Below are 71,739 nucleotides of genomic sequence, written 5' to 3'. Positions count from 1 at the left end.
TTTCTAGAAACATATCCCTTTATGTATGTGTGTACTGCTCACTAGCCTTGAGTTGTCATACTTTGAAAAAAATTAAATGTGGAAGGGATTGTTTTATTTTTGCTTTGAGACCAATATTTTATGTTTTCGTGTTTTTTATTCATTACGGAATCTGAGTTGTGTGTCCTCCGATTGATACTCGATAAAGACTCAGAGGACCATTCAGCAGCTGTGGAACTTTCTATGTGAGTAGCTGCCTCCTTTCTGACGCCCTGCCACACAGATCAGAGCCTCGCTGGTCCTAGCTCACCCCTGTTCTCAATTCAGATTCTGCCAGAATGTTCATGGGCATCTCTGCCTGCAGTTGCAGCGTGAAAATCGCCTGAAGGCAGAGAGCGGCGGAGTCATCAGGTTGGTGTGTGTTCACCTTCACGCGAGAAGACCTAGCCCCGGAACCCCACACTGCCTGCGGTTCAGGGTCTGAGAATAGTTTCCTGTTTTGTTCAGCTTTCTAATTCCCAATGGTAGGTGAGCAAGTAGACACTGTTCCTCTTCGTTGCAGGAAGGGGAACCCTCTGCAGGGCCCTAGAGTGGGCTCACACGCGCTGACAAAGCAAGAGACTTGGCTGGAGGGGCGCCCGGGAGGACAGCAGCAGGGTGAGAAACCCAGGGCCCTCTCCACCACGTGACCTGCGGTCTCAGGTTTTATGGTGATGGGGTTGGTTTCCAGGTTGTCTCGGGCCAAGCATTCTGACTCAGGGTTCGTTTCATGCATTTTGTTCAGCTTTCTAATTACCAGTTACTACTGCTGAGGAAGTCCAGACACTCTTTGTATTTATTTGGAAGCAGAAAAAATCACCTAACCACCCGTGCTTGAAGGTGTCTTTTGTTTCATATTCTTTGTTTTGCTCCTGAACATGTTAAAATAAAATGAAATAGCACAAGACACACTTAGATGGCTTTCCTCAACCCCTAGAAGAACTTTATGCCAATAAATTGGGGGTAAGGTCTTGGGAGTCTCTGAATTTGAGTCCTTCAGGTACTATCAAGTCACGAAGGCAGTTTTGCTCCTGTTTTCATAAGATCTGTTGATGTAATAAGTCGCACTAAATTTTCCCACAGCTTATACTGTGGAGAATTTTTTTTCCTGAATCCCAGTGTCCATCTTCTTGCATATCAGTGTTCATCCCATGTGGATGGGAAAAAGCATGATAATACTACATCATCCACCCAGGGCCCTGCTGTGTGGGAAAGTATGTCCTGAGGGAGGACAGTTCCCCCGACATTGTCAAATAAATAAAAGCAACATGTAACAAAACACCATGCTTAATATACACTATTTGCATTTTTAATTAGGGCATGGAGAAATATACTTCCATGTTTGCTTACAAGGAACTCTAGAAGGATCCGTGAAATAAAATACTACCTGTGGAGGGCAGATGGCCCTGGACACACAGGCTTAATGACAGGAGGCACAAGTTAAGGCAAGTATATAATATATCTCTACTATAACCTCTTTGGAATTTTCAGTAAGTTGAATTTTTAAAACCTCCAAAGAATACAATGCATTTTACTGTTTTTATTTTACGATATTATTTTACTGTTTTTACCAACTGAATGAATTTCTGGTTTGTTTTACCACGGCTGTTGTTGGGCTTCTCTAAAATGTCTATTCACGAGATTTTTCTGGTGGTTTTGATGTTTTTATTTTAACTTTGATAAGAAACAAAATTTTCTCAACACCCTAGGTAGTTCAGCCTTTTCTTTTTCCTTCTATCAGATGCTTTGTATACTTTGTGGGTTTGGGCACTATTTTCATAACTTTTGTTTGCAAGAAAGAGGATAAAGCTTCGCTAGTTTGCTAGGGTTGCCAGAATAAAACACTGCAGCCTGAGGCTTAAATAACAGCGCTGCATCCAGGTTATCCAGCCTCATAGCATCCGGCTGTGCAGAGTTCTCCCGCAGTGCTCTGCTTTGTCGTATCAGCAGTTATGTTTCCCCTTTGTTACTGATTTTACTTGTCTTTTCTCTTAGTCAATATAGCTAAAGATTTGTTACTTATGTCAACCTGGTTGAAGTAACTTTTGTCTACAATTGATTTCTTTGGTTTTCCTCTTCTGTATGTTTATCTGAGAGCTAATCTTTACTATTTTCATTCCTCCTTCTAGCTTTGAGTTTGGTTTGATCTCCCTTTTCTACCTACGTGTAAAGATAGGTTGCTTATTTGAGCTTTCTTTCAAACGTATGCATTAGCAGCTTTACATTTCATTGTTGGTGATGTTTTTGCAGAATCTCATACTGCTGGGGTCCAGCCCCCGTAGGATCCAGGGGAACCTAAAGGAAAAATGGTGTCGGTGATTGATTTAGGAGAGATAAGGAAAGAATATTATAGATGAGAAAATAGAGGAGATAAAGAGGCTGATATTTTTTGGTTTACATAGAAAGCCAATAAAACTTCGAGACAAGAAGTTTGCCCCGTTCACGGAGGACACAGGTGCCTTCCTGGTCTCCCAAGGGAATGAAGACGCATGAAGGTCTTCCCGTTCAGGTCTTAGAAACCCGGGCAGATAAGAGAACGCAAGGAGCCTCTATGCTCCAGGGATCAGCCTGAAAAGAAAGTAAGAGAGAAAAACAGAGAAAAAAGAAAAACACGGGGTGACCAAGCTTCTTCAAGCGAGGCCCATTGTTTTCATTTTTAAAAGGGCCTTTATACCTTTACTTGTACATAGAGGAAATGAAAGATGCAAAGTCATACAGAGTCAGCCCAAACATTACATCTGTTTTGTCTTTATCAAAACCAGGATTTTTCTGCAAACCTTTCCCATAAACAATATTGTGTACATTATCTTCTGGCCTTGAAGGCCTGTGAACATTTTATGACCCTCTTTTGATAAAGGCTGTTCAACCAGAAAACTTACTTTCCCTTGAAATGTTTTTTCTTATATTTCTAATCTATGTCAGCCTCAAAAGTATTAAACAGAGTTACGTTATCACGAAGCAAAGATGCAGTGAGTTACAAGAAAGAACCAATTAGCTCAAAAGTCTGATGTGGTTAATTTCAGGCTACACCTGTTTTTCTTACTTTCCAACTCTGTTAACTAATGCACTCCCAGGTGCACAGTGGATTAGAGACATGGGAACTCAGCAGCACGCATTGGCCCAACAAAGACATCCTATGCCTAGTACTACTCGAATAACTGTTAACTCTTTGAAAGGCTCTATGTTTTAGGCTTTCCATGCCTCTCACAGTTTGGAAGATGTAAATAATCATATGCATAGCTGCAAGAGTCTGGATATATCTGCCAAGCAAGCTAAAATGCTAACAGAGGGGTTTGATTTGAAATATTTCTCTCATGTCCAGGAGACTGATTAGCTATAGCCCTGAGTTGATTTTCTCCAGTGAAAGGTGATCAGGGTTAGCCCCTGTTAATGTCAGAGGAGTTGGTGAAAGTCATGAAGTAGTAAAATAGACAGATTCTGTTTTGGGGTAGATGCTCGAGAAAGCCTAGGAGCCCGTTGAGTTCTGAAGCCTTGCTTAACACTTCTCTTCCACATGACCTTGTCGTGGGTGGGATCTCACGTGGTGGCTCCCTTTTCTACATTTTGGTATGTTTATATTTCGGTTTGTCCCCAGGTATTCTCTAAGCTCCTTTCTTATTGCTCTTGCTTTTAGCCTGCTGGTTACGCAAGAGTGTGTTTAATTCACATGTTGTGGGTCGTCCCACCTTTCCTTCTGCTATTAACTTTTCGCTTCATTGCATTGTGACAGGAAACAGTGCCTTTGCAGGATTTGAGTCTATTTATAGTGGACTTATTTTCTGGCCTAACATATGGTCAATTTTGGAGAATGTTCCCGTGCACTTGCGACAAGTATGGAGTCTGTCTCTGCCCGGGTCACACGATGCCCTAGCTGCATGGTTCTCAGGGGTCACCTCTCACTGTCGGGCGCGGCTGTTGGGTCGGGCGGCCATTTTCATGCATTACTCACAGGGGGAGGTCACTGGGACAAAAGGGACTCCTTTCTGTCAGCCGGTGACTCTGAGTACCCCATTCTATGGCAGATAGGCCGACAGTGTGCTCTGGTACGTCCCGGGAGCCTCTCTCAGACTCACCCCTTGGCTACATTCTCAGAAACTGGAAAATTTAGCCCTGCAAAAGGCCTGGCCCAAATACAAACTCAGTTCAGTTCAGTCGTTCAGTCATCTCCAACTCTCTGTGACCCCATGGACTGCAGCACGCCAGGCCTCCCTGTCCATCACCAACTCCGGAGCTCACTCAAACTCATGTCCATCCAGTTGGTGATGCCATCCAACCATCTCATCCTCTGTCATCCCCTTCTCCTCCTGCTCTCAATCTCTCCCAGCATCAGAGTCTTTTCCAATGAGTCAACTCTTCGCATCAGGTGCCCAAAATATTGGAATTTCAGTTTCAACATCAGTCCTTCCAATGAACACGCAGGACTGATCTCCTTTAGAATGAACTGGTTGGATCTCCTTGCAGTCCAAGGCACTCTCAGGAGTCTTCTCCAACACCACAGTTCAAAAGCATCAATTCTTCTGCGCTCAGCCTTCTTCACAGTCCAACTCTCACATCCATACATGACCACTGGAAAAACCATAGCCTTGACTACATGGACCTTAGTCGGCAAATTAATGTCTCTGCTTTTGAATATGCTATCTAGGTTGGTCATAACTTTTCTTCCAAGGAATAAGCGTCTTTTAATTTCATGGCTGCAGTCACCATCTGCAGTGATTTTGGAGCCCAAAAATAAAGTCTGACACTGTTTCCACTGTTTCCCATCTATTTCCCATGAAGTAATAGGACTGGATGCCATGATCTTAGTATTCTGAATGTTGAGCTTTAAGCCAACTTTTCACTCTCCACTTTCACTTTCATCAAAAGGCTTTTTAGTTCCTCTTCACTTTCTGCCATAAGGGTGGTGTCATCTGCATATCTGAGGTTATTGATATTTCTCCCGGTAATCTTGATTCCAGCTTGTGTTTCTTCCAGTCCAGTGTTTCTCATGATGTACTCTGCATAGAAGTTAAATAAGCAGGGTGACAATATACACCCTTGACATACTCCTTTCCTATTTGAAACCAGTCTGTTGTTCCATGTCCAGTTCTAACTATTGCTTCCTGACCTGCATACAGATTTCTCAAGAGGCAGGTTAGGTGGTCTGGTATTCCCATCTCTTTCAAAATTTTCCACAGTTTATTGTGATCCACACAGTCAAAGGCTTTGGCATAGTCAAGAAAGCAGAAATAGATGTTTTTCTGGAACTCTCTTGCTTTTTCCATGATCCAGTGGATGTTGGCAATTTGATCTCTGGCTCCTCTGCCTTTTCTAAAACCAGCTTGAACATGAGGAAGTTCACGGTTCACGCGTTGCTGAAGCCTGGCTTGGAGAATTCTGACCATTACTACCGTGTGAGATGAGTGGAATTGTGCGGTATTGAGCATTCTTTGGCATTGCCTTTCTTTGGGACTGGAGTGAAAACTGAACTTTTCCAGTCCTGTGGCCACTGCTGAGTTTTCCAAATTTGCTGGCATATTGAGTGCAGCACTTTCACAGCATCATCTTTCAGGATTTGAAATAGCTGAACTGGAATGCCATCACCTCCACTAGCTTTGTTCATAGTGATGCTTTCTAAGGCCCACTTGACTTCACATTCCAGGATGTCTGGCTCTAGGTGAGTGATCGCACCATCGAGATTATCCAAGTCATGATCTTTTTTATACAGTTCTTCCATGTATTCTTGCCACCTCTTCTTAATATCTTCTGCTTCTGTTAGGTCCAGACCGTTTTTGTCCTTTATCGAGCCCATCTTTGCATGAAATGTTCCTTGGTATCTCTAATTTTCTTGAAGAGATCTCTAGTCTTGCCCATTCTGTTCTTTTTTTCTATTTTTTGCATTGATCACTATAAAGGCTTTCTTATCTCTTCTTGCTATTCTTTGGAATCCTGCATTCAAATGGGAATATGTTTCCTTTTCTCCTTTGCTTTTCACCTCTCTTCTTTTCACAGCTACTTGTAAGGCCTCCTCAGACAGCCATTTTGCTTTTTTGCATTTCTTTTCCATGGGGATGGTCTTGATCCCTGTCTCCTGTACAATGTCACAAACCTCATTCCATAGTTCATCAGGCACTCTATCTATCAGATCTAGGCCCTTAAATCTATTTCTCACTTCCACTGTATAATCATAAGGGTTTTGATTTAGGTCATACCTGAATGGCCTATCGGTTTTCCCTACTTTCTTCAATTTCAGTCTGAATTTGGTAATAAGGAGTTCTGATCTGAGCCACAGTCAGCTCCTGGTCTTGTTTTTGTTGACTGTATATAGCTTCTCCATCTGTGGCTGCAAAGAATATAATCAATCTGATTTTGGTGTTGACCATCTGGTGATGTCCGTGTGGAGAGTCTTCTCTTGCGTTGTTGGAAGAGGGTAGTTGCTATGACCAGTGCATTCTCTTGGCAAAAGCTCTATTAGCCTTTGCCCTGCTTCAGTCCACATTCCAAGGCCAAATTTGCCTGCTACTCCAGGTGTTTCTTGACTTCCTACTTTTGCATTCCAGTCCCCTATAATGAAAAGGACATCTTTCTTGGGTGTTAGTTCTAAAAGGGCCTGTAGGTCTCCATAAAACCATTCAACTTCAGCTTCTTCAGCGTCACTGGTTGGGGCATAGACTTGGATTACCGTGATATTGAATGGTTTGCCTTGGAAACGAACAGAGATCATTCTGTCATTTTTAAGACTGCATCCAAGTCCTGCATTTCGGACTCTTTTGTTGACCATGATGGCTACTCCATTTCTTCTGAGGGATTCCTGCCAGCAGTAGTAGATATAATGGTCATCTGAGTTAAATTCACCCATTCCAGTCCATCTTAGTTTGCTGATTCCTAGAATGTCAACGTTCACCCTTGCCATCTCCTGTTTGACCACTTCCAATTTGCCTTGATTCATGGACCTGACATTCCAGGTTCCTGTGCAATATTGCTCTTTACAGCATCAGACCTTGCTTCTATCACCAGTCACATCCACAGCTGGGTATTGTTTTTGCTTTGGCTCCATCCCTTCATTCTTTCTGGAGTTATTTCTCCACTGGTATCCAGTAATGTGTTGGGCACCTACTGACCTGGGGAGTTCCTCTTTCAGTATGCTATCATTTTGCCTTTTCATACTGTTCATGGGGTTCAGGTATGAGTGAATGGTTGCGGGGGGAGCACCCGGGATGAGGAACGAGGCCTGAGCCCAGGACTGTAGAGTCCAGGCTGCCTCCCGCCCCACTTGGCTCTGGGTGTGGAGCACAGACACTGAGGGGCTGGGATGCCAGTTGCCAGCCTGGAGGCTGTAGTTGGAGGGGGCAGAAAAGCAGGAGGTGTGGCCCATCTTTATTTCTAGAGACGTTCACCTTTCTAACTCCAGAGACTAGGTTACAAGGAAGACTTGATTTCTGTGGTTAAGCAATTCTAATTCCTTGGCCTTTCCATCCAGATTTCCTTAAATGATGGATGTTCTATTTTTTGAGCGATAACACCACGGGGAGTTCTACAGCTTATTTGCGTTGAATAGCTCATCTCCAACTTCCTTCCAAGTCCCTGCAGATTTATCTCATTTCAAAAACATCAATAACCAAAACACAAGTTGCCGATTGCGTTGTGTGGTTGTATTAGAGTTCACCTACCTACTTCCTCTTAATGGCTACAATTCCAAATGCCCTGCTTTTATATTAAGTAATACTGGTCTCAATTTTTTTTTTATTACACATGAATTTGCACACGTGTTCCCCAGATACCCGTTTGTTATCATGGGTCTTTGTGAAATATGTAAAGATCAGTTTTTAGTCAAGTTTAAGGTTCATTTCTTTGATGATTTCTAGACTTAAAAAGTGCTTTACAAGGACTCCATTCTGAAGTCAGAGTATGAATGATTCATAGATGTCTCCGATTACTTTCATGGTTGCAGTTTTACAGTCCACGCAGTTCAAGTCCGCCTTGTTGCACCCGCCGCGCGGGGAGTCTCGAGGGGGGCCCGTCTCCGCAGAAGCGCCCAGGGAGCTCTTTCCCACTCCCCCGCGTCCCCTCCCGCTCCAGGGTCCCGGGGCGTCCCCGAGGCGCCTTGTGTGGAGCCGGGAGCCGCTCCAGGGCAGACGGCCCGGGACGAGCTAGGGCGTTTGCCGGCTCGGCTGCGTCCTCCGCGTCCTGCTGGTGACAGGGATCCACCCTGGGGCCTTCCAGCAGGCTGTCCGGAGCCACCCGACTGCCGTTCTGAGATCGTCCGTTCCCTCTGGTGGCGCTCGTGGGAAACAGCCTGCCTGCCAGTGCAGGAGATGGAAGAGACGCGAGTTCCACCCCTGGGTTGGGCAGATCCCCTGGGTTGGGCAGATCCCCTGGAGGAGGGCATGGCAACCCGCTCCAGGATTCTTGCCTGGAGAACCCCATGGACAGAGGAGCTTGGTGGGCTACAGTCCACGGGTGGCAAAGAGTCAGACATGACTGAGCAACTTCACTTTCACTTTCACTTTGAATCAGTAATTCTAAATCCCTTAACCACATGTTTGAAAGTATCTTCTGCTTCATTTTCTCTGTTTTTCTCTTGCAAATGTAAAAACAAAACCAAATATCAAGAGACACACTAAAACAGGTTTTGTTTTCTGTTTTTCCCGGTTGAACTTTATGCCAACAAATCCTAAGTAAGGACTTAGGAAGCTGCAGTAAGTCAAGGCACCAGCAAGGTCACAGGATCTGCAATCAGCAGGGGCCTTAATGGTGCCAGAGAGCCTTTTTTTTTTTTTTTTTTTTTTTGCCATGCCATAGGAGGTGGATGCAGTGGCTGAGGGGCCAGAGAGACCCCGGGACTTTAATGACACCAGTGAGCCAGCTAAGATGCAGAAAGCTGGGCCAGGTACAGCCGTTAGGCCAATGCGAGCTGAAACATATTTAATTCTGAATTTCCAGAACCATTACCCCCCCAAAAATGTTCACCTTCTTCTCATATTCACATAGAAAGATTGCATAGACTCTTTTGCCTAGAAGTTCTGCTTCCATGGAAGAAAGCCACCGGGAAGATTGCTTGGAGAATTTAAGAGAGTGTGTTTTTTAGGTGGAGAAAGAGGAAGTGAGTAAATGGCAAGTGCGATTCAGAAACGGAAAGGGGTCTGTGCGGACCCAGCAGGCTCCCTGCGGTGGAAGGCAGGCCGTGCGCTCACTCTCCTTCCCCCTTTCGCTGGGGTCACGTTTATCAGGACTTAGGTAGCTCCAATGAAAACTGCAAGTACAGGGGCTGCCCTGGCGGTCCAGCGGTTAAGAATCTACCTTGCAGTGCAGGGGACACTGGTTCGATCTTTGGTCCCCAGAAGATCCCACGTGCCACAGAGAAATGAAGCCGTAAATACTGAGCCCAGGCATTCTAGAGCCTAGCGCTCCACAGCAAGAGACGCCACCAAAGTGGGAAGCCCAACCACCGCAACTAGAGCGCAGGCCCTGCTTGCTGCAGTAGGGAGAGCCTGCAAGCAGCAAGGAAGGCCCCGTGCAGCCAGAAAGAAATAGAACTATATTTAAGCAAACATCCTCCAAGTACAGTGACTCCCAGTGGCGCAGGTAACTCCTGCCCGATGTTCTCAGCACCCCGGCTTATGGGGTCTGCAGGAACCCCTCCTCCGGTGAAGGCCCAGAGTCTCCATCGACCAGTGTCTCCCCCACTGTGCTGAGCCATCTCCCCGCTCACCTCAGCGCAGAGCTGCTTCTGGTGGTGCCACTCTCTAGGCAGGGCAGTCATCCTTGTGAATCCTCATCTAAAAATTCATATCATCTCACCTGCACTTATTTCCATATTCCTTAAAAGGAGTTCCTTAAAATCCCAATTGTATTCCTTACAAGAGCGTTTTGAAACAATCTTGATTTGAACGCCCGTGTTTTTATTTATCAACTTCCATGTCTCCTTCGTTGTGTCCTGCGCTCTGGCGCAGCCTCTCTCTTGGCCTCTGCTCTTGCCTCTCATGAAACAACGTACAGGATGTATTGATTGCGCCCACGCTCCCCTCTCGCTGGCTCTTTCCACTCTCCCTCGTCTCTCCGTGACCTGTGTCACTATGTGCACATCACGGTCACCGTGACGCCCTCCCCTTCCCTTGGGAAGCCTGTTATTACTTTCCTGCTTCTTTCTCTGCTGCCCCGTGTGTGCCCTGCCCAACATACAGCAGCTTCACAGCAGGCTCTCCCCCTCACTCTTCTCTTCAGAGTTCCTGCTGGAATTTCTGGACACCACCTTCCAAGTATTTACCTCTGACTCTGACTCCTCTTTCCTGGTGTGGGCCCTGTAGCTCCTTCCCCTGAATGAAGACCACAGATAAAACCTGAATTCTCCTCCTTCCCCCGCTACCTTTAACTCCCCTGTGGATGTCTCCTTCTCATCCAGGCTCAGTGATTCAATATCATCCATGAACCATTTTTCTATACTCAACTACCTATCTGGCCGCATGGATACAGTCTCCAGGGCAGCGGGGGGAGCGAATCTGGACAATGCTGAGACCGCAGGGAGAGACCAGGCCAGGCAATGCGGGCGGCAAATGAAGGACAGTGCTGAGAAGAGCAGATGATAGGGAAGGCACAAGCAGAGAAGAGGCTGGAGAGTGTTTGTAAAAACAGACCAGGGAGAAACCTGGGGGAGGAGAGGTCGAGTCCCAGGGCAAGAGAAGTGATGATTGCATAGCTCCTTGGGGGGGCTGGGGGCTGGGGGCGGGGGGATCCAGCAACGTCCTATCAGATGCTGTATTTCAGTTAGAAATCCTTCAGGCTACAAATCCATTAGATTTGTAGAAATTCCTAACGCCTTAGAAATTTATACATTTTCCTGCAATGGAATAAATTAGGCTAAGGTTTTGCATTACATTGCTGATTGTGATGTTAAGATGTCATTTTATATTAGTATTTATTCCAGTGTGGACCAGTAAAGCGTATTATAGTACATCATCTATTCAGTGGACTGGTTTCTGCAAAACAGTGTCCCCAGAGAGACTATTCCCCATGATATTGTCAGCTGAGTATAAGCAAGACACCATAAAGCACTGTGCTCAGTATGCGACCGTTCATGGCTTTAAATGTGGTGGCCTCAGCCACTCAGTCCTGCCCGACACTGTGTGACACCGTGGACTGTGGCCCACCGGGCTCCTCTGCTCACTCGATTCTCCAGGCAGCGATACTAGAGTGGCTTGCCACGTCCTGCTCCAGAGGATCTTCCAGACCCAGGGATTGAACCTGAGTCTCTCATGTCTCCTGCATAGGAATCTAGGCAGGGATACTGCGGTGGGTTGCCACGTCCTGTTCCAGAGGATCTTCCAGACCCAGGGATTGAACCTGAGTCTCTTATGTCTCCTGCACAGGGAGGTGGGTTCTTTACCACTAGCATCACCACGGGGAGTGAAGAAACAGATATTCACAGTTGCTTGTGCTTACATAAAATGACACTCTGGGGCGTCTCTCCTGATCCAGGGGCTAAGAGTCCGCACTCTCATTGTAGGGCCTGAGTTCAACCCCTTGTCAGGAAACTAGGACCCACATGCCACAGCTAAGAGTTCCCACGGAAAAGGTCCCGCAGGCACAGCCAAATAAATACTTAGGAATAAAATAATAATAAACCTCTGGGAGGTATTCCTGAGAACAGAACACGTAGCAGACTGCGGAAGCAGCAGGGCCTTGACAAGAAGGGAGGGGGTAGGAAGAACAATGCAATGTGAGCTATTTTATATTTCTAGTTCTTGAACCTTGCACATGTGTTATAAGTTTCTCAGAAATGCCAAGACGTTACAAAAATTTTAAACCTCTAAAGAATAAAACTCACAGCTTTATTTCTACAAACTGAATGAAAGTCAGGTTGGTTTTACTATCTGGCTTCTCTAAAACGTCTTCTCAGGCTTTTCCCGCGCTGCCCAGGCAGCGGTCCATTCGGCACTGTCTGCATTCTTGCCATAACTTGAAGTGAATCTTCTACGCTCTCCTGGGTCCTTGCTGTCCGGCAAACGAAGGCCGGCGTCATCACGGTCCTTGCAGCAGGAGCCCACTTAGGCGGCACCGACCTTTACTTCCCAGGGGAGCAGTGCATCTACAGAGGGAACAGTGGCGGCGCCTGCATTAGGATCCGAGAGAACCTGCGAGAAGCTTCTGTGGGCAGCTCATGCCGCCGTTGCCCCTGAAACCCCAGCCGCTGTCCCTGCTGCGTCCTCCAGGAACCCTCGCCAGCGAGCCGAGCTGCTTTGCTGCCGCCGCTCCTCTGCTCGGCCGCTTCGCTCCTGGAGCCTCCGCTACCCAGACCCAGGCAGCTTCCAGGAGCCAAGACTCCTGCTGGTTCCGATCCCAGGGCTGACCGCCAGCCTCTCCCAGAGGCATGCCTGTGAACTTCTTACCATCGGTCTGTGTGACACGCGCTCTCCTCTGTGCTCTGGAGACCACCCATTCCCTGCAACCAGCGAGCTCAGTCGGTGGGTCTGACTTGGTGGATGCTCGCAGGAAGTTCTGCCCGTGCGCGGCACCGTTTCCTGTGAACACTCTTGGGAGGTCGTGCCTGATCTCCACGTCTGCAGATTCTGAAGAGATTAAAAGGGGAGAGCAGGTGCAGCTGAGCCGCTCTGAGCAAGAAGGGCTTCACCGTGAATGGGTCACTTCAGCACCTGGGTGCAAGGCTGCTGGGTCTGAGGGGGCGGCCTAGTCCACAGGCGGGCAGGCGAGCTCGCCGCCTGCTCCGCAGTTCCCCCTGAAGGCCGGCCTGCAGCACCCACTGCTCAGGCCACTGGACGGGTAGGCAGAGCACTGCGTGGGCTTCAGCTCTTCTTTCCCAGGCTCTTTTCTTGGGTGGGGGCTGTGCTGGGTTCTTGCTGCTGCACAGGCTTTGCTCTGCTTGTGGTGAGCGGGGCGCATTCTCTGGTTCTGGTGCCTGGCCTTCTCGTTGCAGCAGCTTCCCTTGCTATGGAGCGTGGGCCCCAGGGCCCCCAGGCTTCAGCGGTGGCAGAGCGTGGGCTCAGTGGCTGTGGCCCCCAGGCTGTGGAGCACAGGCTCAGTGGTTGTGGTTTACAGCCTTAGCTCCTCTGAGGCACGTGGGATCTTCCTGGACCAGGGATTGAACTCGTGTCTCCTGCATTGGCAGGATTCTTTACCCTGAGCCATTATGGAAATCTCACAAACTCGTAAAATGGAAATTGGTTGACAGAAAATAAGCAGTTTCTAAATAAACAAATAAATATGTCTCCTCATGAGAATGTTCTGTGACTTTTGCTTTTTCCTTTCACATAAGAGGAAAATTCCTAATTCCTAATTCATTATGTTCTTCCCTCAAACAACATTTGCAACTGCTAATTTCATTAGCTAAGCTTGATCCATTTTTAAAATACTTTTCTCCCACTTTCCCCTATGCACTGTACATTCATTATCAACTGAGATAATATTTTATCATTGTGCAGCCGCTGAGTCACGTCAACTCTCGCGACCCCATGGACTGCAGCACCCCAGGCCTCCCTGTCCTTCACCATCTCCAGAGATTATATTTATCTACTTCATGTGCATAGGAGGATAAGCATTTGACTTTATACTTGAATCATTTCTCCGATCTAACACATTAATACACTAGTAAGATATAAAACACGTGACTGAGCTCAGCATAATAAAAAATAATAGAATCAGGTGACCATATCTTAAGACTGATTATGAAACCAGCCGCCATGTTGATGAGGAGCAGTGACTCACGGGGGACGTTTTATGTGGTGAGAGAGAGGAGCGCTGGCCCCAGGGATTTAAAGGGCTGTTTGAAAAGAGTGGAACTCGGCTCAGTGGCTGGACCTCCTGGGAGTCACTTCCCAGGGACACATGGGACAGAGGCCTGAGCATCCTGAGTGCCCCACAAGGCGGTCTGAAGCGGTGGCCCCTCTGCGTGTCAGTGGAGATGGCAGCTGTATTGTGCGTCTGTAGGAGTCTGTACAAGGTGACCTTGCATGCAGGAAAGTAAATTTGATGAAATGGCAGATGGCCTCAGCTCTAATGGTAAGATCTCTTCTTAAATCAATTTCTTTCTCCTCTCAGCTGCTCCGTCTGAAAGGTGTTACTCTTCATGAGACCCATTCTCTTTTCATTCCCTTCTTCAAAGCCTCAAATTTTGTAGCTTTTTTTCAGCATCTTTCCATGTTTATTCCTCAGACAAGATAAGCAAATACTTTTAAAGATAAACAAATACTTTTAAAATCAGACTTTCCAAAAGTTCTAAATTCACTCATGTTCTCACTTTAGTATCCTCAATGCTAAGCCTGTAATGAGCATTTTTACCTGATTCAAACACAACTCTGGGGGTGGATTGGTGGCGGGACTCCACAGACCCCTGGAATTTTGCACTTTGACAGTTGGATCTCCTTTTACAGAAGTGTTAGCAGCCAGTGGAACAGGAGCATCTAGCGCCAGATTACAGGGCTGACAGCAGGGACAGACAGTTTACTGGTGGTAGAAAGATCTGCCTTCTGACAAGCAGCCGCCGCTCACGGAGGCAAGCCGGAAGAGCCTGCAGAGGCGGAGCCGCGCGCGCAGGGAGGGAAGCCTCAGCCACTCCCTTATCAGCGCGGCCGGCACACAGGGGTCCTTCCCTGACCTGACCCTGCTTCCTGTTCCTTTAACTCCCTGTGCTCGGGGCTGCTCTGCTGAGATGGGCGCCCCTTTGCTTTTCCTAGACCTCCATGGGCCTTCTCACCGCGCCGGCAGCAGGCAGGCAGCCGCGGCGCCGCGGGGCAGGCCTGCTCCGGCCACTCCTCTGGGGCCGAGCGGCTGGGAGAGCGCGCTGAGCGGCCACCGGCCCCCTCACGGGCCCAGGGGTCGCAATGTGATGGGACCGGAGGTCGGAATGGGGACGATGGAGGGGCTGCCTTTGCTTCCTTTCACTCCCGGGCCAGGAGCTCTTCACCTGAGGGACTTGGAGAGCCCAGGGAGCCTGTGGCCTCCCTGAAGTGATGCATAAAATGCGTCTGTGCACAGACTTGTTCAGATAAGAGTAAATGCCCTGGACTCACCCCTTCAGAATATTTTATCCTTGTTCCTAGTCTGTCCAGATCCTGTGCTTTGAAGCACAACACCGCTGCGGTGATTTCTTCACACTTCCACTGCTGCCAGTCCCTAGGAAACCCAGCTTTCAGACTCAAGAGAAGCTGGTGGCTGGCGAGGCTTAAAAGCACCCTGTGAAGTACCTAGAATCAGGAGCATTTGACTGTACTCTACTGGGACATTTTAAGGTCTAGCAGTTTTGTTAGGGGAAGCCCACTGATTGAGACCGCCCACCCTGGCCAGGCACCATAGTAACCATTTGCATGAGCTATTTTATGACAGGAGAGCCTGATGAGGAACACAGAACTAATCAGCCACCACCAACCGGAAGAGTTCGGGAAAGGTCTAAAGGAGACACCGCCTGTCCGTCCACTTCCCAGAATCCCTCTCGCTAGCACCCATCTTGGCTGAGGATGCGTGCGCCATCAGGAAAGACCCTGAATTAGAATAATTGGCCAAAGACCACCTGGAAACTAATCCCATCACCATAAAACCCAAGACTGCGCCATGGGCAGAGCAGCTCTCCTGGGTTCCCTCACCCTACTGCTCTCCACCCGGGTGCCCTTTCCCAATAAAATCTCTTGCTTTGCCAGCACATGTATCTCCTTGGACAATTCATTTCTGAGTGTTAGACAAGAGCCCAGTTTCGGGCCCTGGAAGGGGTCCGTCTTCCTGCAACAGTTTGCTTTTCGCTTGTGAGCAGCTAGGTCAAATTGTTTCCAAACAAGAAAACTGAACTGAACTGTCTGACCAGGGTCACAGGACACAAACTACTTTGGGGTGGGTCCCAGGCTGGCCTGGGATTCTGGCATTACCAGGAATCAAAGCAGCAAAGGGCATTCATGACACAAACCCTAAAAGCGTTTTATCACTGGATAATTTGGGTTGGGACGGCTCCTAGAGAAGAGAATGGCAACTCACTCCAGTATTCTTGCCTGGAGAATTCCATGGGTAGAGGAGCCTGGCGAACTACAGTCTAAGGGATCACAGAGTCGGACACGCCTGAGTGACTTTCACTTTCTTTTCAGTTCGGATCCACGGAGAGGTGGAGTCTTTCTCTGGATATTTGTAAATGCTTCCGACGGATCCAGTTATGTGGCTTTGTGTTCTTCTGGAGTTGCTCCCATGACGTTGATCGGGACTTCATACGCTTAGGAGCGCATTACTTTGTTTTCTGTGCAATGGTGCGGAAACAGTTAAAAAGCAAGTGAAGGAGCCAAAGCCCCGGAACTGCTTTCCAAACAGGCTGAAGGCGCCACCTACTGTCCAATCTGCAGAGATGCCCGAGGAAGGGAGTCAGCCTTATGGACTGAGAGCCACAGGAACTGCTCACATCTAACTATACTTTCTACTTGTATGCTATTTATAACGAGTTATGTAGTTATATGTATGCTCTCTCCTGAGCACTCTCAATCTTTGGTTACAGAAAGTAAGATATTGAAAATCACTGAACTGTGGCAGATGGAAAAACAGCATCAGGCTATCATATGCTTTCCACGGGTCCCGATTGTCCAACACCAAAATGCCTTTAGAGTTGTGGAGCAAAAATACTCTTTGCCACTTTCATTCCTAGAAACGACTGAGGCCCAGAGCTCCCTGAGCAGCCCCTCCTGCTGGGGACTTGACTGTATTTATTTTACATGTGTTTAAGAGATGACAGAAAAGAGAAAGCTCTAAAATGGCAAAAGCTTTCAGGTATACCGAAAGGTGGTTTCTAATGTTGGCTTGAGTGTTTTGTTTCTAGTGGAACGATCCATTATAGAGCAGGCCAGAATACGTTTCGAGAATAAAGTGTACATTTTCTACCTCTGAGAGATGCTAATTAGAACATGAATTCAGACTTGCCTTGGGCAGGGAACTGATGTGCAGGCTGCCTTACACCCAGCAAGTGCTCAAGGAATGCTCTAGTGGCTGGAGGGGCCGGCGGCATGCAGCCAGCTTCTCACTGCGCGTGCTGCTCGTGTGCTCATTCTGTCTCTGGCCCTTCAGCAGAGGCTCACTCTCCTCTGCGCAGCTCATCACTTGTTTGACTCTGAAATACGTTGGTTCGGTTTTTATGGTAAGCTGGTTCTGTACAATCATATGTAAAGTGTTTATCTAAATACAAACAATATACACTCTTGTTCAAGTTCCTCCTGAGTTAAAAGTGCACCAAGAAACTGGATAATTTAGAGTAAAAGCAGAATTTCTCTTTCATCCTTACAAAGTGTCTGTGGTTCATTTGTATATAGTCCTCCAGCTTTTTAAGAAACATTTTCAAATGTGTGTTTATTGACACGCAGATAACATAGGCTCACTTTCAGTTCCGTTAGACAAGTAACGTGTGCTGTTTTACAGCTTGCTTTTGTCATGTAACAGTATGACTCTGAGGTGTCACCGTTTCCTGTTTGGGGGGTTTCCAGTGGTTTTAATAGGAATATAAAACTCTTTCTTTAGAACCACATGATTCTGCTATAAGCAAACTAGGTTCATGTAGCATCCACATTCAGGGAAATCCAGAAATGTCTTCAGTTGCCCTGCGCATCCCACCATCAGGAATGGAGGAAACTGCGAGCAAGGAAAGTCTCAGTAATGAACCCCAGGCACCCGGTTAACCCAGCTCTCAAGGAGGAGGGTGGGGCGAGGACAGCTCACTGGCTGGAGGGAAGGCCTGGTGATGCCTGAGTCTCCAGCCGGGCCGGTAGCAGCCGAGAGAATCCAGGACAGAGAGAGGGTAGGAGGAGAACAGCGGAGGGCAGGAAACGGGCCTCGGCCGGCAAAGCAGCAAGGTGGCAGCAGAGCCTGGGGAGGCGAGCGGGTCCGCGGAGGAGCCACGGAGAGAACCCCGGAGGACGCTCCCTCCCACTCGCCCACCCCTGAAGGTGCCGGTGGGCGGGTGCAGGTCGCATCCGCTCCCCTCACTAAGACTGTGCGCTTCAGGCTGGTCTCAGGAACACACTTCTTGTTTCACTTGAGTGATTCAGTTATGCCTCCCCTGTAATTTCAGGTTGGGTCTTCTCTGCCTGCCTTCCCCTCCTTTTCACTCTGGCCTCAGTGTTCATTTTTTCTGGCAAACAAAATATGGTCACAGGCAGAGCTCACTGCATAAAAGGCAAAGGTCTGCCTCTGAGGAGTAATATATACTCACATTGCTATGCTAGTTTATTTAATTTATTATAACATAATGCTACATAAATATATGCATATATAATGTAAATAAATATTAAATGTTATTAAATGTTATGTACTACTATTATTTTAATATAATTTTATATATCAATGATATATGTTAATATTAATATATAGGCTGATTTAGTTAACGACACCCCGGGTGAGAAGACTAATGAAGACGAAAGAAGTCAGGGGAAAAAAAAAAACAGAAATTTGAAGATCTTTGCAAAACTCCACACTCTCGATGTAAATAGCTAGCCGAGCATGCAGGTTCTTGGCCAGGGCCCTTGCGGGCCTCTCCCGCCCCTGCTATGGTCAGCAGTGGACCAGGGAGCGGGGGTCCGGGCAGAGCCCCCAGGCCGAGGCCGGGCCGAGACCTCCGCCAGTCTCTTTCCTTCTGTCACCGAGTGTCTGCTCCTCGCTGACACTAGTGTACACACGTGTCATCACTTCTACCACAGAATGAAGGGTGTGTGCTGCAGGAGAGCGGGAGCCAGCTCACTGGTGACACGAATCTTAACACCATGGAGAGAGGGAGTTGGCGGGAGGGAGACAGATGAACAGACAGATGTGCCTGGCTTTAGACTGTAGGGTGACATTTATGATGCTAAAACTGGTTAGCCTTTAGCTTGTATTTTTGCCAGTGCCTATATTAGACAATTGATTAGTCACCTAAATATCATTGATTCTGAATCAGAAACTAGGATTCTAAAACACTCTGGTTTTCTGCATTACCAAAATGCACTTGTGAAGCCAGCGTTCAAATCACCCAGTGTCTTCTTTTTGTGTTAGGTCACATGTTGTTTTCTTTCTTAACTCTCACTTTGTATTTAGGGTGTAGCCCGTTAACAAACTGTGTTGTGACAGTTTCAAGTGAACACCAAGGGAACGGTTCAGCCAAACACACACATGTGTCCTTTCTCCCCAAACTCCCCTCCCATGGAGGCTGCTACATAGCATGGACATCCATGTGCCAAACAGTGAGTCCTTGTCGATTCCTAACCAAAGCGGACGCTCGTTGCATCGTCAGAGACTCTCTCAGAATGTTTCCCAGAGGTTAGTGAGGAGTTTCCTGGAAAACACTGAGCCCACCCTCTGTTGCCAGAGGAAGAGTGTTTATATACGGGTGTTAGTTTAGAGATAATTCGGTGAAATGGACCAGCTCGTACAGAGATGGACACAGCTTGTCACCACCAACGTTGTCACCATTCCCCAGCAGGTTCAGCCTCCCCGAATGCACCCTGAGTCCTGACCACTGAACAGGCCAAGCCCGCTCTCAGCCCCCAGCGCCTCCTCCTGCAGGGCCGCGGCCCACAGGAGATGGAGGGACTGACCGCTCTTCCCTCCTCCCCCTACTCATGGGCACGGAAGAGCCCAGCTCCCTGCTCTGGTTGAAGGAGAAGGAAGGCCCGGCAGCAGCCCCGGAAGAAGCGCACAGGGGCCCCTCCATTCCCAGGAGTGCGGGCTCATCGTGCAGGGCCCAGGGGACACGGGGGAGGGAGGAACCTCAGCGCCGGACACTGTGGGAGCTGGGCTGCTGAGCAGACTCGGGGACTGTCTGTTGACCATGGGATCTGAGGAACAGGAGAGATTTGGATGGACTGGGGCTAGCTGGGAGGGTTCCCATGGTCTAAAGCACAGGCTGTGTCTCTCTGGGCTGAAAATATTCACTGCTGAGCTCTAGCTCCCACCAAAACGGGGTATAGGTTAGAGGCGTCCTGAGATGTAGGAGCTTCTTAGGCAGACAAGAGGAGATGCCAGGAGGATGTGAGCTGCCTGGTAGAACCTGAACCACACGCCCAGCCTTCTGACCCCAGTTTGGGGAGGCAGCACTTTCTTATGCATGCCCCTGGTGGCTCAGATGGTAAAGAATACACCTGTAATGGAGGAGACCTGGGTTCCATCTCTGAGTTGAGAAGGTCCCCTGGAGAAGGAAAGGACAACCCACTCCAGTATTCTTACCTGGAAAATCCCACTGACAAAGGAGCCTGGTGGGCTACAGTCCATGGGGTCGCAGGGACGTGATTAAGAGACTAACACCCTTTAAGGTGAGGGCAGCTGGTTTGCTTGGGCCTGATCAGGGAGGGGCACAGGTGAGTGTTGCTTCTGATGAGTGAAAGAGTCTTTGGGCCTAGGAAAGGAAACAGCAGTCTCAAAGGCCCTTGCTGAATCATCTAACTTTGGGAAAACAGAACCAAACTTTAGGTCCCGCCCTGATGCTCCAGGCTTATTTCATCTACCTGGGACTTATCACCCCTCATCCAGAGGATTTATCACCCCCTGCCCAACTACAAATGCCATCTCAACTAAAGAATACCCAAAACATCCCGCCTGACTAACGTTGCCCTGATCACATCCACAACCTCCCTTTAAATATGAAGCCTCCTGATCCCTCTCAGGCTCAGCCTGGTCATTAGGCCGACTGCCGCCCCTCCTTGCCTGAATAAAGGTAACCTGCTTCCGTTGAGGTCATCTCTCCTTTTCTGCCTCAGCCCAATCTATACCTTACAACCAGCACTGGCCCAGAGAAGAGGGCAAACAGGTGCCCCCAGGGAGTCAAGACACAGGCTGCTAAGTCAGCAAGACAGCTGTGAGGGAGTCGAGTGGGCGCCCTGCGGGGCCTCTGCCATCATCCCCCGGTGCCCTGCAGTTCCAAGCTTTGGCCTGAATGTGTCATAAAGAAGGACCCTTTGTACTCTACCTATTACGAGTTAACCACTAAAGAAATGATGCCTATAAGCTTGTACATAAAGCCCCATCTCTGGGAGCCCTGCAACCCAGGTAATGAGCACCAAGCTAAAATAACTTTGTTTAGCTCACAGGAAACTTCCTGACCAGACTCACCTGTGAATCACAGTAGGGAGGCAGACATTAACACATCCCCTCTGGAGCCCGATCAGAATGAGGAAATATTTGACTTTCCTCCCACACCACCTTTGAGAATTAAGATAAAGGAAGCCTGAATTCTAACTCAGGCAAGATGGGTCCCGGGACAAGAGTCCTGGGCTTCTGAATAAAGCCGCTGTTCCTTGCCCCAGGAACTCATCTCTCAGTTTCTTGGCCTGTCATGAGGTGAGCAGTACGAGCTTGGGCTCAGTTACAGACGAGCTGACAGTCTTGCCCTTTTGGGAAGATTTCCATTTCATTCATTTAGTCATTCATCGTGTATGTGAGTCCTGCTCAGAGCCAGGCCCTGCTGAGCTCACCCTTGGAGACCCAACGCAGACCTCAGCGGGTCCACGACGCCTTTCTTGATCCCACGCTCTGCCCGCACCATCTTCTGCCTCACCCAGGACCCCTCGAGTCTTTAAGCACACTGTGATGAGCTCTCCAGCTTGGCAGCTGTGTGAGGACCTTGAACAGATGCAGAACAGGGCTCAGAAAATGTGATGATGACCAGTAATCAAATCAGTGAGCTGGCCAGACACAAACCAGGCTCAGGTCACATTCACCAAAGGTCATCTCCTCCCTCCTTCCAGAGCCAGAGTTTCAGGGGGACCTTTACCAGGAGCCCAGGGATCTTCTCTGACACTAACCTCATCCAAAACATTAACAGTCTGGGTGGATTTCATTTTCAATTTTATTTCTTTTTAAACCTGAAGTCACTTTGTGACTATTCCACTGAATACTGAGTAACTGAATGATCAGTTCTGTTGTGTCTGGGCCAAGAAAGCCCAATACGGGGGTAGGATGCTGAGGAGGAGATGGTCAGGGAAGGGGGAGAGGATTGTGAAACAGCAGAGGCAGGAGGCCCCCACCCCGTCCTCAATGCCCTGTCCAGGGGTAGGATGCTGAGGAGGAGAAGGTCAGGGGAGTGGGGGTGGTGTGAAACAGAAGAGGCAGGCGGCCCCACCCCCTTTGTACGTAAGCAACCTGACTGTGATGACCGGGGTCCAGATGTCTCCTTGCTGACGGTCTGTCCTTTAGAGCCAGCTGTAGACGGCACAAGACAAACCTAAGTTCTGGGGCCCCTGTGTGATCCGGGAGCAGTCACCTGTGCCTTCAGAGGGTCACTTTCTGAGCCACAGTGGTGCTCTCCCAGAGTCGGGCGTGAGTTGGTGGCCAGCCCTGCTCACCATGAGATGCTGCAGCTCCTGCTCTGCCCTGAAACCCCTCCCTGCAGCCTGGCTGTGTTAGGGGACGCTGGACAAAGCAGGCATGAGCGAGGAGGAGAGAGTGGGCGCTTCAGGGGCAGAAGAGATACAGAGACACTTGATTTCACTCTGGCCACTTCCAACTGGTCCCAGCCTAAGGCCGCTTGTCATACACCCTGAGTGGACACGATCTCCTGGGAGCTCAGAAGACTCTCCTGAGAGCTGGGATGTGGAGCTCCGGAGGATGGGGCTTGGATAGGCCTCCACATGAAGCTGGGGCCCTGGGGCTCTGAAGCTGGCCCGGGGAGTGAAGCTGGGCCTGGCAGGCTTGCACTGTAGACTGTCGGGTGTCTGGCTGAAGCTGCTGACACCTGTGGTCACACCTCCCTCACCCATCTGACCGTTTCTGATCCCAGCAATAAAGCAGGGCTGGTCGGGCGGGCACGACTGAGACAGGAGCTCAGGGGGGCAACTCCTCCACCCGCCTCTCCTCTCCTCTCTCCTGGGTCTCTCCTTCGCCACCTCTGCGCCCCCCCCCCCCCAAGTAGTTCTCTTCTTAGGCCGCCGTGGGGAGGCCTGCGTGGAGTCCTGGTCGTGCGGGTGGCACGGAGGGTCCTGAGAAGGGGTGTCGTGGCTGGGCTGGTTGCTCTGACCTCACCGGTGGCTGAGGGTCGGTGAGGCAAAGAGGCTCCCTGCACAAAGACGGTTCCTAGTGATGTGGACTGAGCGACAATGGTAATTTTATATTCTGTGAGTTTTTCACAATTAAAAAGAAAAGAACTTGGGTGTGTGTCTGTGTATTATAATGGCCTAGAAAGGAAAGTTCTCAAGTCAAACAGAGGAATGAATCGTGTGCTAAACCATAGATGAGTCTCAAAGTCACAGCACCAAGTGTAGGAAACCAGCGTGCGTGGCCACAGTGGTGCAGACCCATGTACCGTGAAAATGCAGAACAGGCCAATCATCAGGGTCAAAAAGCACCCAGACAGTTGCCCACAGCCGGGGGGAGGTGGGCGGGAAGCGCCTGCTTAATGGGTGGTGGCTTTCTTTGTGAGGAGGTGAAGTGCTCTGATTTAGAGAGTGGTGATGGCTGCACAACCTCGCAAACAGATGATGAACCGTTGAGCTGTACATTTTACAGAGTAGATTTTATGACATGTGAATTAGATTCCGACTTAAAAATTGAGATTGCTAAAGGAGTGGTTTTTTAAAAGAATTCACCCAAGAAACACATCTTATCCTGAGTTTTGTTTGGTTCTCACCCTTCTAATGTCTGTAGGCAAACAGACATCTGGGCAGAGATGAGGATTCTGCTTTCCTCCTTCAGCGACTGCCTTCTCTGAGCTGCCCTTCATCACCAAACCACAAGGACCCTCGGCCTCTGCAGGAGCTGCTCTCCATGTTCCTATCGTCCCCTCTCCTTCTCCTCCCCCTGCTCTGAGGGGCTTCCTGCCTCCAGCTCTGCCTCCTGAGTTCAGTCTGGGCTCCTCTCCCTGGCGCTCTTGCTGGGCTCCTGGCCGCCCTCTGGCTGCAGCCTCTCCGCCCCCCTGTTCGCTTTCTCTCTGTGATAACTGACCTGCTTTACCAGCAGTTCTGAACATGTCCCTTCTCTACTCACAGCATCTGAGCGGCCCCCACTTCCCAGAAAGGATAGTGGCATCCCAGGCCAGGCTCTAAATGCCTTTCACTCTCTCTCTGCTGCCCCTTCCTCTGCCAGCCCTCACCCCCTGCGTCCGCCCCGCAGTCCACACCGCCTTCGACATCATCCGGGAGCTTAGATGAACGCTCTGCCTTCACATCTGCCTTTCTGGGGGGGGGGGGGGCCGGGGGAGCCTGCTCTCTGTTGCACCTGCCACTGGGCCCTGGCTCTGGATTCCTGGCTGCTGAACTGTACTCCTCCCAGACCTTGGCTTGGAAACCATCTGCTCTGCTGATTTTCCTCTGACTCCCTCGGGCTGTGTCGTAACTCCTTGTCTCTCTTCTGGTCCTGTGTGCCTTTTCTCGGTAAGCACGTGCCACATGGGGGTGCATTATGTCTCGTCTGATGCCCCTCTTAGGCCCAGGGCTTCCTGAGGACAGGAATCCAGGCCCCACGACTCTCCACGACTCTCTCAGGCCCGGAGGTGCTCCCTGCTCACCTGCACGGAGACTGGAGGCTGTGGCTCCCCGGTCAGGCTTGCGGGGCCATCTGGTCTCACCTCAGGCACTGTCCCCGCCTTGGGGGAGCAGCTTTCACTCCAAGAAACTCCCCTGCCCTCTTGTTTCAGAGACAGGCTCTGGGAGGCACGGGCGTCAGGGGTTGTGGCCCCGGGCTCTGCAGGAGCAATAGTCGTGGCGTGTGCACTTAGCTGCTCCACGGCGTGTGGGATCTTTCTGGATCGAACCTGTGTCTCTTGCGTTGGCAGGCAGATTCTTTACCACTGAGTCAGCAGGGATGCCTGAGATAACACATTTCTGACTTCTGCCAATTTTGCTGAGGCCCAAGGACCGTTGAAGAATCAAGAAACACCCAAGAGCAGCCGGGCCGTTTGTGTTACATACGTGGAAGCCGACACCAGCGGAGCATGCAGATGGTGTCCCTCTGGGCATGGCGCTGCTCGGGCCCCGGTCCTCACTCCCGCCCAGGGTCTGAGCCCACTGCTTCCTCCCCCAGGGCAGAGGAGAACACCAGGACCCACACCAAGCCTCTCATGGTCTGTGACCCTCAGGAGGCATGTCTGAGGGTCTGGGGGTTAGACAGAGCCTGTATCAGAGGGGCTGAGAGGGGCCGGCTCCTCTCCTGTGGCCCAGCTGTGAATTCTGCAGGCTCACTTTCTACTTGCGGTGATCAAGAATCTATAGCTTCCCAGGGAGGACCCTTCCATATTTTAACAAGAGTAGTAAAGGGTCCTTCCTGTCATTGTATGTTTTATTTGCCACCAGAGCTTTGAACAAGCAGTGGCACACTCTGTCAAGCCCTCATGTGATTGTAGACGCTTCTAAGAAGGGTTCCAGATAAAACTTAAAAAAAAAAAAAAGTCCTAGGCAATAGAACCACTTGAGCTGTGACATAAAATCATGTCCTTGAATCCAGTTTATCCATTGTGGATAGCACTCCAAAATAATACTTTAAAAGTCATAGTGGTCTTTTTGCCCTTATTTCTGAAGGTCTTTGCTGGTGGGCCCCATCTGTCTGAGGAGATCCGTATGTGAACATGAAACAGCATCATCTCCAGTCTGGTGAACGTTGCCATTCTCCTCTTCTCTGCAAGGGAAACACCACCTCGGCTCACCCCCAGCTATTTTGCACTGTCAGGAACGGAGGCCAACAAAGCCCCTGTGCTGTACTCATAAGTGTAACTGGATCCCTTAGAAACCAGCCCAGCTAATCTCCACCCTCAGGAGCTCTGACACCTTGCTACGCAAAGTGCAGCCAGGGATCCGCAGGAACTGGCGTTTCCTGGGAGCTTGTGAGAAATGCAGAGCCCCGGGCCTGTCCCATCCGCTGCCTCCAAGGCCGTAAGCATCCTTTACTTTACTGAGAGGAAGGGAAGACCGCAGACCCTGATGCAAAGCTCAAAGCTTTATCTTTCTCAGCAATTGTGAGAGCGCATGTCATCCTTCCACCATTTTCTTTTTTTTAATTGATGCATAGCTGACATATCCCTTCATGTTCATTTTGGGTGTGCAACATAATGATTCAATATTTGTATATATTGTGACACTATCACCATGATAAGTCCATCTCACGTCCATCATATTACACTGTGACATCTTTTGTGTGTGTGATGAGGACTTTTAGATCCACTCTTTTAGCAACTTTCAAATACACAAAATAATTTTTAATAGTATTATTAGCCATAGTTGCCATGCTGCGAATTATGATCCCAGGAGTCACTTTCCTGTAATTGGAAGTCTGTGCCTTTTGACAACCTTCGCCTACTTCTCACGCCCCATGGCCCACCTTCTGCAAACACCGATCTGTGCCCTGGATTGACGACCTTGGTGCTTTGCTTTTCATTTATTTATTTTTAAGATGCCACATGTAAGTGAGCTCACCCTTTTCCTGTGCACCTGTAAGACTAGTGCAGGTCTTAGTAGGTCCTGGATCTGTTACCTCTCAAAATTCCATGTGGAGTCTTGGCTGCTGTGTGAGAATGATCATTCAGTGGATGGTGAACTCGGTAAGATGGGAATGTGATCTCCTCCCACCGCCTGTCATGGGGCAGATTCTCCCAGGCCTGGTGTGTGGCTCTGGGGCATTTCCACTCCACATCAGTAAAGCGTGTGGTCATTCAGTAATGACTCTGTTTCCAATAATCGTGATAATGGACATCACGTTTGATAAACATTTCATTAATTAGAGCAACTACTGTTTGGAAACACAAGTCCAGACTTGAATCTCGCCCTTTGAAAATTCACACATCTGGCAGGAAACAGCTCCCTAGGAGACTTTCCCCCAGATTTTAGTCACAGAGTCAGCAACCCTGAAAACTTCACATGTTCTATAGGCCTTTACAGAAGGTTGCTTTTACATTAACTAAGCCACAGGAGTGGGTTTGAACCTGCCCTAATCCTAGGTGATGTAGAACTGACTTCTGTAACTCAGGGAACATTAATTGTGCTCTTGGAATCTATGGACAGATAGGAATGAGAATTCACTCATATGAAAAGCCACAAGCAAAGATCTTAACCGTTTCTCAAATTTTAATTGCAGGTATGGCTGGGAGAGTTTTGCCCTGTATAGTTCCCATTTCAGAGATTGTTGAAAGCTTTGAATAAAGTGAGATTCCCGTGGGGAGGACCCCTTGTGTTTCTAGAGTACACGTTTCAACCTGATTGATTAGTCCCCCCGGAGGGCCCTGGGGTGAGGGAATTAAAGCCAGGTGATCATCAGTCACTTTCCAGTGTCAGCATTTACCGGAAGATAAAGGCTGCCGTGAGTCAGCTTCTCCATTGTGCAAGCATGGCTAGTTCTAGACCTTCAGACACAACACTTGGTTCTTTGGCTACAGGGCTTTAGTGCCCGGGAAACTATGTGGCCAAGTGCATGACTATGCGATTTTGGTGGCTATTCTCTGAGCTCTGTAGCTGGAGAAAGATCTCAGACATTATGCAGATTATTTTATGTGTGTACCAAGCAGCTGTCACTCTTAACTCTTTTATCCACAGCCTAATCTTGAATCTCAAGTTCAGTACAAGGAATGTTCAACCAAACATCTTGGAGCAAATGGAACAGGCTGGGGGTAAGCCTAAAGATTAATAGATGTCTGAGCTGATGAACGTTAGCAATTACGTCGTCCAGTCTCCAAATCCTCCGAAGATGTGTGGCATCTCCAGATCATCGCAGAGCCAGGCCCCTCCCAGCACACCCCCGTCACTCATCCTTCAACCATCCATTCAACAGTGACCGAGAATCAATGTGTCAGGAGCCAGCAAAGAACCACGAGCAAGACACAGCCCTGCTCTCCCAGAGTTTTCTGTCCAGCAGGAGATTCCATAAGAACTGGCAATCTGATGAATGTGACAGAGGGGGAATGCAGGTGCTCGGGGAGCTGGTGGAAGGGTTAGGAAGACGCCCCTGAACAAGGAGTACTGAACATGAAGATGAAATGGTGGGAGCTGGTGGAACAAGGGGTAGGGAGAAGAGCTCCCCAGGCAGGAGGAGCGGCATACATAAAGCCTTGACTCAGGGGGGAAACGTACGGTGCCAAGCACTCAAAGAAGTCCAGGATGGCAGGGAGATTAGCGTGAGGAGAAACACAGGGGTCATTCATGGAAGGTCCTGGAATTGTGGGTCTGGTGGTAGTGAGAAACTACTGAAATTTTAAAGGAGGATTTGGGTTTTTATTTTTTTAGTTGCATTTTCTGCTGTAGGAAGCATAGGTTGGAAGGAATGCAGAGAGACCCTTTGGGGGCAGGGGGCAGGAAGAGATGGAAAATTTGACAAATCAAGGCAGAAAAGGGTGGGAGATTCAATTAAGGGGTGATATTTGAGAGAGAAAGTAGAGTAAACATCACTCTGAGAACTCGATCCAGCTTGACCATTCTCCTGAGAGGCTTCCCTGGTGGCTCAGATGGTAAAGAATCCACCTGCAATGAGGGAGACCCGGGTTCCATCCCTGGGTTGGGAAGATCTCCTGGAGGAGGGCATGGCAACCCACTCCAGTATTATTCTTGGCAGGAGAATCCCCAGGAATGGAAGAGCCTGCAGGGCTGCAGTCCTTGGGGTCACAAAGAGACACAACTTAGCAGCTGAGTAGCAGCTGAGTACACAGGCGCAGTGTTCATGCTGGTGAGATTTCTGGGAGCGATGTGACCAGCTGGACGTCTACCCACTGGAGGTTTGTTCCAAAGAACAAAATGCACAATGTAATGTGAACTAAATTCACAATGTCTCTAATGTATAGCCCTCAGCATATGCTTTAAAAACAAACAAATAAACAAAAGCCCTACCATATTTCTACAGTGGAGGTGGGCAAACCTCTATAAAGATCCAGAGAGTGAATATTTTAGCTTTGCCACATGACATCTGTTGGATCCACTCAGCTCAGTCATTGTATCCAAGAAGCACCACAGATAAGAAGTACATGAAGAGCCTCTTTCAAGAAAACACTCCTTATAGACAATGAAATCTGGATGAATATGAGTATAATGAATAGAATTTTCATGCTGCAAATATTAACTTTAAGAATTATTTTCAACCATTTAAAGGTAAAAACCATTTTCAGCTTTCAGGCCCTACCAGCACAATCTGGGAGTGGAATTTGGTCCATGGGATGTAAGATGCAATGGCCTATTCTATCCATTTATAGTGGACTCTCCCACCCATAGGGACCGCCATTCCAAAACAGCGTGATTGAGCTATGTGCTGTAACTATGAAACCTATACTCAGAAAACAAAACCCAAATTACCAAAAGCTGCCTGAGGTGTGAGGGGTTCACGTCCTCCCCAGCCCCAGGATACTCCGCCCCTGCCCCGCCTCCCACTCATGCGTGGCCGCCTTGTTACTGCCAACATCTCTCCTTTCTCTGCCCACCAATGCTCAATGAAAAAATACGGAGACGGAATTTTGGAGGAAGTAGACGGCTTTACTCCTCAGCTGGCCAAGGGGAGCACACAGCAGGCTAGCCCCCAGGAATAGGGCCCTGTCCCTCCTGGGGGACCCGAGAGACTGCGTACAGCCTGGGTCTCCTGGGTCCGCCAGCCTGCCACCTGCCTCCCGAAATGCAAACGGCTCTAAGGGGTGACTTGCTACAAGAGGGTGCAGGGAGAGCACAAACGTGGTGCAGGATGGAAAGTACGCAGGATCGGGGACTCCTGGTTACAGACACACAGGTTAGAAACGCCTCAAGTAAAACTAGGAGTGATTAACTCTTTGGCGACCGGCCACGTTTCTCGTCTAGTCTTCGCTGTTTACTTTCCTTGCTCTCAGGACAGGAAACACTGCATTTCTCTTTTTGCTGCAACAAGCTCATTTGTGCATCCCCAGCCTCCAGCAGGAGGGAAGCTGTCCTGTTCGGTACCCCTTTCCTGCTGCGCGCTGGCGCCCATCGAGTTTTGAGCAGCAGTTACTTGCTGGGCACAGTTCCTCGCCCATCAGGTCGTCAGTACCTACTGAGGCTCCCAGCGGGACAGAAGCCGCCTTTCCAGCCCCAGCCCTGGAGCTGGAGTCCAGCCCTGAGGGTCTGACTCTCTGACGGCTGAGGAGCAGCCGAGGCGGGCACTGCTCTGTGCTCCGCGCACCCATAGCGGGTCGGGCTCAGACCTGCCCTTCAGGCGCACCCCCAACAGCGTGGGTGACGGTGGCGTTTCAAATCACCAACCGTCTTATTTTGGCCGGGGAAAGAACGCCTTCTACAAAACCTTTATAAAGAACCTTTCTTCCGCCCAGGGTGGGAACTCTGGGTTCTTTCACACCAGAGACGTGGATCAAAGAAGCGGCGCGCGTGCAGTTGACCCCGAGTCGTAGTTTAGGGGCCGCCCCTGCGCTCCGCGGGCAGACGGCGAAGCCGACTCGCTTGGTGTCCACCGGCCCTAGGGCTGCAGCTGGGGCGGGCGGCGGAGCCGGAAGCCGAGGCGGCCCCGTGTCCGCGTCCGACGGCGCCTCCAGCGGCCGCATCTCCCTGGCTGGGACTGCCGCTCGGCCGGCCGCTCCGGGAAGCAGCGCCCGCGGGGCAGGCGACGCGCACGGAGGGCCCGGGCAGGGCGGGATCTGGGGTCCCGTCCCCGCAGGAGCTCCGGGCCCCTGGCCGCCGCTGGAACCCGGGAGCCCGGTGCGCCCCGAGAAGCCGGGAGGCGGCGAGGAGAGAGCGGGGCGGTCTCCGTGCCCCGGAGACGTTTCCGATCCCCCGCGGGCAGGAGATGCGGAGGACCCGGGGATCCCGCGGGCGGCACAGCGGCCCCTTCACCGGGCTAAGGGCTTCCGACCGACCGGGCTCGGCCCCGCGGGGAGAATCTGCACCCGCTCCCCGCACGCGTCACCGACGGGGCCTCGCGTCCCCGCCCGCTCGTCTCCCCGAGCCCGACCCCGGGCCTCCTGCCGCTGCGGGAACCGGGACCGGAAGACCGGGAGAAGGGGCGCGCGGCACACCCGAGCTCGGTCGCGAGGCCCAAGGCTCAGACGTGCGGGCGCCCGGGCCCCTCTCCAGCAGAAGACCGGATCGGGAAGCTCTGGGGCTGGGGATCGCCGATGGGCCGGGGCGGAAGGAGTCTCCCGGGGCTCCGGGCTCAGCATCGGTGCTGCTTCTCAAGTGGTTCTTGATCTCAGCGGGCCGAACCGCCCTCTGCAGTCCTGCCACGCTGCTGTTAATACGCTGCGCTTCTGTGTTGAATGGACGCTGTAGACCAGGACATCACGGGGTGACTAGGAGTTAAAGAGGGTGGGGCCTTGCACAAATCGGTGGTGAGAAGTCTCGGCGTCTCAGGGACCCCCACACGCGCAGCAGCATCCTGCCCACCCAGCTCCCACCCTGACGTCCGGGGCTGCTCCTGCCTGAGCCTGCAGAGGCCTCGCTGTCCCTTGGATTCCGAGCCTGTGTTCACCGGGACCTCGCCCGCCTCAGCCCTGTCTGTGCAGACCGCACCCACCCTCCCCGACCTCATGCTTCAGGAACGACCCCAACAGGTGTCACCCAAATGCAACCTGATCGTCGTTTCTCGCGGGTGAAAAATTAGGAAAGCATTCTTCTAGGCCTGTTTATTGAGACCCACATTATGGCCCAACTGTTGTGTTATCTGTATATCATATTTTAGCAGGTGATGCTACTCTGAGCTGTTGTGAAGGGACTTTGCAATTGTTTAAAGTAATTTTCTCTCAAGTTGCGCAGAGAGTAGTGTGATCAGCAGTTTCCTCCCCTAAAGACATCCTGGTCCTAATCCCCAGAACCTGTGACTGTTAACTCACCGGGCAAAAGGGACTTGTGTGGGTGTGGTTAAAGAAAGGATATACACCCGGAGGCCCTCGGGTCACTGGTGAGGGTGCAACGTAGTCCCAAGGGCCCTCAGAAGTCAGAGAGGGAGTCAGGAGGGTCACAGCTGATGAAGGAGCCGTGAGGGCGTGAGCCACCGCGGGGCTGAAGTGGCTGCTGCGCCCGCAGGCGAGCAGTGCGGCGACCCCTAGGAAGAGTACCCCCAGGTCCTCCAGAAGGAGCACCTCAATGTCCACGCAGCAAGATCCACATCGGACTTCTCCAGACGGATGAGAAAGTGAACTTGTGCTCATTTGTTATACCAGTTGTAAGAAATGAAAACAGGTAGGGAAATGTATCTTTTTAAAGATACATGGTTTCCTACTGATAGGAAGACTTTTTTTTAATTTAAAATGTGTTCCTTAAAAATGTATCTTTTTAAAAGATACATGGCCCCCCCTTCTGGTAGGAAGAATTTCTTTGTATCAGGGAGTTAGAATGAAGAAAGGTAATTAGATAATATGTATCCTCTGAAAAGCAATTCAGAAGCCACTCTTCTGAGCAAGAGGGAAGGGAAGATGTGGGTAGATAAGAAAGGCCCTCCCTGGGGGCAGGAAGGGACTGCAGGCAGAGGAGCCTCAGGGAAACAGCTGGGAGGGCTGTGTGCTCATGATCTTACTCAGATCTGGAGATGCTCTGGAGACAGCTGAGCTGAGAGAGGGTGATGCACAAGGGGGCTCCTGGGGCCTTGCGCCTGCATCTTCACCACCAGGTGAGCGCCGTCCCTAAAAGATGAGCATCCAGAACCAGGGGGGGGGTCGCCACTGAAGGAAAAGAGTAACCACGGGAAAAAAAATGACCTTATATCACAACGTGCCCCATGCAGACTTAGCTTTGCATCTTTCTCTTTCTTCTGATGCCTAGCTGAGTGTGACAGCAATGCGGAGGTAAGAAGCCAGTCGTTCTCAGTGCACAAGCCTGAAGCAACTGTGCTTGTGTGAGCAGGGTGAACACGAGCTGGCTCTGAGTCACACAAACATGCACATCCTATCGCTGCCCCTGTCTACTTGCGTGATTTTGGACAGGACACCTAATGTCTTTAATCACCTGTTTCTTTACTTCCAGAGTAGAAATGACAATCCTATTGCTCACAGAGCTGTGTGAAAAATTACATTAGATAAGACATGCATTGGCACTTCTATGAGGGGAGCTCAGTTCAGTTCAGTCCTGCAGTCAGGTCCAACTCTCTGTGACCCCATGGGCACCAGGCCTCCCTCTCCATCACCCACTCCCGGAGTTCACCTAAACTCATGTCCATCGAGTCGGTGATGCCATCCAGCCATCTCATCCTCTGTCGTCCCCTTCTCCTTCTGCCTTCAATCTTTCCCAGCATCGGGGTCTTTTCCAGTGAGTCAGTTCTTCACATCTGTGAGGGCAGCTAGCATAGTGAGGGTAGCTAGCAATCCCCCCAAACCCCAGGGAATGACTCGTGATACTGAGCGCACGGTGACCATGCTTAGCATCCTCTGGATTCTGGTCCTGCTTTGGATTCTTTCTAGCCATCTGGCCTGTTTCTACTTTGCATCCCCCTTGGTTCAAAAAGACCTCATTACTCTCAACTTTAAAAGTCTACTTTTCAACCTTCTACTGTAAAGGTTGGAGGATTTGGTGAGCAGCAGCCTTTGTCTGTGCCCACTCTGAGCCCTTTGAGTTCAGGAAGCAAGGTTCTGAGGCAGCTGACAAAGCTCAGACTTTGCTACTTTTAGAAACCCAGCCAAGATTACAGAGCAAGTGAGAGTGACCAAGACTCAAATGCAGATGAGTCCTGTCCCTGGGTCTCAGGCCCACAGGGGTCCGCTTCCCACTCTGCTCAGACCCACGGGGGTCCGCTTCCCACTTTACTCAGATCCACGGGGGTCTGCTTCCCAATCTGCTCAGATCCCTCAGCAGTTGCTTTCATGTCTCTTTGATTATAGATTTCCTGCGCTTCCCTGGAGGCTCAGCTGTAATAAATCTGCCTGCAGTGCTGGAGTTATGGGTTCCATCCCTGAGTCGGGAAGATGCCCTGGAGAAGGAAATGGCAACCCACTCCAGTGTTCTTGCCTGGAGAACCCCAGGGATGGGAGAGCCTGGGGGGCTGCAGTCCATGGGGTTGCACAGAGTAGGACATGACTGAGCGGCTCAGCAGCAGCAGCAGCCCATAGTGTTTTCCCCTTGACCCCAGAGAGAGCAGGGTTCCCCTTATCTCTGCATGCCCGTGGTTTGGTGGGAGGGGTCACCCCCAGGTGAGTGTTGGGGACTCAGCCTGGAGTATCCAGCAGGGCTTTAGAGGCTTGGCTCTCATGATGGCTTTCTGTCTCCTCAGCTTTATCTGGTCAGTTTCAACCGTCCTGCGTGAGGATGCAGAGGAGGACAGTGGGGGCTGAGTTCTTGACCTTGAAACAACGAGAGGGACTTGCTCTCTTTCCTCGTTTGATCTGTGTCTTGCCAAATTGTCCGGTTTCTCCTTTCGGCCTGGATCTTCTAACACCACCCAGGAAATATTGATGCCCGTGACACCCACCACTCTGTTAGGCACATGGCAGCTCAGGGACTGATATGGAAACAGCCTCTTTCTGTCACTCACACCCGCTCGCTACAGCATCTGTAAAGGTTGTGAGTTTACAGGACAGACAGGAGCGGTTTCCATTAAAAGAAAACAACAACACCCCTCAGGCTCACTGGAGCAAACCCCCCGATTCACCATGGGAATGGCCCCCGTGGCCGCAGGTGTGCAGCGGGCATAGACGACAGTGATGAGTGTGAAAAAGGTCCCCAACCAGGAGAACAGGCGTGTCGTCAGGCGAGCCCAGTGTGATGGAAGCTGGGGCAGAGGTGGTGATGGGCAAGGAGGAGTAATGAGGGCTTATTTACTTTTCCCAACTTTAAAAAATACTAAGCTTTTATAGACTATGTTTGAACATTTTGGTAGCTACAAAACAGATAAAATTTTCTCACTACCTTCTTCACAATAACTCAGTTTCTCTGTGTTTTTAAACTTTGTTCGGATTTTAAGGCTGAACGCAATGTGTGTCGATTCTCATTTCTTATTGCTGAGTGTGCATTGAGGAGAAAGGGTAGAGTGGACCGAATAGAGCGCAGGGCGGTGGAGAGCAAACTACAGACCAGGGCGCTCCAAGCCCGCACTCTCCACAGTGAAATCAGTGAAGCCACCAGGGTCTGTCAGCGCAGAGGACCCGAGAAGTAGCAACAGTGATCTCTTCTCTGCTCCCACCATTGCCAGCCCTAGCAGGGGTCCAGAGTGGCTCCTGGGGTATGTGTGTGCTTCTATGTTTGTGCATGTGTGTGTGTGCTCGTGTGCGTTCGTGTGTGTGCGTGTGTGTGTGTGCGTTCGTGTGTGTGTGTGCGCCTCGTATTTCTTCCTGCCACAGACGTGAGTCTGGATGCTTCAAGTAAGCAGTGGCCATGCCACGCAAACAGCGCGGTGAACAGGGTAGTGTCCTTTGGAGCTGAGTGTGCACAGAGTTTGTATAATGGGTCCAGGTGCAAACTTCCAGTTTTCCCCATGGTCCACACCTGTTTCGTGAGGGGAATGGTCTTCCCCTGGGATATCAGCTCAAAGCTTATGGAGGGAAGGACTACACAGGTGTGTGTTAGAGCCAGCAGCTCTGGGCACGCATGATTGGGCAAGCCAAGTGAATAGCTCGAGGCTCCTGACCTGAAGGAAGAGACTGTGGACATAGGGATCCCAGGCCTGCAGAGTCAGAGCTCTGATTGCCCGCAGGGGCTCTGGGTGTTAGTGGAGCAGAGAGGTGGAGGGGCTGAGATGCCAGCTGCCTGTCCCAAGGCCAGAGCAGGAGGGAGCAGAAAAGCACGTCGTGTGGCCCATCTTTGTTTCTGCACGTCTTTCTGTCCAGACACCAGGCTATAGGGAAACCTCGATTGTTACTTTTGAAAACCTCTTTAGCTACTCTAACTCTTTACTTTTCCACTGCATTTTTAAAAAAGGTAAATGTGCATATATATGCACCGCTGGAAGTGCTAGAACTTTCTGTTTTCATTTAACAATTTGCCATAGATACCTTTCTAATACCTATAGATCTAACTCACTTAAATAACACCAGTAAAGCAAAAAGCAAGTTGATAGTGTTGTGTTATGTAAATACACTGAAGGTTTACGTAACTGGTCCCTTGCCATGTTTTCTAAATATTCTGTGATTAAGTAATGCTGACGTCAACATCGCTGTTATACGTGTAGTTGCACAAATGTTTCCGTACACCCATTTCTTGTCATCTGACTCTGTTTGCTAAAGATTAAAAGATCAGTTACCTAGTCAAATTTTCAGTCCTTTTCTTTATGTCTTCTGAGCCTTGGCTTTTATACTTCAGCAGCATCTAGACTCTGAAATTACAGAATAAAATATCTTCCGTGTTTGCTTTTTTTCTTTCTTTGTGTTTCTGTCGCTGTTTCAGCCTGCAGTTCACACAGCCCAGCCCCCTGCAGAATCTCCCTTGCTCGGGTTCGCCTGGGCCTTGCATCTCGCGGGGAGGGCCTCTCCGCCGCGGCCTCCCGCTCTCCGCCCGCCCTGGGCCGCTCCGCGCCGTGCTGTCCCGAGCGGGGAGCCCCCTCCGAGGCAGAGGCCCCCGGCGAGCTCGGGCGTTCGGGCGGTAGGCGCCACTGCGCCCTGCCGGCGACGGCGCCTCGTCCCGGGGACGCTCGAACCGGTTGTCGTGCGCCCCCGGCGGCCGCTTGCAGAGCGTTCCCGTCCTTCGGCGACCTTCACAAGGGCTGCGATTCAGCCGGCAAACGCGGAGGAGAGCTCCAGAGGCCGGCAGTAGTGGCGGTGATAACCCCGGTGCCGCTGAGGCCTGGGTAGGCCTGCTCCTGCTGAAGTTTGGATCTGCAGTGTTCCGGGAGGCGGCCTGGCGCCGCAGTGGAGGAGTGGTGTGGCTGCTCGCTCGGGTCGACCAGCATCTCCCCGCGCCCATCCATATGTAGGACTTCGGAGCGGGCAGAGAAAGGGTCTTCCACGCCGGAACGCTGTTGGCTCGGCAGCCAGGCTCTTGGGTCACCGTCTGGGGCGTTAGTTTTCTTTCTACGATAACCCCGTTCCAGGCTGCGGGGTTTGGCCAGCCCGCGCGAGTCCTGCTCGGAGAGCTCGTTGGCGGGCGCGCCGGGGCCCCGTCTCCCGGCCTGAACGTGTCCTGCTCTCGCTTGACTTGAACGGGCAGGCTTGCGTGGCGAGGCCGGGCCGTGTCTCTAGGAGCTGGAGAGCGGTCGGGACGTTTCTCTGGTCCCGTGTACCGCCTGGGCTATAGCTGGCGGCTGAGACTCACCGTGCCCCGCGGGATGTCCTGGGCCACATTGTTCGGTTTTCCCGTTTTGGTTGCTAGTTGCCGTGTCTCCGGCGGCTACCGCGCTGGGTTCCCCGGCCGTCCCTAGATCCCCTCCCACTTTCCCGAGAGCGGGGACCGGGCGAACGCACGGGGCAAGGCGGCTCTCGCCGCCTGGGGCTCAGGTCCGCAGCAGAGTCGGGAGGTGGGGAAACTGCTCCCCGACGCCCACTGTCGTTTCTCCAGGCTCTGCGATCGTCCGAGGCCGGGCTACGTCTTCACGGGGCCCGTCTGTGGTCCCTTCTGTTCCCTTTGCGGCCTTGGATCGCACACTCATGGCTTCCCTCAGCGCGGGTGGTAATAGGGAACGTGGCCCAATGCCCGGCTCCAGTCCTGCCTGGGCTTTGAGGTCAGAAGCGCCGAACAGATGTGACACAGAAAGCGTCCGGGGCCGTCCGTTGGAGGATGCTGGGGGCGCGGTCTTTAGTCAGAAGAGCCTCTGAACACGGGAGGATGGGGGAGCGAGAAATGCAACCTCCGGCGGACTCGGAGGGAACGGGTGCGGAGTGGTCATGCTGTGCCTTCCCCCTGCGATTCGGATTTGTCCTGGTGGCGTTTATGCTGTTAAGTTGTAGCTGGGTCATCGCCGTCGACCAGATGGCCAGACAACTTTGGCGCTTTAAAGTTTGCCACAATGCAGGTTTTGGTAGTGAGGAGGCAATGGCAACCCACTCCAATATTCTTGCCTGGAAATTCCCGGGGGCGGAGGCGCCTAGTAGGCTGCAGTACACGGGGTCGCACAGAGTCGGACAGGACTGACTTCACTTTCACTTTTCATTTTCATGCATTGAAGAAAATGGCAACCCATCCCACTGTTCTTGCCGGGAGAATCCCATGGATGGGGGAGCCTGGTGGGCTGCCATCTATTGGGTCGCACAGAGTCGGACACGACTGAAACGACGTAGGAGCAGCAGCAGGTTTTAGTAGCTGACAGTGAAATCTATAATGAAAATTGCTATTGTTACTCGGCGTTACTGTAATTATTACTGTTGTCTGTAATTATGAAGTTTATCTGTAGAACAGCTGCTCAGTTGAAGATGGCCCAAAAGGAGTTTCAGTATGTCTAAGTATATAAAAGCAGAGAAAACTACAACCCACAAGGCCTTGTCCCCTGCCCCATAGCAACCATTCTGGAAATCCACATCCCCAAACTGCTGCATTAGGCCTCAATGTCTGGTCTGGGCCAGTGACTGTTTCCTCCCCTGCGCTTTCCAATTAGAAACAAATCGGTGGGAACATGCTCCTCTAAGCAATCCCGGGGGAGCCTCTCTTCCCCGCAGCCGGCCTCCAGCTTCCCTACATCACAAGCTCTGAGCAGGACATGCCTTCCTGGTTTGCTACCACTCCTCTGCGTACCCCTAGTCTCAGCCTAATGCAAGTGGTGCTGGCTGACCCCTTGCAACGCAAATAGTAGCTTGGAAATGCACATCCTGGTCTGTATTTTAAGATCTTTATAAACATGACAATGGAAGCATAATGTTGAGTGAGGAACATGGGTAACACGGTCAACGATTTCTTTACTAAAGCTATTCAAGGAGGGGAGAGAGGCTCAAGAAGCAAGTGATGGACAAATATATACATATATTCAATAATTATGGCTAATTTGCATTGTATGGCAGAAACCAACACAAAATGGTAAAACAATTTTTCACCAATTAAAAAAATTTTTAAAGGAACAATACTAAAGCTATTCCAATGCCTTTCGTAGGCAGAGAGATATCCACGTTACTCTGCATTTTTTCCATAGAATTCTAAAACTGGCATGACGACGAGGTTTCCTGACATCTTTAAAACATTGCTTTCTAGAAACATATCCATTTATGTGTGTGTACTGCTCACTAGCCTTCATTTAATTGCCATACTTTGAAAAAAATTTAATGTGGAAGGAATTTTTATTTTTTGCTTTGAGACCAATGTTTTTGTGTTTTTATTCATTATGGAATCTCACCTGTGTGTCCTCCGATGGATAGTCGATAGACTCAAAGGGATCATTCAGCAGCTGTGGAACTTTTTCTCTGAGTAGCTCCCTCCTTTCTGATGCCCTGCCACACAGATCAGAGCCTCGTGGCTGCCAGAATGTTCATGGGCTCCTCTGCCTGCAGTTGCAGCGTGAAGACCGCCTGAAGGCAGAGAGCAGCGGAGTCATCAGGTTGGTGTGTGTGCTCACCTTCGCGGGAGGAACCTAGCCCTGGAACCCCCACACTGCCTGCTGTTCCGGGTCTGAGAACAGTTTCCTGTTTTGTTCAGCTTTCTAATTCCCAATGGTAGGTGAGCAAGTTAGACACTGTTCCTATTATCGTTGCAGGAAGGGGAACCCTCTGCAGGGCCCTAGAGTGGGCTCACACTTGCTGACAAAGCCAGAGACTTGGCTGGAGGGGCGCCCGGGAGGACAGCAGCAGGGTGAGGAAACCCAGGGGCCCTCTCCACCACGTGACCTGCGGTCTCAGGTTTTATGGTGATGGGGTTGGTTTCCAGGTTGTCTCGGGCCAAGCATTCTGACTCGGGGTTGGTTTCATGTAGTTCAGCTTTCTAATTACCAGTTACTAGTGCTGAGGAAGTCCAGACACTCGTATTTATTTGGAAGCAGAAATCACATTTTAAGAGAAAATTATACTTCTGCATCAATAATTTAAAATCACCTAACCACACATGCGTGAAGGCGTCTGTCTCATATTCTTTGTTTTTGCTCATGAACATGTTAAAATAAAATGAAATAGGACAAGACACTTAGATGGCTTTCCTCACCCCCCAGAAGAACATTATGCCAGTAAATCCTGGGTAAGGTCTTAGGAGTCTCTGAATTTGAATCCTTCAGGTAGCATCAAGTCACTGAGGCAATTTTTGCTCCTGTTTTCGTAAGATCTGTTGGTGTAATAAGTCACACTAAATTTTCCCACAACTTATACTGTGGAGAATTTTTTTTTTCCCTGAATCCCAGTGTCCATCTTCTTGCATATCAGTGTTCATCCCAATGCGGATGGGCAAAGTGTATTATAATAGCACATCATCCATTCAGTGCCCTGCTGTACAGGAGAGCATGTCCTGATGGAGCATGCTTAACATACCACTATTTGTGTTTTTAGTTAGGGCATGAAGGAGAAATATACTTTCATGTTTGCTTACAAGGAACTAGAAGGATCCGTAAGAAACAAAAACTACCTGTGGCGGGCAGACGGTCCTGGACACACAGGCTAAATGATAGGAGGCACAAATTAAGGCAAAGTATATCCTGTACCTGTATTATATCCTCTTGGGAATTTTCACTAAATTGAATTTTCTAAAACCTCCAAAAAATAAAATGCATTTTACTGTTTTTATTTTACGATATTATTTTACTGTTTTTACCAACTGAATGGATTTCTGGTTTGTTTTACCAAGGCTGCTGTTGGGCTTCTCTAAAATGTCTATCCGTGAGATTTTCCTGGTGGTTTTGATGGTTTTTATTTAACTTTGATAAAGAAAAAGATTTTCTCAACACCCTAGGTAGTTCATCCGTTTCTTTTTTCCTCCTTTCAGATACTTTGTATACTTTGTGGGTTTTGGCACTATTTTCACAACTTTTGTTTGCAGGAAAGAGGATAAAGCTTTGCTAGTTTGCTAGGGTCGCTAGAATAAAACACCGCAGCCTGAGGCTTAAATAATAGCGCTGCATCCAGGTTATCCAGCCTCGTAGCATCCGGCTGTGCAGAGTCCTCCCGCAGTGCTCTGCTTTGTCGTATCAGCAGTAATGTTTCCTCTTCTGTTCCTGTTGTCTTGTCTCTTAGTCAATACAGCTAAAGATTTGTTACTTATGTCAACCTGGTTGAAGTAACTTTTGTTTTAAATTGATTTCTTTGGTTTTCCTCTTCTGTGTATGTATCTGAGAGCTAATCTTTACTATTTTCATTCCTCCTTCTAGCTTTGAGTTTGGTTTGATCTCCCTTTTCTGCCTAGGTGTAAAGATAGGTTGCGTATTTGAGCTTTCTTTTAAACGCATGCATTACCAGCTTTGCATTTCATTGTTGATGTTTTGCAGAATCCCGCACATTTTGGTATGTTCTGTTTATATTTCGGCTTGTCCCCAGGTATTCTCTGAGCTCCTTTCTTATTGCTCTTGCTTTTAGCCTGCTGGTTACGCAAGAGTGTGTTCAATCTTCACCTGTTGCGGATCTTCCCCCTTTCCTTCTGCTGTTAACTTTTCGCTTCGTTGCATTGTGACAGGAAACAGTGCCTTTGCAGGATTTGAGTCTATTTATAGTGGGCTTATTTTCTGGCCTAACATCTGGTCAATTTTGGAGAATGTTCCCGTGCACTTGTGAAAAGTATGGAGTCTGTCTGTCTCTGCCCGGGTCACACGGTGCCCTAGCTGCACGGTTCTCAGGGGTCACCTCTCACTGTCAGGCGCGCCTGTTGGGTCGGGCGGCCATTTTCATGCATTAGTCACAGGGGAGATCACTGGGACAAAGGGGACTCCTTTCTGTCAGCCGGTGACTCTGAGTACCCCCATTCTATGGTAGATAGGCTAAGAGTGAGCTCTGGTACGTCCCAGGAGCCTCTTTCAGACTCACCCCTTGGCTACATTCTCAGAAACTGGAAAATTTAGCCCTGCAAAAGGCCTGGCCCAAATACAAACTCAGTTCAGTTCAGTCATTCAGTCGTGTCCGACTCTTTGTGACCCCATGGACTGCAGCACAGCAGGCCTCCTTGTCCATCACCAACTCCTGGAGTCCACCCAAACCCATGTCCCTTGAGTTGGTGATGCCATCCAACCATCTTATCCTCTGTCATCCCCTTCTCCTCCTGCCCCCAATTGCTCCCAGCATCAGGGTCTTTTCCAATGAGTCAGCTCTTTGCACAAGGTGACCAAAGTATTGGAGTTTCAGCTTCAGCATCAGTCCTTCCAATGAACACCCAGGACTGATCTCCTTTAGGATGGACTGGTTGGATCTCCCTGCAGTCTAAGGGACTCTCACAAGTCTTCTCCAAGACCACAGTTCAAAAGCATCAATTCTTCGGGGCTCAGCTTTCTTTATGGTCCAACTCTGTGTTCACTCTTGCTATTGTAGCCATGCATTCTGTGAAACAAACTCACTCAGAAGGACAATGCAGATAGTGGAGTGCAGTGTATTACACCGGCGGGCCCAAGGCAGAGTCCTCTTAGCCAAGGACCCGACCAGTTCTTCTGAAAACCTTATATACCCTAAGTGTACGTGTCCAAACCCACCTCCCCAAATTCCCTGAAACTAATCTGAACAAAGAAAAAGAAAGATACAAAATTAATCCATAATTCATATGCCTTAAGCCCAGGTAGTTAACAGTGGACGATTATCAATAGGCCTATGGTCATACCCCAACAAGCATAATAGAATTTATGATTCTATTCGGTCACACAGATAATCAGGGTATTCTTTTAGGCGACAGAGAGTCCAGGTACGAGCCCGGGGGCTCTTCCCTCCAGGGGCCTGGTTTTCCAGTTGGTGTGCCGTTTCCATAGATACTGGGAATAGAGCTCAAAGTCCATGGTCTGGCCCAACATGGAGTCCTGCTTTCAAGATGGAGCCTGTTCTGTCTGTTTCCTCCTTCATTGCCATCTCCTGTTTAACCACTTCCAATCTGCCTTTATTCATGGACCTAACATTCCAGGTTCCTATGCAGTATTGCTCTTTACAGCATCGAACCTTGCTTCTGAGACCAGTCCCATCCACAACTGGGTGTTGTTTTTGCTTTGGCTCCATCCCTTCATTCTTTCTGGAGTTATGTCTCCACTGACCTCCAGCAGCATATTGGGCACCTACCGACCTGGGGAGTTCATCCTTCAATGCTTGTTCACACTGTTCATGGGGTTCTTGAGGCAAGAATGCTGAAGTGGTTTTCCATTCCCTTCGCCAGTGGACCACATTCTGTCAGACCTCTCCACCATGACCCTCCTGTCTTGGGTGGCCCCACACATCATGGCTTAGTTTCACTGAGTTAGATAGGGCTGTGGTCCATGTGATCAGATTGGCTAGTTGTCTGTGATTGTGATTCCGTCTGTCTGCCTTCTGAGGCCCTCTCTCAGCGCCACTGTCTTACTTGGGTTTCTCTTACCTTGCACATGGGGTGTCTCTTCACGGCTTCTCCAGCAAAGCGCAGCCCCTGCTCCTTACCTCAGATGTGAGGAAGCTCCTCTCAGCTGCCGCCCCTGACCTTGGACGTGCGTTAACTCCTCCCAGCTGCACTCCTGCGCCGTCGCAGCTGCTGCACTCCTACACCGTGGGGGACCTCCCAAAAAGATGGCCTCTGAAAGGCACACTAGCTTTTGCCAAAAGCAGTGAGAGAACTCAGAATCTCCTTACGTTCAGTCCTCCGTGGCCCTCAGTCGGAATCCGGATTTCAGGGACTCATGCCACATGTCTTCCTGTTGCCTCCCTATCTCCTGTCCCCTCTGTCTCTCTCCATCAGGTTTCCTAGACGACCCCTACTCGACCTTTCATGTCCACATGATCTCTAGGAAAGGGTTCTGAGGTTCCCTTTGGTCCAGGTCTTTCTCTGTATTCAAAAGCCTGAAGGATCAAAAGCTCTCCTAACATTCTGAAGATCACCTTCTAACTATGCTTGTCTCTCAGGTGGGCAGGGAACAAAGCTTCCCCCACCCCTGAACATCCTAAAGAATTCCCTTGTAACTATTCCTGTTTCTCAGGATGGGGAAGAACCAAGCTTCCCCCACTTCTGCAAACTCCTGTAACCCTTCAGGTCCTTCTGATGGGACAAAGACCTCCCTTCCCACCAGAGGGACAATCCAAGATTTTCATCAGCTGATCTGCCCCTGATATCAGAGTCAATTTGAGCACTGTTTGGCCTATAATTTAGGTATAAAGGGATCAACCTGGTGGCTCAGAGGGTAAAGTGTAGAGAGAGACCTGGGTTGGATCCCTGGGTCGGAAGATCCCCTGGAGAAGGAAATGACAACCCACTTCAGTCTTCTTGTCTGGAAAATCCCGTGGACTGAGAAGTCTGATAGGCTATAGTCTACAGTCCATGGGGTCGCAAAGAGTCGGACAGGACTGAGTGACTTCACTTTCACTTCAGTTATGAAACTGTGACTACAGAAAGGAAAGGCAACTTTCTGACACAGGATGGCCACGATATTCTTTAGACTCTGGAGAAAACTGGTTAAAGTGAAAAATTTTTTTCTCGGAAACTGCAAAATCAGTTCTTTTTGCATATGCAATTAAAAACAAGTTTGTTAAAAAGCCTGCCTAGGGAAAAGCTTGAAGTTAATCCTTTCAAGTCCCTGAAATACACAGCCCACTTTGCCTGAGACCTCAGCCTTGGGCAAATTAGAACTTCAAAAAATGGGGAGGGGGTCAAAGAGACATTTTAAATATCAAGTGGAAAACTATGAGATTTCCATCTGTCTGTCTGAATTTGTGTATGTCTCAGTGTGTGTCTTTTGTTTGTTTATTTGTTTTAATAATATTGTCAAAATGGTAAATGAGTTCTAATAATTGGCCTAAAGAAAAGTTGAATAGGAGGGGCGGTCCTAAGATGGCGGAGGAATAGGATGTGAAGACCACTCTCTCCCTCACAAATTCCTCAAAAGAACATTTCAACACTGAGCAAACTCCACAAAACAACTTCTGTAGGCTGGCAGAGGACATCAGGCAACCAGAAAAGCAGACCATTGTCTTCAAAAACAGTGAACCTCTCTGGGTGTCCCTCAATGTGGAGAAACTTTTCATCTTTAACCTAGATGTTTTATCATCGGTGCTGTATAGATGGAGAAGTCTAGAGGCTACTGTAAAAATAAAACTGAAAACCAAAAGCAGGAGGGCTTAAGTCCAAAGCCTGAAAACATCAGAGAACTCCTGAATTCAGGGAACATTAAGCAATAGGAGCTCATCAAATGCCTCCATACCTACACTGAAACCAAGCTCCACCCAAGGGCCAACAAGTTCCAGAACAAGACATACCACACAAATTCTCCAGCAACACAGGCACACACTCCTGAGCTTCAATATACAGGCAGCTCAAAGTTACTCCAAAACCTTTGACGTCTCATAACCCATTACTGATCACTCCACTGCACTCCAGAGAGAAGAAACCCAGCTCCACCCACCAGAACTCCAACACAAGCCTCCCTAACCAGGAAACTTAGACAAGCCACTGATACAACCCCACCCACAGTGAGGAAGCTCCATAATAAAGAGAACTCCACAAATTACCAGAATATAAAAAGGCCACCCCAAACGCAGCAATATAATCAAGATGAAGAGACAGAGGAATACTCAGCAGGTAAAGGAACAGGAGGGTTGCCCACCAAACCAAACAAAAGAGGAAGAGGTAGGGAATCTACCTGAGAAAGAATTCCGAATATTGATAGTGAAAATGATCCAAAATCTTGAAATCAAAATGGAATCACAGATAAATAGCCTAGAGACAAGGATTGAGAAGATGCAAGAAAGGTTTACAAGGACCTAGAAGAAATAAAAAAGAGTCCATATATAATGAATAATGCAATAAATGAGATCAGAAACACTCTGGAAGCAACAAATAGCAGAATAACGGAGGCAGAAGATAGGATTAGTGAAATAGAGGATAGAATGGTAGAAATAAATGAATCAGAGAGGAAACAAGAAAAACGAATTAAAAGAAATGAGGACAATCTCAGAAACCTCCAGGACGATATGAAACGCTCCAACATTCGAATTATAGGAGTCCCAGAAGAAGAAGACAAAAAGAAAGACCATGAGAAAATCCTTGAGGAGATAATAGTTGAAAACTTCCCTAAAATGGGGAAGGAAATAATCACCCAAGTCCAAGAAACACGGAGAGTTCCAAATAGGATAAACCCAAGGTGAAACACCCCAAGACACATATTAATCAAATTAACAAAGATCAAACACAAAGAAAAAATATTAAAAGCAGCAAGGGAAAAACAACAAATAACACACAAGGGGATTCCCATAAGGATAACAGCTGATCTTTCAATAGAAACTCTTCAGGCCAGGAGGGAATGGCAAGACATACTTAAAGTGATGAAAGAAAATAACCTACAGCCCAGATTACTGTACCCAGCAAGGATCTCATTCAAATACGAAGGAGAAATCAAAAGCTTTACAGACAAGCAAAAGCTGAGAGAATTCAGCACCACCAAACCAGCTCTCCAACAAATTCTAAAGGATAATCTCTAGACAGGAAACACAAAAAGTGTGTATAAACCCGAACCCAAAACAATAAAGTAAATGGTAACGGGATCATACTTATTAATAATTACCTTAAACGTAAATGGGTTGAATGTCCCAACCAAAAGACAAAGACTGGCCGAATGGATGCAAAAACAAGACCCCTCTATATGCTGCTTACAAGAGACCCACCTCAAAACAAGGGACACATACAGACTGAACGTGAAGGGCTGGAAAAGATATACCATGCAAATAGAGACCAAAAGAAAGCAGGAGTGGCAATACTCATATCCGATAAAATAGACTTTAAAACAAAGGCTGTGAAAAGAGACAAAGAAGGCCACTACATAATGATCAAAGGATCAATCCAAGAAGAAGATATAACAATTATAAATATATATGCACCCAATATAGGAGCACCGCAATATGTAAGACAAATGCTAACAAGTATGAAAGGGGAAATTAACAATAACACAATAATAGTGGGAGACTTTAATACCCCACTCACACCTATGGACAGATCAACTAAACAGAAAATCAACAAAGAAACGCAAACTTAAAATGATACATTAGACCAGTTAGACCTAATTGATATCTATAGGACATTTCACCCAAAAACAATGAATTTCACCTTTTCTCAAGTGCTCATGGAACATTCTCCAGGATAGATCACATCCTGGGCCATAAATCTAAACTTGATAAATTCAAAAAATCAAAATCATTCCAAGCATCTTTTCTGACCATAATGCATTAAGATTAGATCTCAATTACAGGAGAAAAACTACTAAAAATTCCAACATATGGAGGTTGAACAACACACTTCTGAATAACCAACAAATCACAGAAGAAATCAAAAAGAAATCAAAATATGCATAGAAACTAATGAAAATGAAAACACAACAACCCAAAACCTGTGGGACACTATGAAAGCAGTGCTAAGAGGAAAGTTCATAGCAATACAGGCATACCTCAAGAAACAAGAAACAAGTCAAATAAATAACCTAACTCTACACCTAAAGCAACTAGAAAAGGAAGAATTGGAGAACCCCAGAGTTAGTAGAAGGAAAGAAATCTTAAAAATTAGGGCAGAAATAAATGCAAAAGAAACAAAAGAGACCATAGCAAATATCAACAAAGCCAAAAGCTGGTTCTTTGAAAGGATAAATAAAATTGACAAACCATTAGCCAGACTCATCAAGAAGCAAAGAGAGAAAAATCAAATCAATAAAATTAGAAATGAAAATGGAGAGATCACAACAAACAACACAGAAATACAAAGGATCATAAGAGACTACTATCAGCAGTTATATGCCAATAAAATGGACAACGTGGAAGAAATGGACAAATTCTTAGAAAGTACAATTTTCCAAAACTGAACCAGGAAGAAATCGAAAATCTTAACAGACCCATCACAAGCACGGAAATTGAAACTGTAATCAGAAATCTTCCAGCAAACAAAACCCAGGTCCAGACGGCTTCACGGCTGAATTCTACAAAAATTTCAAGAAGAGCTAACACCTATCCTCCTCAAACTCTTCCAGAAATTGCAGAGGAAGGTAAACTTCCAAACTCATTCTATGAGGCCACCATCACCCTAATACCAAAACCTGACAAAGATACTACAAAAAAAGAAAACTACAGGCCAATATCACTGATGAACATAGATGCAAAAATCCTCAACAAAATTCTAGCAATCAGAATCCAACAACACATTAAAAAGATCATACACCATGACCAAGTGGGCTTTATCCCAGGGATGCAAGGATTCTTCAATATCCGCAAATCAATCAATGTAATTCACCACATTAACAAATTGAAAAATAAAAACCATATGATTATCTCAATAGATGCAGAGAAGGCCTTTGACAAAATTCAACATCCATTTGTAATAAAAACTCTCCAGAAAGCAGGAATAGAAGGAACATACCTCAACATAATAAAAGCTATATATGACAAACCCACAGCAAACATTATCCTCAATGGTGAAAAATTGAAAGCATTTCCCCTAAAGTCAGGAACAAGACAAGGGTGCCCACTTCCACCGCTACTATTCAACATAGTTTTGGAAGTTTTGGCCACAGCAATCAGAGCAGAAAAAGAAATAATAGGAATCCAAATTGGAAAAGAAGAAGTAAAACTCTCACTGTTTGCAGATGACATGATCCTCTACATAGAAAACCCTAAAGACTCCACCAGAAAATTACTAGAGCTAATCAATGAATATAGTAAAGTTGCAGGATATAAAATCAACACACAGAAATCCCTTGCATTCCTATACACTAATAATGAGAAAGTAGAAAAAGAAATTAAGGAAACAATTCCATTCACCATTGCAACGAAAAGAATAAAATACTTAGGAATATATCTACCTAAAGAAACTAAAGACCTATATATAGAAGACTATAAAACACTGGTGAAAGAAATCAAAGAGGACACTAATAGATGGAGAAATATACCATGTTCATGGATCGGAAGAATCAATATAGTGAAAATGAGTATACTACCCAAAGCAATTTACAAATTCAACACAATCCCTATTAAGCTACCAGCCATATTTTTCACAGAACTAGAACAAATAATTTCAAGATCTGTATGGAAATACAAAAAACCTAGAATAGCCAAAGCAATCTTGAGAAAGAAGAATGGAACTGGAGGAATCAACTTGCCTGACTTCAGGCTCTACTACAAAGCCACAGTCATCAAGACAGTATAGTACTGGCACAAAGACAGACATATAGATCAATGGAACAAAATAGAAAGCCCAGAGATAAATCCACACACATATGGACACCTTATCTTTGACAAAGGAGGCAAGAATATACAATGGAGTAAAGACAATCTCTTTAACAAGTTGTGCTGGGAAAACTGGTTAACCACTTGTAAAAGAATGAAACTAGATCACTTTCTAACACCATACACAAAAATAAACTCAAAATGGATTAAAGATCTAAATGTAAGACCAGAAACTATAAAACTCCTAGAGGAGAGAATAGGCAAAACACTCTCAGACATAAATCACAGCAGGATCCTCTATGATCCACCTCCCAGAATACTGGAAATAAAAGCAAAAATAAACAAATGGGATCTAATTAAAATTAAAAGCTTCTGCACAACAAAGGAAAATATAAGCAAAGTGAAAAGACAGCCTTTTGAATGGGAGAAAATAATAGCAAATGAAGCAACTGACAAACAACTAATCTCAAAAATATACAAGCAACTTCTGCAGCTCAATTCCAGAAAAATAAACGACCCAACCAAAAAATGGGCCAAAGAACTAAATAGACATTTCTCCAATGAAGACATACGGATGGCTAACAAACACATGAAAAGATGCTCAACATCACTCATTATTAGAAAAATGCAAACCAAAACCACAATGAGGTACCACTTCACACCAGTCAGAATGGCTGCGATCCAAAAATCTGCAAGCGATAAGTGCTGGAGGGGGTGTGGAGAAAAGGGAACCCTCCTACACTGTTGGTGGGAATGCAAACTAGTACAGCCACTATGGAGAACAGTGTGGAGATTCCTTAAAAAATTGCAAATAGAACTACCTTATGACCCAGCAATCCCACTGCTGGGCATACATACCGAGGAAACCAGAATTGAAAGAGACACATGTACCCCAATGTTCATCGCAGCACTGTTTATAATAGCCAGGACATGGAAACAACCTAGATGTCCATCAGCAGATGAATGGATAAGAAAGCTGTGGTACATATACACAATGGAGTATTACTCAGCTGTTAAAAAGAATACATTTGAATCAGTTCTGATGAGATGGATGAAACTGGAGCCGATTATACAGAGTGAAGTAAGCCAGAAAGAAAAACACCAATACAGTATGCTAACACATACATATGGAATTTAGAAAGATGGCAATGACGACCCTGTATGCAAGACAGCAAAAAGACACAGATGTGTATAACGGACTTTTGGACTCAGAGGGAGAGGGAGAGGGTGGGATGATTTGGGAGAATGGCATTCTAACATGTATACTATCATGTAAGAATCGAATCGCCAGTCTATGTCTGACGCAGGATACACCATGCTTGGGGCTGGTGCACGGTGATGACCCAGAAAGATGTTATGGGGAGGGAGGTGGGAGGGGGGTTCATGTTTGGGAACGCATGTACACCCGTGGTGGATTCATGTCAATGTATGGCAAAACCAATACAGTATTATAAAGTAAAATAAAGAAAAAAAAAAAAAAAAAAAGGAAAAGAAAAGTTGAATAACAAAGATTCTTAAAGTAAGGGTTGGGGGTAGTTGGTTGGTTTGTTTCACTTAATGGCTCTCTAGTTGTTCCACCACCACTTGTTGAAAAGACCACCCTTTCAGCATGCTTGTTGCAAGTCAGCTGGCCGTATATTTGAGGGTAACATTTCCCTGGTGGCTCAGATGGTAAAGCCTCTGCCTACAATGCAGGAGACCCGGGTTCAATCCCTGGGTCGGGAAGATCTCCTGGAGAAGGAAATGGCAACCCACTCCAGTGTTCTTGCCTGGAAAATCCATGGACACAGGAGCCTGTTAGGCTACAGTCCATGGGGTCGAAAAGAGTTGGACGCAACTGAGCGACTTCACTTCACTTCAAAGAAAAATAAGTACTTACAAATCAGACAATTCTAAATACAAGTGAAGTTAACCTAAATGAATATCCGATTCACATGAACTGGGAAATATTCAGTGTTGAATTTCTAGTATTAATGTTTGTTTGCTAATCTAATGTAGACATGTCTAAGAGTCATTAACATTAAGCATAATGTTTTCATTGTGCCTAGGTTTATTATAAGTTAAATATTGTTATATTGTTATATCTGCTACAAGTTTGTCAACAAGGAAAACTCTAGGGGAAAAAAAAACTCCTAAGAAATGTAAATGAGATATGAACTTTTAGATACACTATTAAGAATAATTATATTTTAGGAACGTCTGTCTAAAATAGCCTCTCCAGATTGGGGTAACTTGAGTTTCCAGGGGTGTGCTAAACTAAGTGACAGAAGCTTATTGAATAGCCAGGTCATGTCCAAATAAAGTGAGATTCTCAGACATTCATTACTGAACACTAACTTCCTCCTAGAGAGAAACTAGAGATTTTGGACCATTAATGACTAATGTTTGAATCCATCCTGAGATGTTCTCTAGAGTTTTCCTTAGAAATTATCACTGGTAATTATGTTCACCAATCTATAGAATGCTAATATAAAGGTCAGTTCTTGGTTGATTAAGGAAAGCAGGATGTATGTTATCAGTAAAAAAAGATGAGAAATGAAATTACATTTTATGAAGGGAGAAGGAAATAGGTCTGACTTACAGGTGGCTGTTTCAGGATGGGAGAACAAAGTAATGGATACAGAACGTGATGAGAAGGTTTTATGGGAAGTGGACCCCAAGGGAAGAGTTTTGTGCATAAATACAAGTTTTCTTGAGATGTTGAACTGCCTTTGATCATGGATTTCAAGTTTCTTCATCTCTGAAGTGATCTATGTTTATCTTTGAAATCTTTTGTTAACTTTGGTTAAGTGAGTAACTATTGTTTCATAGTGACTTATATGATCCAATCCGACTGAGTGTTATAAAACCGCTTGATATTTATTGAAAACATTTCCAAAATCATTTGACTTCGAGCTAACTTTGGGGTGCTCCACAGGGCCCCTGAGACATCCTGAAGAGAGATATTAAACTACCTGAGTACATTTGAGATGTTAAATTACATGGGGAGCATTGTTGGAGGAGTGATGAATCTTCCCAGGTTATATTGTATGGTTGATGTTACTAATATAGATATCCTAGAAAGTATGTGAAATTCATGAAAATCTGATATGTCCTGGTAAAATGCTGACAGTTATAATTCTAGTTATCATATTAAAGTGTTACATATCACAGCAATGATCAGGCTACTTTGTCAATTGCAATTTAATCAGATTTTAAGCATGCCTTCTATGGTCTCATTCTGATGCCTTTGCAAGAATACTGCTACTTCAAGATTTATGGAAAAGACTTCTAAGATTAAATGATAAACACATTTTGTTTGTTTGTTATCTGGTAAGCTGGTACCAGACTGGAATTTAGTCTTCTCTGTGTTAAGAGAACAAAATTTTGTTAGAATGAGGCCTTCAAAAACAGATTATGAATTTCTTTGCCTTTAAGTGATTTACATTTGTTTTTAAAATGTTTTTGTTAATTTGGTAAAGTAAATAAGCATTATTTAAGATTGGATCTTCCCTGGTGGCTCAGAGGTTTAAGCATCTGCCTGCAATGTGGGAGACCCGGGTTGGATCCCTGGGTTGGGAAGATCCCCTGGAGAAGGAAATGGCAACCCATTCCAGTGCTCTTGCCTGGGAAATCCCATGGATGGAGGAGCCTGGTGGCCTACAGTCCACAGGGTAGCAAAGAGTCGGACACGACTGAGCGACTTCACCTTCAAGATTATGGAACTTGTAAAAGCTCATTCTGCTTCCACAAAAAAATAACCCCTCACTGTTTGACTTTTGCTATTCTGATGTCTTTAAAACATGGCAACAGTCTACTCCTAAAATGGGGAATTAAAAATGCATGAACAGTAGCTGTAAATCAAAGAGTCAGGGCGGCCACTTGGCTTCTCCCAGCTCCCTGACAAACCTCATTTTTAGCTGATGGGTTAAAGCCTTCCCTGGCTACAGGGTTAATGCCCTCACAATGACAAAAAAAATTATATTTCACTTAATATTAAGTGAAATTTTGTTCGTTAAGGTCTGTATTTACTACGACTCACTTCTGAGATAGTTCCTTGTTGTTATGTTATATTGCTAAAAGGTTTAATTAATTAAGTCATTTAAAAGGACACTCTAAGTTTGTTTCTAAAGCTTATCTCAGTAACCAATCTTTGGATAAAGGTCAGGTCCTCCATGATGTACAACCAGGAGATTAACACCTGGCTATAATCATTTAACTAAGTCAGATAGCCTGATATACTGGGCTCTACCTAATGAAAGTTCTTGACATAAATTCTTGCTTGTGACCTTACTAATAACTGCTAGCTATGTTATTTACTGTCGCCTGTTTCAGAAGATTGTTTCTTACATTACTAAATATGTGACTGACCTGTGATAAAATGCTGATATGCAGTCCCGTATGATGTCAATGACTGTAATAATGCAACTCTAGATATGGAAAGAAGCAACATGAGGGAGTATTCTCCTGGGCCAAGAGGCTAGTAAGACAGGTATGGCCCTGAGACTTTTGCTACTTGCAAGGTCTGGTCTAGTAACAGCACACAGTGGCCTGTCAATGGAATCTTCATCAGACCCGGGACACAAGGGCCGTGAAATGCCCCCAAAGCATGGTCAGATCTGTGGCTATGAAGGGACCCTGCTGACTGGAAGTTGGCACTTGCCAGCTGTCTCTACAAAGATTACATCACGACCACTGCAAGCTGCTGACCTTGAAAGGAGTTCAAGGTGGAGATCAGAAATGAGGCACTCTGTGCTCTGGGAAAAACCCAGAAGAACCGGCCTGCAGAGAGTCGGGTGTTTTCAGGTAAAGGTTATTATGAGCCCAGCTTCTCGCCTCTTCTTGCACCTAGAGAGACACTAACGTCGCGGTCCAATGTCTGATCCTGGTTCTCCCCCAGCTCCTCGGGAGCTTTTCTGCTTCTCTCAATCTTTGGGCCATGTATCTTTAACTTTCTTGTTAAGTTTGCTTCTTCTAGAATACAACAAATCTCCAACTGATAGTCTGACAAGAATATTCCCTGGCCAACACCCAGACAACGCTGAAACAAGCCTCCTTATCATTCCATGGACTCTCGTCTCCTTCCGTAAAGGCACCCTGGCAGAGAGCAGGCAAGGGAACCTAGAGCCCCAGACGCCCCTACAGCCTGAAGAAGCCAGAGCGGTCACCGTCCCCTTTCCCCCTGAGGCCAGATTCCCAAATGCCTGAGAAGAGAAATAGGCAGATAGTTAGACGTGAGCAGGGTATCAGACGGGGCCAAAGAATGGGCCCTAAAAATAAAGAGAGGGAGGACGGTGGAGACCCAAGGACGGAAGAGCAGAGAAGACCAAGGGGAAGGGAGCGCAGGAACGGAGGACCCGCCCTGACCATCCTTCCCTCCCCCATGGTGTGCCTACTGATGGACTTCAGGTCCTCCTGAGCAGTATAACCTGTCTCCCCTCCTGGCCCTTAGGGAGAAGGTCTTTGCTTTACTCCCCACCCTCCCCTTCTCATCCAATCAGCAAATGACCCGCAAGACCCCTATCCTGCTCCCTGTACCCTGGGTATAAAATTGGACTAAGGGCCCCTGTTCAAAGACGGTTCTCTCTTGAGCTGGCCCTCTAATAGCACCTCCCACTCGAATAAACTTTATTTCCCTTTCACTCTGTCTCATGTCAGGAAATTATTTTCCAACCAGCGCCCAGACCACGAAAACTTTCCTTACTGCTGTTACAAAATACTGATTAAATTTTCCTATCTAAAATAGGAATGTCTGATTTACTTACAAGGATGACTGTAACTGACACAGGAAACCCCACGAGGCTATCAGGGGATTTCTCAGAAGAAAACTACAGGCCAGGAGAGAGTAAATGGAATATTCAGAGGGCAGAGCAATAAAAATTGCCAACCAGGAAAACTCTATTCAGCAAACTTATCCTTCAAATATGAAGGGAGATAAAGGCTTTATTTCTGGAGTTCATCACCACCAGACCGGCCTTGCAAAGAAGCTGAAGAAGCTCAAGCAGAACAAAAAAGATGCAAAGTAACACATGAACACACATATGTGGCTCAGAGGTTAAATCATCTGCCTGCAGTGTGGGAGACGTGGGTTCAATCCCTGGGTCTGGAAGATCCCCTGGAGAAGGAAATGGCAACCCACTCCAGTACTCTTGCCTGGAGAATCCCATGGAGAAGCCTGGTGGGCTACAGTCCATGGGGTCACAAAGAGTTGGACACGACTGAGCGACTTAACTAACTTAACCCACGAACACACACAAAAGTATATAACACACTAGGCAAGGTAAAAATACGTACTCAGATTTAGTTAATTCCAATTACTTAGAAGAGGGCTATATGAACAGCTTCAAGTATAAAGACTCAAGGAAAGGATGACTAAGAGTAACTACAGCTAATCCGCCTTATTACCAAACACAGCATAAAGGAGAGAACGGGACCATCAAAGCCTTACCGAGGGAGAGGTGAATGGGGGCCGCTTAATCGGCGAATAAAGACCGGCTGCAATCAGCACAGGAGAAACGGCCTTAGGTGTACATTTTAATGTAAGCTTCACGGTAGCCACAGTAAAAATCTAGAGTAGATGCCGGAAACATAGAAAGGGGAAACAATACCCCGATGAAGAGCCACCAGTTTACAAAGTCAGAAACGAAGGGAAGAGGAATCAACGGAGACAAACAGCAACCAGAAAGCATCACCCAGACGGCAGGAGTCGGTGCTCACACATCCGCACCCAGTCTACATGCAACCAGAGTGGGCGCACCAACAAAAGGCCACAGACGCTTATGAAAAGTAAGACCCGACTGTGTGCTGTCTACAAGAAACGCACTTCAGCTTTAGGGATACACAAAGGCTCAAAGCGAGGGGATAGATAAAGGTACTTCACAGAACTGAAATCAGAAAGAAAGGGGGCATGGTAATTCTTATATCAGACAAAATAGACTTTAAGAAAAAACGATACAAACACCAAGGAGGCCATTGTATGACAAAGGGTTAATACATCAAACAGTACACATACACACACTCACACATATGCAAACATATAAAACAACGTTGGATCACCCAAGCATTTTAAGCAAATAACAACAGATCCATAGGAAAAAAAACAGACAACATTGCAAAAATATAGGGGGTTTCAACATCTCGCTCTTAGCAATGCATAGATCATGCAAACAGAAAATCAGGAATGACATGTTGGAATTAAACCAAACTTTAGACCAAGTTAAACTGAGAGACATATAGAGAACATTCCACCCAGTGGAACCGGAATACACATCTCCTCAGGTCTACAGAAAACCTTCTCCGAGGACAGACAGCGTGGCAGACAGGACACAAGCAAGTCTAAGCAGACGTCGCGGTTGCTGCAGATGTTGCAACGTCTCTCAGCTGCGTCTGACCCTTGAGAGCTCTGTCCTGAGATTTCCCGGGCAAGAATCCGGGAGTGGGTTGCCACTTCCTTCTCCAGGGGATCTTCCTGACCCGGGGATCAGACCCAAGTCTCCTGCATTGGCGGGTGGATTTCGTACCATCTGAGCCCCCGCAGAAGCCCCCAAGAAGTGTATACTCCATGTGTTACAAATAATCTTATTCCCTTAAAGACAGTAAAGTGCTGGCTTAAAAACTGTGCACAACCTAAAAGTTTAGAGTTATGTCTTATTCAGCAGGAATTTTTAGGATTTCAAAACAGGGAGAGAGCACCTCAAGAAAACCCGAGGGAACCGCTCTGAGGTGAGGGGGGAGCCAGGTTATGCAGAAGTTTTGCACAAAGGGCAAGTAGTCAGAACGTCAGCGATTATTGTTAATTAAAAGAAAGCCAGATATCTCAAGTGAATGAATTTAGCACGTTTCTATGTGTGGGAAGATGCAAGAGTCTGGGCTCACTGAAATCACTCCTTTGATATGCATCTCAGCTGTTTGGGGACAGGATCCTGTGGTTTTGTTCTGGAAGGAATAACAGTCTTTATTTATTTATTTATTTGGCTGTGCCAGGACTTGGCTGTGGCACGTGGGACATTTTAGTTGTGGCATGTGGGACCTAATTCCCTGACCAGGGATGGGACCCCGACCCCCTGCACTGGGGGGCACAGTCTTGGTCTTGAAGTAGGATCTTATTTCCCCATCTAGGAAATGAACCTAGCTGCCAGTCCACCAGTGGCTAGAGGCTACAGGCTGAGTTCCTTGATTCTGACTCCATTTGAAAGCAAAAATGTTTCAAGGAAGCAAAAACTGCAGAACAGGTGCAAAGATTTTTATATAGAGACACTGAGCAACATATAGGAGAGCACGCAGAGAACTAATTAATTATGTCAGAAGCACGACGGTAGCGCAGACTGGGAGAGGAGCACGGGTGTGCTGAACGGGGAGCGCAGTCAGGAGCCGATTTAAAGCCCTTATAGGAGTGCCCTTATATGGGGCCTTTGTTCACATTTGGCCAATTATTTTGTTTCTTTTCTCACACCTGGCTGGTCCTTCGACCCTAAGATGCTTGTGCAAATTTTTGCTAATATGGATTCCACCACACAGGCCAGTAGGTGTATGTCCACACTTATGGGGCGGGACTCCCTTCCCTTTCTGACCCTCAACAAGCCTTCCTGCACATGTGTGGACAGAGATGTCCTCTTAAGGAGTGAGCACTATGTCTCTTTACTTCAGCAGAGCTCAGTGTTTGCCACTAGCTTTGTCCTTGGAGTGTCTGGGTGAGAGCAAAGCTTCAGCTTGACTCCCCTTGATCATCACCAGGTGTCCAGCCTGGGACCCATCTCTATCCTACCGCATTTTCACATCTTGAATTCCCTCGGGGCTCGCCATGGGGCACAGCTGCAGTCTGAAGGCTGCCAAAGGGCAGATAGCCTTTCCCTCCCGAGTCCCCTCAGGGCGTCACCAGCTCAGCTTTGGCTGGCGGCTGCAGCATTGATGACTGTGAAATCATTTGTTACTGATATGGCAGGAAATATTCCATTTCTCAATGGGAAAGCAAAGTATAATAAATTCTGATTCCTTAAAATATAAAACCTGCCGACTCAACCACCATGAAGGATTTTAGCACTTTCCTAGATACCAGGAGGTACAAGAATTGGTCTTATAAACTTGACCCCTGAAAATATCTATCTGAAGACTTGTTCCACCAGCTTTTCCCACAGCAAAGAGGGCTTCATTTCTGCTCTCCACCCTGAACTCCTTTCAGGGGGTGTTGAAAATCAGCAGCTGCAGCAGCACATTATTTAATCCTTGTAGAGGTGGAAGGCACGTGACCATTGCAAGCGCCAATTTGCGGTTGACAAGCCCAACCGAGTGCATTTTAATACAGCTCAGTTTTACCTTTTCAATATTTTCTCAACTACTTCCACACGATACCACTGTCAGCTACAAATAGGCACTTGTAAAGAGCACTCGCCAGGGACTGACCCGCAGCAGGGGATTTGCCAGCTGCCTCAGCGGAGACGGAACCCTGTGCTGCTGAGGCTGCCGACCTTCAGCATCTGCTGAGGGGGATTCAGGGTGGAGAAGCAGGCACCCTGCTCCAGGGAAACTGGTGGAACAGGCCTGTTAGATAGTCAAATATTTTCAGGAACTGATTTCTTGATCCCAATTCCCACATTTCTTCATATCTAGAAAATCACTAAATCCCTTCATGGTGACATCGTGACCAGCAGAAAACCTTTTGTACAATAAGTGCTTGATTGCACTGAACTCCCCATTCACCAAAACCTTATATATTGACCTTCCCCCACTGCCTCTTTGGAGCAGACTCTCAGAGTCATCTGAGGCACTGTCTCCTGGGCTGCAGTCCTCATTTTGCCCCGAATAAAATTTAGCTTGGCAACTATCACATTGTGCATATCTCCAATTTTCTCAATGAGCTCTCTAGTCTTTCTCATTCTATTGCTTTTCTCTATTTCTTTGCGATGTTCAGTTAAGAAGATTTTCTTATCTCTCCTTTCTATTCTTTGGAACTCTGCATTCAGATGGGTATATCTCTCCTTTTCTCTTTTGCCTTTCATGTCTCTTCTTTTCTCAGCTCTTTGTAAGGCCTCCTCTGACAACCATTTCTTTCTTTGGGGGATGGTTTTGGTCACTGCCTCCTGTAAAATTTTATGAACTTCCATCCGTAGTTCTTCAGACACTCTATCAGACCTAAATCCCTTGGATTTATTTGTCACCTCCACTGTATAACGATAGGGATTTGAGTACATCATACCTGAATGGCCTATTGGTTTTCCCTACTTTCTTCAATTTAAGTTTGCATTTTGCAATAATGAGCTCATTATCTGAGCCATAGATAACTCCTGGTCTTGTTTTTGCTGACTGTACAGAGCTTTTCCATCTTTGGATGCAAAGAATATCAGTTCAGTTCAGTTCAGTTCAGTTCAGTCGCTCAGTCGTGTCTGACTTTCTGCGACCCCATGAATCACAGCACGCTAGGCCTCCCTGTCCATCACCATCTCCCGGAGTTCACTCAGACTCACGTCCATCGAGTCTGTGATGCCATCCAGGCATCTCATCCTCGGTCGTCCCCTTAAATCTGATTTTGGTACTGACAATCTGGTGATGTCCATGTGTAGTCATCTCTTGTCTTGTTGGAAGAGGGTGTTTGCTATGACCAGCGCGTTCTCTTGGCAAAACTCTGTTAGCCTTTGCCCTGCTTCATTTTGTATTCCAAGACCAAACGTGCCTGTTACTCCATGTATCTCTTGACTTCCTACTTTTGCATTCCAGTCGCTACAAACAAAGCTAGTGGAGGTGATGGAATTCCAACTGAGCTATTTCAAATCCTAAAAGATGATGCTGTGAAAGTGCTGCACTCAATATGCCCTCCAAATTTGGAAAACTCTGCAGTGGCCACAGGACTAGAAAAAGTCAGTTTTCATTCCAATCCCAAAGAAGGGCAATGCCAAAGAATGTTTAAACTACTGCACAATGGCATTTATTTCACATGCTAGCAAAGTAATACTCAAAATTATCCAAGCCAGGCTCAACAGTATGTGAACCAAGAATTTCCAAATGTTCAAGCTGGATTTGGAAAAGGCAGAGAAACCAGAGATCAAATTTCCAACATCCATTGGATCATAGAAAAAGCAAGAGAGTTCCAGAAAGACATCTACTTCTGCTTCCTTGACTATGCTAAAGGCTTCGACTGTGGATCACAACAAACTGTGGAAAATTCTTCAAGAGATGGGAATACCAGGTCATGTTACCTGCCTCCTGAGAAACCTGTATGCAGGTCAAGAAGCAACAGTTAGAACATGAAATGGAACCAACTGACTGGTTCAAACTTGGGAAAGGAGTATGTCAAGGCTGTATATTGTCACCCTGCTTATTTAACTTATATGCAGAGTACATCTTGCGAAATGCCAGGCTGGATGAATCACAAGCTGGAATCAAGATTTCTGGGAGAAATATCAATCACCTCAGATATGCAGATGACACCACCCTTATGGCAGAAAGCAAAGAGGAACAGAAGAGTCTCCTGATGAAGGTGAAAGAGGAGAGTGAAAAGCTGGCTTAAAGCTCAGCGTAAAAATAAAGATGAAGATCATGGCGTCCGGTCCCATCACTTCATGGCGAATAGAATGGAAAACAGACACAGCAACAGACTTTATTTTCTCGGTTTCCCAAATCACTGTAGCTTGTTGACGGCAGCCATGAAGCTAAAAGATGCTTGCTCCTCAGAAGAAAAGCTAGGATGACCCTAGACAGCATATGAAAAAGCAGAGAGACTTTGCCTACAAAGGTCCATAGAGTCAAATCTGTGGTTTTTCCAGGAGTCGTGTATGGACGTGAGAGTTGGACAATGAAAAAGACTGAGCACAAAAGAACTGATGCCTTGGAACTGTTGTGCTGGAGGAGACTCTCGAGAGTCCCCTGGACAGCAAGGACATGAAACCAGTCAACCTGACAGGAAGTCAACCCGGAATGTTCATGGGAAGGACTGGTGGCAAAACTGAACCTCCAGTGCTCTGGCCCTGATGCGGACGGCTGGCTCATTAGAGAAGACCCTGATGCTGGGACGGACTGAGGGCACGTGATGTGGAGAGCTGGCTCATTAGAGAAGGCTCTGATGCTGGGACAGGCTGAGGGCACCTGAGGCAGAGAGCTGGCTCATTAGAAAAGACCCTGATGCTGGGACGGACTGAGGGCAGGAGGAGGAGGGGATGGCGGAGGATGAGACAGTTGGATGGCATCACCGACTCAATGGACATGAGTTTGAGCAAACTTTGGGAGATGTTGAAGGACAGAGAGTCTGTACTTCAGTCCATAGGGTCACAAGAGTCAGACACGACTGAACGACTGAACAACAGCCCCTATGATGAAAAGAATTATTTTTTTTGGCGTTAATTCTAGAAGGTGTTGTTCTTCTCCGGCATTAGTGGTTGGGGCACAGACTTGAATTATTTTGATGCTGAATGGTGTGCCTTGGAAATGAACCGAGATCATTCTGTCATTTTTGAGATTGCACCCAAGTACTGCATTTCAGACTCTTTTGTTGACCTTGAAGACTACTCCATTTCTCCTAAGGGATTCTTGCCCACGGTAATAAATATAATGGTCATCTGAATTAAATTCGTCCATTCCCATCCATTTTAGTTCGCTGATTAAAATGTCGATGTTCACTGTTGCTATCTCCTGTTTGACCACTTCCAATGTACCTTGATTCATGGACCTAACATTACAGGTTCCTATGCAATATCGTTCTTTACAGCATCCAACTTTACTTTCTCCACGAGACACCTCCACAACTGGGAGCCGGTTCCACTTTGGCTCAGCGTCTTCATTCATTCTGGAGCTATTTCTCCACTCTTCTCCAGTAGCACACTGGACTCCCACTGACCTCAGCGGGTTTTCAGTGTCATATCTTTTGCTTTTTCATACTGTTCATGAATGCTAAGTCACGGAAAATCTCAGTGCTCAGCCTATCTGCAGATGGCACTTGTGATGCTCTGATCCAGCCGTGCCTGCTCTCATGCCTAGGGTGTGCCCGACTCCTTGGAACCATGCTTGAAGAATAAGAGGGTCATCTGGCTTTTAGGTCTTCTGGGCGCGGGGGTGTGGAGATGCCTCTATTCTGTGCCACAGTCACCATATCCATTTCAATTCCTAGAAAAGAGCCCCCAACATCCACCATCAGATTCTCCACTGGATGTTTAACCCATTAGACACAGAGGACAGCTGCTCTGCTTGGAATAGAATTTTCCAAACTACTATACAGCCTTGATCACAATAACAAATAACTGAAACAGAAGGTGGAAGTGGAAAATCTATGGACTTTTCGCCATTTGAGAATAGGAGGCCAGAGTTAATTCCAAGGAATCAATAGCCATCTGAAGCAATGGGATACAGCTGGCATACCTTGGAGCTTGTCAGGTAGGGAATCAAACTGTGCTTTTCCCTCATTTAGTAAATCTGTTGTAGCCACGCGTTCTGGGAAACAAACTCACTCAGAAGGACAATGCAGATAGTTCAGTTCAGTTGCTCAGTCCTGTCCAACTCTTTGCAATCCCATGAACTGCAGCACGTCAGGCCTCCCTGTCCATAACCAACTCCCAGGTCTACCCAAACCCATGTCCATTGAGTTGGTGATGCCATCCAACCGTCACATCTTCTGTCGTCCTCTTTTCCTCCTGCCCTCAATCATTCCCCGCATCAGGGTCTTTTCAAATGACTCATCTCTTCGCACCTGGTGGCCAAAGTACTGGAGTTTCAGCATGAACATCAGACCTTCCAATAAGCACCCAGGAGTGATCTCCTTTAGGATGGACTGGTTGGATCTCCTTGCAGTGCAAGGGACTCTCAAGAGCCTTCTCCAACACCACAGTTCAAACGCATTGATTCTTCAGCGCTCAGCTTTCTTTATAGTCCAACTCTCACCTCCATACATGAATACTGGAAAAACCATAGCCTTGACTAGATGGACCTTTGTTGACAAAGTAATGTCTCTGCTTTTTAATAATGCTCTCTAGCTTGGTCGTAACTTTCCTTCCAGGAGTAAGCATCTTTTAATTTCATGGCTGCAGTCACCATCTGTAGTGATTTTTAAGCCCCCCAAAATAAAATCTGACACTGTTTCCACTGTTTACCCATCTATTTGCCATGAAGTGATGGGACCGGATGCCATGATCTTCGTCTTCTGAATGTTGAGCTTTAAGCCAACTTTTTTCACTCTCCTCTTTCACTTTCATCAAGAGCTCTTTAGTTCCTCTTCACTTTCTGCCATAAGGGTGGTGTCATCTGCATATTTGAGGTTATTGATATTTCTCCCGACAATCTTGATTCGAGCTTGTGCTTCTTCCAGCTCAGCGTTTCTCATGATGTACTCTGCATATAAGTTAAATAAGCAGGGTGACAATATACAGCCTTGGCGTACTCCTTTTCCTATTTGGAACCAGTCTGTTGTTCCATGTCCAGTTCTAACTGTTGCTTCCTGACCTTCATACAGGTGTCTCAAGGGCAGGGCAAGTGGTCTGGTATTCCCATCTCCTTCAGAATTTTCCACAGTTTATTGTGATCCACACAGTCAAAGGCTTTGGCATGCAGATAGTGGAGTGCAGTTTATTACACCGGCAGGCCCAAGGCAGAGTCTCCTCTTAGCCAAGGACCCCGACCGACTTCTGTGGAAACCTTATATACCTTAAGTGTACTCATCCCCAAATTCCTTAAACCTAGCCTGGGAAGTGTTAAAGGGAGATACAGTCAGGTTACAGCCATGATTCATAACCAGAAGCCAGCTGGTGAGACATTGCAGCCTACACCAGTGGGTGCCGTAAAGCTTACAAAGGTGACTGACTGTAGGGGGGAGTATTACAATCTTTTTGGCAATGGGAAATCTTGGTATGGAATCTCATGTTTGTCAGTCTGGGAGGCCAGTTCGGCCAAAGGCGTCTTATCCCCATGGCTACTAGGTACATAGTCCTGAGAGAGAAGACTCTTGAGAGTCCCTTGGACTGCAAGGAGATCCAACCAGTCCATCCTAAAGGAAATCAGTCCTGAATATCCATTGGAAGGACTGATGCTGAAGCTGAAACTCCAATACTTTGGCCACCTGATGCAAAGAGCTGAGTCATTTGAAAAGTCCCTGATGCTGGGAAAGATAGATTGAGGGCAGGAGGGGACGAAAGAGGATGTGATGGTTGGATGGCATCATCGACTCAATGGACATGGGTTTGGGCAGACTTCATCTCAGGTAGAGAGATGCCTCAAGGCTGAGGGAATTTCACCAGGCCCCTCTCCCACAATAAGCATTTTTGAGATAGAATGGCACAAGGTGTGTCATCCCCAGCCATAAAACAATTGACATGAATACTGATTTGTTGAGCCATTATCAGCCCAAGGTTTGAGACAAAAGTTAGTCTTAGGCAGAATCGACTTGAAGAAAGTGAGATCCCAAAGCAAGCACATAGTTTCATTAGCATAGCTGAAGAAAAACATTTCCATAAGAAAAACGCATTGGTTAGCTCAAGGTTTGAGAAAAGTTAAGTTCAGACAGAACCAGGTGTCACTTGCAGCTTATTTCTTCCTGCTGCTTTGGGGCCCCTGGCCTCCCTACTGAGGCTGCTAACACTCTCAGTTGTTACCATTAGCACCACCTGGCAAGCTCTCTTCATTTAACAGCTCATAAAAATAAAACAAAAATCACTTTCAAATAGCAAGTGATCCTTCTTGTTGATTTTCCTCCAGTCAGAGATTCTGGGACCAACAACCTTTAATTTGTGGATTTTCCATCATCAATATGTGTGTTCAAACACAGGTGTGTTCCTTGGGCTTATTTCACTCGGTCGTAAAGGGGAAATGTATGGCACATCACGGGGCGGGTTTTCATAGCCTGAGCGTATACACGGCAAACACCCCTTCCACATTCCATTTACTTGCTTGGAACCACTGCCATGTGAATTATCTGTCCTTAGGGCTCCAGAAAATGTGTGCCTTTTAGAGGCTGCAGGTGGGGTATCCGAAAGAATTCACCTTCTGAGCAGAGCCCTTGGTCCAGTGTTGGTGCCTGTGCGGGGAGGCGGGGCACAGGTGCGCTCACTGTCCCCGGGCCTGCACATGCCCTCTGGCTGGTGCTGGGACAGGGCAGGTGTCCTGGCCATCCTGCTACAAGCTCGCCTGCCTCTGCGCACATCAGGAGCACAGGCCTCCTGAGACCACCCGTGCCAACGACCCGCCTATTGTTGCTGGAGTCAGAGGATACGTTTGCCTGTGCCTGCGCTTATACAGCTTCTGATCCAAGCCCTCTTGGTACAATTTGAAAACTAAAGCCTAGAAAGAGGCAGACTTGTCCGGAACACAATATGTGAGCAGAAGCCAGTAGGAAAGTGAGGACCCCAGCTCCCTAAGCCAGTTCGCAGTCCTATCCTTCACGCTTGCTTTGGAAGTGAGAGACCCTGAGTTCCTGGTGAACTCTACCAACCTGGCCCCATTTGGGCCATTATTCGCTGTGCATTTTCATGCTCACACAAGCAGGCACAAACAGAAATAGGGTCCATGGTGGGGGATGATGTCAGATGGTAAAAGAAGAGAACACACAGTGTCAGTGCTGGGAGAGCAGGAAGGGCTGGAGGCAGCTCTGCCATGGAGCAGGGGCCTGCACACCCCGCTCCTGGCAATGGGCGATGCGTTCAGAAGTCCAAAGCGCGAGGGGGATTCTCCACGCTCCCTGAGTCCTGCCTGGGCGTGGGCCCTCTCCACAGTGTTCTCCAGTGAACACTGGCTCAGTCCCACAGTCCACCTTTCCAGGATTTTAAACCCAGGCTGAGCACACACCCCATTCCCCAGTGTAGACGGTGCTACAGGACAGAAGGACTTGCTTTCCTTTCCTAAACATTGTGTGCTTGCTATTGCACCCCCCAAGGGTTCTCTCAGTATGCTTGGCAAATCTGTCGACCTTGGTTCCCCACCTTTGACCCCTGTGTTCTGAGAGCTTGGAAAATGCTTTCCACTCACAGAGGCCCCTCAGACGAGAGAAGAGCTGAAGGAACAAGGGCTTGTGGTGGGCAGGAGAGGGCACAGTTGTGGACTCAGAGTCAGGGTTCCAGAAAGGAGACCAGCCCTAACCGGGTTCTAGAGGTTCTCATCTGAAAGTGGGAGGAAATCATTGTCCTGTGTGAGCCGAGGATGCAACACGAACGAACTAAACGCCAAAGAGAGGAGAGGAAACGAAAAATCAGGAGGCGATTCCCGGGTCTCTCCACAGCCCTGGAAGCCTGCCTGAAGCACACTTTCGTCTCTGGAATCTGGAGAGCCTCCGCCTTGAAGACCTGAATGAAGGTTCCAGTTAGTCCTGCAATGCTATCGCGGGCCACCAGGAGGCACCAGATCGGGGTTGCTGGCTGAGCTTTGCTGGAGCAACTGGAGAGAGAAAAAGGATGGCGGAGGTCATTGTGGCCATGCTCCCGCCTCAGAAACAGCATGCGCTTCCTAGTAAGAGTGATCATCTCAAGATGGACAGAAGGGGAAGGGGAGCCCCAGGATCTTCCCGTTTATTTACTCAGCACCCAGGCTGTGAGTACTCACTCTATGCCAGATGACTCAGTGGTAGCGAGGACAGTGCTGAAAATGACCAGCGGCCCCTGCCTTTCAAGGAGCTCTCGGTCTGGAGTGAATAAACAGAAAAGTATGGAACCCAGACCGGAAGGAAAAGAATAAGAGCTCTACAGAAAATAAAAAAGGGCGTTGTGAGGGAGGGCTTGGAGTCACTGGTCAGGAGGGTCTAAAAGGCCTTGCTGCGGTGACCAGGCTGAAGGGAAGGCGCTGGGCCTGCACAGTTCCAGGAGAAGCGCGTCTGAGAGCAGGCAGCCCTTACACAGGCATGGAGGCCGCAGTGAGCCGCCAGGTGAGGCTGGGAGTGTGAGCGCTGTGTCTGGAGGGAGGCTGGTGGGCGATGGTGCTCGGGGGTGGGGTCAGTTCCTGGTTCCTGGCAGACCGTGCTTTCTGTTCCTCTCTGACAGCATTACTCCAAGACTGCACTCTTAAACCTTGCCTATTAAACTCCTCACAGTCTGTGAGCCAGAAATGGCTTATATGGGGGTTTCTGCCTCAAAGTCTCCTTGCTGCGGTGGCAAAGAACTCAGCTTATATTGTTATGGAGCTTCAAAATCATTGCAGACGGTGACTGCAGCCAGGAAATTAAAAGATGCTTGCTCCTTGGAAAAAGAGGTATGACTAACCCACACAGCATATGAAAAAGCAGAGACACTACTGTGCCAACAAAGGTTCTATGAGTTAAGGCTACGGTTTGCCCACTAGGCATGTACGAACGAGAGAAATGGTCTACAAAGAAAGCTGAGAACCGAAGAACTGATGCTTGAAAACTGTGGTGTTGGAGAACACTATCGAGACTACCTTGGCTGCAAAGAGATAAAACCAGTCCATCCAAAAAGAAATCAGTCCTGGATGCTTACAGGAAGGACTGATACTGAAGGTGAAACTCCAATCATGTGGAAATCTGATGAAAAAAAATTACTAATTTGAAAAGGCCCTGATGTTGGGAAAGATTGAGGCAGGAAAAGAAGACAACAGACGATGAGACCGAAGGATGGAAACAACAACACAAAGGATATCACACTGAAAAAATTCTGAGAATATGCAAAGGATACGGAAGCCTGCCGAGTGGCAGCCCATGGGGTTGCCAAGAGAGGAACACTAGTTACAACGTAACTGAAAAGAAATGAATGCATTCATGCATGCAGGGGAATTCCGTGAGGTCACCATTCACGTCCTAACACACTTGTGCAAACATATGTCTGCCCACCTACCCTCTCCCCTTTAGGGGTCTCCCCACCCCAGACCCCTGCCTGAGGACAACCCCTCCCCAGGCAACAAGAAACCCTTGCCTCAACTTTGCTCTCCAGTGAGGTCCACTCTATGCTTTCTATGCTTTCTCACTGGGCACTCTCCTAGCGTTCAGGGTCCTGGCACCAAAAGCTGCCGAGAGAGGGGCACATATACTTCTCTCCCTTCAGGGCCGTTGGTCAAGCCCCAAAGCGAGCTCATTCCAAAAGGCATAGAATTGCCGCAACTTTGGATGCATTGCTTCAGCTCCTTTTATGTCTCCGTTGCCTTTCGCCCTTCCTTTTCCTTCTTCCATTTGTTTTGATTGTTGTTGTTGTTGTTGTTGTTGTTGTCGTTGCTTTCTTTGTTTTTTGGGGGGTTTTGAGCGGTTTTTTGGTTTTGTTTTGTTTTCTTTTTGGTTTTCCTTTTTTATTTTTTTTTAAATTTTGTGTTCATTTTGTTATTTTTTTGTTGCTTTTATTCTCTTTCTCTATTTTATATACAATAGTTGACTCATACAGTCGTCTTTCCAATTCCAGGGCTTAAAATGCGCTATAACTCAAGGTATAAAAAAGGTTTCCCTCCTGGAGGAGGATGACTGTTGCTTTCCTTCTCGGTGTGGGACAGATGTGTTTGTTTGCTCTCCCGTCCTGGACATTATGCTTGCCTTCCAGGACGTGGGGGTTTCACGGTCCACGTGTTTCCCATACATAGCTGAAGCGTTGATTCTGTTGACCCTTACTAGGAAAGAACGGCCCTGGCCCCGCTTTCTTCCTTAGCCTCTTGCACCCCTCCCACCTCCCGCTTCCCCATCCCATCCCAGGACCCTACCACTTTGTGCTTTATCGTCCAAGTGCTCACACCCTTGCTGTCCTCTTGCCCCCTTCCCATGGCACAGAGAAGCGAGATCACCCAGTATTTTTCTCGCTTTTGCAGGGATTTCCCCCAGCGTAAGGCCACCTTCCCACTCCCTCTGCCACGCCGCTCCAGTCGCCGTTCTTCTCCTTTTTCTCCTTCTCCTTCTCCCTCTTCTTCAGAGGGGGTGGATGGGGCAAGCAGTAAGTCCATTGGAGACGATGGGGCGGAGGAAGATGGGTGGTGATGATGAGGGAGGGCTGTGGGCGGCTCCACGTCCTCGCGCAGGGCACGCTTGTTCGTGTTCTTGGGGGAAGATACTGCTCATCATTCTTTTCCTCTCCACGTGTGGAGGGCATGGTGCGCTGTAGGGAAGCCTGCGGGGGAAGCGAGCCATCGGAACGTTCTCTCTTCCTTGCCACGCCGACTCGCGCAGTCAGCAGCCAGAGTTGTCCCTCGAGGTCTGAGATGTTAAACCACACATTCCCGGTCTGCCCTTTGCTGGAGGGTTTGGGGTTCGCAGCCGTCAGCCAAGAAACAGAAATGAAACGCAAGAGGTGATCGATAAGGGTCCTCAGGCGCCCCACCACCGGGTCACGGGAATCATGAGGCAGTCGAGAAAGCAGCTAGGGGAGGACAGTTTCCCCACCGCCCCAGGCACTTTGGAGGCCGGCCGCGTATCCTCGCGCCCAGCGGCGTTTGTCCGGGGCCCAGCTGGAAGAGACAACTGACTGCCAGGCAGGCCGGGCAGAGTTGGAAGTCCAGTTGTCTTGCTCTCCGAGTCTAGGGTAGGCTCGGGTCTTTCCTCAGTGTGGGGAGGACCTTTGCTTTCAGAAATGAACGCTGCGTGACGGATCTCCACCTAGGCCCCGGTGCACAGCTGGTGGAGAGGTTTCTTTGGCACTAGTTGGCTCGCCTTTCTCCCCTTGGCCTTCGTGTCGGTGCTGGTGGTGCCGGCGGTGGTGCTCACGGCATCGTGGATCGCTTCTCCTGTTTGGCACTCGGCGCTTCTCCAGCATGCTCCTTGCACCGGAAATGGAGCCCCAGGGAACTTTGCAGACGAGCGTCCTGCCGGGGACGCATGGATCCCCGCCTCATTCCTGCCGGACCCTCTGCCTAGTAGCACGAGGCCTCCCGAGGACAGCCACCCAAAAAGACTGCTTGCCCATCTTCCCCCCGGATGCTGCTCGACGTTTGGGGCATTTTCGAGAGCCTGGCCGGCTGGAAGGACACGGTGCATGGACCTGCACCCGCTCTTTCCTGCACCACCCCCGTGAATGGCTCCGGAGGTCGTCTCCTTGCTCGGCTGGCTGTGAGCGTTCTGTGAGGCATCTCCAGGCCGGGTCTCTCACCAGAGGCTAGCGGTGTGGCCAGGGATTGGAGACACGTGGAGGAAGACAAATCCACACCCAAAGTCCCATCCAGAGAGGACTCTCCCAGCCTCTCAGAATTGGGAGGCCCTCGCACCATGCTCAGACCTGCTCATGCACCCCATCCGCTCCGGCCACCTCCCAGCAGAGCCAGCCCTGGAGAGCTGAGCCGCTCGGGCACAAACCCCTTCCCAGGGAACACCGAGACCCCGGGCACACTCCAGGCCCCGCCTTTTCCCAGGAGGCTGCATCCTCCTCACTGCCAGAGAGGAACTCGCTCCTTGTTGGCAGTCTTTGTGCCTCACCCAGGGTCTGCTGTGATGTTCCCAAGTATTGCAGGATTGAAATCGTCAGAAATGTTGGTTTTAACTGTTCTCTATATTGCTGGAATTCACCTGTGTGCCACCTTTTTCCTGACTTTTATATCTGAGCGTCTTTCATCATTTCATCTATTGCTTGTCTTTGGTCTGCTCAGGTTTTCTAATTCTTAATGGTTTAGTGTTGGTAGATTGTACTTTTCAAAGAATATGTCTATTTCTTCTAGGTTATCTATTTTTGGGGATCAGTTACTTGCAGTAATCTCATAGTCCACTATATTTCCTTGATAGCTGTTGTACTGTCTCCTTTTTCATTTCTGACATTATTCTAAGGGCCCTCCTACATTTTTTTTCTTTATTAGTCACACTTCAGGCTTGTCAGTTTTTTTTATGTTTTGAGAAAACCAGCTTTTAGCTTTTAATACCCAGGCATTTCAAAAAAAATAATAAGTTTAGTGCTTTAGTGCATAGAAGGTAATTTTTTTTGCCAGATACCATTCACTAGATGATTTTAATATCTGTATATTTCTTCTCACTGCGGTGCACTCTTCTCCATTTTTTATGTTGAACTTACAGGAACTGACATGTTTATTTGACAATGCATAACTCAGATGACCATTATATCTACTACTGTGGGCAGGAATCCCTTAGAAAAAATGGAGTAGCCATCATAGTCAACAATAGAGTTCAACATACAGTTCTTGCATGCAATATCAAAAACAACACAATGATGTCTGTTTATTTCCAAGGCAAACTATTCAATATCCCAGTTATCCAAGTCTTTGCCCTGACCAGTAATACTGAAGAAGCTGAAGTTGAATGGTTCTATGAAAACCTAAAAGACCTTTTAGTACTAACACCCAAAAAAGATGTCCTTTTCATTTTAGGGGACTGGAATGGAAGAGTAGGAAATCAAGAAATACCTGGATTAACAGGCAAATTTGGCCTTGGATTACAGAATGAAGCAGGGCAAAGTCTAACAGAGTTTCCCAAGAAAACACACTGGTCATAGCAAACACCCTCTTCCAACAACACAAGAGAAGACTCTACAAATGGACATCACCAGATTGCCAACATGGAAATCAGATTGATTATATTCTTTGCAGGCAAAGATGGAGAAGTTCTATACCGTCAGCAAAAACAAGTCTGGGAGCTGGCTGTGGCTCATATCAGAAACTCCTTATTGCCAAATCTAGACTTAAATTGAAGAAAGTGGGGACAACCACTAGACCATTCAGGTATGACCTAAATCCAATCCCTTATGATTATACAGTGGAAGTGAGAAATAGATTTAAGAGCCTAGATCTGATAGACACAGTGTCCGATGAACTATGGACAGAGGTTTGTGACATTGTACAGGAGACAAGGAGCAAGACCATCCCCAAGAAAAAGAAATGCAAAAAGGAAAAATGGCTGTCTAAGGAGGCCTCACAAATAGCTGTGAAAAGAAGAGAAGCAAAAAGCAAAGGAGAAGGAGAAGGCAATGGCAACCCACTCCAGTACTCTT

General features: G+C 47.7%; 3 long non-coding RNA genes across 3 annotated transcripts; 2 read left to right on the top strand and 1 right to left on the bottom strand.

Moving 5' to 3' along the window:
- Nucleotides 1–11,801: 11,801 nt before the first annotated feature.
- On the bottom strand, nucleotides 11,802–14,519 carry LOC121819254 (uncharacterized). The gene is made up of 2 exons (XR_006059525.1): nucleotides 12,381–14,519; nucleotides 11,802–12,079 (listed from the first exon to the last, which is right to left on the bottom strand). It is a non-coding gene; the product is annotated as an uncharacterized LOC121819254 (long non-coding RNA).
- Nucleotides 13,670–17,254, top strand: LOC132659649 (uncharacterized). The gene is made up of 2 exons (XR_009600311.1): nucleotides 13,670–14,007; nucleotides 16,077–17,254. It is a non-coding gene; the product is annotated as an uncharacterized LOC132659649 (long non-coding RNA).
- A 14,582-nt stretch (nucleotides 17,255–31,836) lies between these two features.
- Nucleotides 31,837–47,080, top strand: LOC121819253 (uncharacterized). The gene is made up of 2 exons (XR_006059524.2): nucleotides 31,837–32,027; nucleotides 34,048–47,080. It is a non-coding gene; the product is annotated as an uncharacterized LOC121819253 (long non-coding RNA).
- Nucleotides 47,081–71,739: the final 24,659 nt, after the last annotated feature.

Source organism: Ovis aries, chromosome 3 (genome assembly GCF_016772045.2).
Source record: "Ovis aries strain OAR_USU_Benz2616 breed Rambouillet chromosome 3, ARS-UI_Ramb_v3.0, whole genome shotgun sequence".
NCBI lineage: Eukaryota > Metazoa > Chordata > Mammalia > Artiodactyla > Bovidae > Ovis > Ovis aries.
This window is presented reverse-complemented; position numbering and strand designations above follow the sequence as displayed.